General features: G+C 41.8%; 4 protein-coding genes across 12 annotated transcripts; 2 read left to right on the top strand and 2 right to left on the bottom strand.

Moving 5' to 3' along the window:
• Positions 1-27762: 27762 nt before the first annotated feature.
• Positions 27763-32383, bottom strand: cbx5 (chromobox homolog 5 (HP1 alpha homolog, Drosophila)). The gene is made up of 5 exons (XM_080445269.1): positions 32221-32383; positions 31321-31558; positions 30631-30874; positions 28751-28851; positions 27763-28660 (listed from the first exon to the last, which is right to left on the bottom strand). Exons 2-5 carry the CDS (start codon positions 31470-31472, stop codon positions 28519-28521), a joined length of 639 nt encoding a protein of 212 aa, XP_080301395.1. The 5' UTR covers positions 31473-31558; positions 32221-32383; the 3' UTR covers positions 27763-28518.
• A 1390-nt stretch (positions 32384-33773) lies between these two features.
• On the top strand, positions 33774-39949 carry hnrnpa1b (heterogeneous nuclear ribonucleoprotein A1b). 8 transcript variants are annotated; one of them, XR_013934210.1, is made up of 13 exons: positions 33774-33880; positions 34462-34578; positions 35115-35261; positions 35355-35565; positions 35655-35741; positions 35841-35957; positions 36477-36545; positions 36696-36743; positions 36860-37027; positions 37142-37330; positions 37864-37940; positions 39656-39754; positions 39850-39949. XR_013934210.1 is itself a non-coding variant. In XM_080445236.1 (12 exons), the coding sequence occupies exons 1-11, from the start codon at positions 33866-33868 to the stop codon at positions 37935-37937; spliced, it is 1233 nt and encodes a 410-aa protein (XP_080301362.1). In that variant the 5' UTR covers positions 33774-33865; the 3' UTR covers positions 37938-37945; positions 38153-38487. The 8 variants fall into 8 exon arrangements, 7 of the variants coding, with proteins under 7 accessions (XP_080301362.1, XP_080301363.1, XP_080301361.1 ...); XM_080445236.1 differs by lacking the exons at positions 39656-39754; positions 39850-39949 and adding an exon at positions 38153-38487 and having other exon boundaries at positions 35655-35732; positions 37864-37945; XM_080445237.1 differs by lacking the exons at positions 39656-39754; positions 39850-39949 and adding an exon at positions 38153-38487 and having other exon boundaries at positions 36860-37012; positions 37864-37945.
• Positions 39778-45041, bottom strand: nfe2 (nuclear factor, erythroid 2). 2 transcript variants are annotated; one of them, XM_080445232.1, is made up of 4 exons: positions 44851-45041; positions 43254-43332; positions 42683-42820; positions 39778-41728 (listed from the first exon to the last, which is right to left on the bottom strand). In XM_080445232.1, the coding sequence occupies exons 2-4, from the start codon at positions 43299-43301 to the stop codon at positions 40475-40477; spliced, it is 1440 nt and encodes a 479-aa protein (XP_080301358.1). In that variant the 5' UTR covers positions 43302-43332; positions 44851-45041; the 3' UTR covers positions 39778-40474. The 2 variants fall into 2 exon arrangements, with proteins under 2 accessions (XP_080301358.1, XP_080301359.1); XM_080445233.1 differs by lacking the exon at positions 44851-45041 and having other exon boundaries at positions 43254-43519.
• A 7170-nt stretch (positions 45042-52211) lies between these two features.
• Positions 52212-65118, top strand: copz1 (COPI coat complex subunit zeta 1). The gene is made up of 9 exons (XM_080444539.1): positions 52212-52300; positions 53645-53713; positions 54411-54492; positions 54620-54711; positions 58510-58565; positions 59032-59109; positions 59228-59279; positions 62291-62329; positions 64238-65118. The coding sequence occupies exons 1-9, from the start codon at positions 52283-52285 to the stop codon at positions 64283-64285; spliced, it is 534 nt and encodes a 177-aa protein (XP_080300665.1). The 5' UTR covers positions 52212-52282; the 3' UTR covers positions 64286-65118.
• Positions 65119-71420: the final 6302 nt, after the last annotated feature.

Below are 71420 nucleotides of genomic sequence, written 5' to 3'. Positions count from 1 at the left end.
GAATATATGAAAAAAAAGAACGCTACTTTTCACATCGGTAGGTGAGTAACGAGACATCAAAGATAACACTTAATTTGTCCGGAATTCTCCTTTAAGGAAGAGCCTCGTGATTTGTAGGGCTTTTGAAATAGAGTTCTTAATCCACATTTGAAGATTAAAGAGAGACCCGTGTATTTTCAGAGCGGAGTCCTCCTAACCACCGCGCTGCAACCCCTCGCAGCGGTCCCACCCTGAGAGCTCCATTGCTATTGCAGATGCTTTATGACGGGCAATTTAGCTTCAGCTGCTGCTATCTGAGCCATCTCAGGAATGGACGCGCTTAGAATCAAGTGCAATAAAGGAGAGGGGGGGTGGGTGGGGGGGTCAGGAGGAGGGGGGGTTGGAGAAAGAAAGAGAGAGAGAGCACAACCTCGTCTGGACAGCCATTAACAAAAGGTTAGAGGGGAAGGGGGGATCCTCTGTGTACACACACACACACACACACACACACACACACACACACACACACACACACACACACAGTTTTCCCAGGCTCTAGGCTAGACAAGGCAGTGGCCTTCCTGTTTGTTTTCACAGGAGTTTCTAAACAATCCCCAGGTGTGATCTGTGAGTGTGTGCGTGCACACACATATATGTGAAGATGCGTGTGCGACGTGCGTGCATCTGCTAAATGCCTATGTTTATCATTTTGGGGGGCTTTTCTTTTTTTTTTGACACTACAGCGAAGAGAGACGGGAAACAGGGAGAGAGAGAGAGTCGGGAAGTGACATGCAGCAAATCCGCCGTCGGGCTCGGGAATCGAACCCGGGACACGCTGTAACTTAGGGCCTTAACCACTTGGCCGTCAGTGCCCCCGCCTATTTTGCAAACTGTAAATTCATACGCAGACACTCATGTGCACTCTCACATATGTATCTATTCATGACTTTCTACATGTGCATTTGTGTGTGTGGGTGTGTACATTCCTGTGTGTTGGCGTGTTGCGTGTGCACGTGTGTGCTTGTCCGTGCACGTGCACGTGTGTGTGTGTGTGTGTGTGTGTGTGTGTGTGTGTGTGTGTGTGTGTGTGTGTGTGTGTGTGTGTGTGTGTGTGTGTGTGTGTGTGTGTGTGTGTGTGTGTGTGTGTGTAACATTTGTCCCACTATCCTAGCCCTGGCTTTGTTGAGTCTGCTGAGCCCCAGGAAATCTCCTGAGACGGGGAGACAAGATTTACACCCTTCCCCATGAGAGGGCTTTACAGCCTGAGCCTGGGTCACAGCGGAGGAAGAGGACTGGAGGGGCCAAGAGCACCCAGAGAAGAGCAGGGTGATGAGACACAGAATGAGAGAGAGACAGACAGACAGACAGACAGACAGACAGACAGACAGAGAGAGAGAGAGAGAGAGAGAGAGAGAGAGAGAGAGAGAGAGACGGACAGATAGAGGGAGAGGGAGAAAGACGAAGAGGAATGAAATATAGCAGAGATTTAGGGGGTGGAGGGGTTTCGGGGCGTTTGTGATATCGGTGGAATGCAACATGGCCGCCATTTCCACACACATACCGTCGTCCCCTCGCACCTTCTTTCTCTCTCTCTCTCTTCCTCTCTCACGTGCACACATGCCTTTCCCCCCCCCCTTGAGCTCCCGACACACACACACACACACACACACACACACACACACACACACACACACACACACACACACACACACACACACACACACACACACACACACACACACACAATTATACATATATAGATGCATAACCTCAAGCAGATTTAGAAACACATTCACACCCATAGACAAGCATATAATCACTTTCTCTTACACACACACACACACACACACACACACACACACACACACACACACACACACACACACACACACACACACACACACACACACACACACACACACACACTCTTAACTATACACACACACTAACTATACACATACACGGTACACAATGAGAAGGTCGTAAATATGCCAGTGAGTGCTGCCGGGACAGAGACACCTCAGACAGGCCCTACGCTGTGTTTAGAGAGAGAGCAGATGTACCTGGCTGCCTCCAGCCCCCTCAAGCAAGCGCGTCACACTGTCCTCATGCCTCTCCCCTCTCTCTCCTTGTCTCTCCCCTCTCTCCCCTACCCATGAACACCCCCCCCCCCCGCCCGTTCATCTCCCACACATCCTTTTCTTCTTTTCTTCTGCACCCCACCCCGTTCTGCTGTATCCTCTCTCTCCCATCTCTTCCCAAAGTCCTCCTCGTCTCCTCTCCTCTCCTTCTCTTTCAAGCTTACCTCACTTTTCATTCTTTGCGCGCTTTTCGTTGTTTTTTTTACACCGTGGCCCTCTTCTTCTGTGTCACAGTGTAAGACCCGACACTCTTCCCACTTAAAGGCACAAAACGCTACCAGCCGAGCCCCCATGTCATTGTTGCACCGAGACAAGGCCGTGCCAGAGGGAGTACCGGACTGACAATAGAGCAGACACAGAGAATAGGGCTCGCACTATAAGGTAGCAGCACCTTGTAGGGGGAACAATAGTAACAAATACTGGCGACTATGTAACCTGTTTGCTGCAGTTCCTCTCGCTAAGGGCCCAGTATCCATCATGCAGTGACATGCCTAACTACCTGCTGAGTGTCATGTCTGATCTGATGTCCTCAAATGGCCCACATTCATACTATAGGGGTCCAACAGTTAATCAAACACATCGATTTATTTGATTATAAAATTAAAATAAAATAGAGTACTCTATTTTAATAAAAATAATCAATTTTCAGAATGAAACCAAAATTGCCGATCTACAAGCTCACAACGCGATGGTTATTTTTGTGCGACACCATTGTACAACAAAGTGTAAAATAAGTGGTTAATCAGATTAATCGATTTAGTCGATTTATAAAACAATTATAATAATTATTTCGCGTCGATTAGGGTTGATATATAAAACATTTTAAAAGACAAAAATATCCCCAAAAAACACACTTCTCATTATTTGATTCATCGAAAAAGTTATATTTTTTTATCCCACGATTTTTGTAAGGGACAGGTCGATTTTTAAAGAAGGGTACCCCTGGAGAAAATGTATGTGCCCTGATCTAAAATGCCATGACCCTCCCTTTGACTTAAAAAAAAAATCAATGACCCTCCCCAAGTGATTAAAAAAAAAAGATTAACCCTCCCCGCCTATAGGAGTGTCACGATATATTGTCCCACGATATAGCATATCGTGGTATTACAATGTGACGATAGGTATTGTCAAGATGTCATACTGTATCGTAATATTTTTTTAATTATTTGTATTTTCTTTATTTTTTTTGCCGGTGAAAGTTATAGGAGTTCTTACTGTATGGTGCTTGCACAAATGTATTTATTTGTGTGTACAAAGCACTTTGTAATAGTTTTTTTAAAGTGCTTTATAATTGTTATTTTAAAACTAAAGATGATGGCCAATGTTGATGATACATGAGAAAAAAACATTAATAATGTATCATATCGATATCATATGCCCAACATCATGTATGTATCGTGAAATTAGTGTTATCTTGACACCCCTAACCCTCCCCATCAAATACAACAACATGACATTTAAAACTGATAATGTACAATGTTTTGCTTTCCACATTGATTAGAACATTACTGTAGTCAGTCTTGCTAAATGCACAGTGTAGTGTCTGTAGTGGTAGCAGAATGGACAGTGTTCTAAACTTACATGTGGGAAACCCATTGAATCCCATAATTATTAACTACAGTGACTACACTGTTACCTACATGGGTTTTCAACTAGTGGTCCGTGGTGGTATTACATGTGGTCCCTAACCATGCATTTAGTAATGTAGGAAAGTGAAGATTTGTATTATATTTTATCTTATCGATGGTGGATACTGTTAATGTGCACCACAACAGAAAGGAAATTCAACTCAAGGATGACAGTTTTACACACGCACACAGCGCAAAGTATTTAAGGGAGGTTTTAGTACATCAAGGTAAATACAGGCTTTTATTTGATGTATGATGACGCATCAATGTTGTCAGTTACTTGGAAGTCGGATGTCAAGAACTTCCACAGAAATGGGAGTTAGAATTTCAAGGGAAACTGATTACCTGGTTGAGTCATCATTAGTAGGAAATGTGCCCATATCAATCGCATGTGCGCTTGTACTTGTGCAATTCGAAAATGGCCCCTGTCTAGGTCTTAACCCACCCCCTCCCTGATTTTTTTCTCTTGTACATAGTTTTCACTCTTCATACCAGTAACCTGTAAGCTGATTGTATGACGTTCTGTATAGTAGTGTATCTGTCTGTCTCTTAAATGTCAGGTGTTACTGGATTTGAATCCTTTTGTATCATTTGAAATAGAGAGGGGTCGTTGACCACTGTTCTGCTGTACTAAAAAGGTATATAAAAACGGACTGTTTTATCAATTCAAAATTGCATGACCCTCCCTTGGATTCAAAGTAAAATTAGCTGACCCTCCCTTGTACTAAAATTATAAAGGCATGACCCTCCCCTATTTTCCTCCAGGGACCCCCTTCTGTAAATTTCGACTGGTCCCTAACCCATTTTTTTCACCCAGTGCCAATTGCCTATATAATCCTGGGCGCTACACTCCCTCTGCCAGCCTTCGAAAAAGTATTTGATAGAATAATGGCTAATAGTTGCATCTACCTGTCTCTGTGTGGATGGATGTAGGCTGGCAAGGAGTTGGGGGGCATCTCGGAAGCATCAGAGCAAAACCTTTGAGAGGGGAGTTGGTTTCATATTTGCTCACAATGATGTGATGGCAAAGGCAAGTGTAGGTTTTGAGTGCGTCCTTAAAAAGTATGTTTGTCAGTATGAGTAACCGTGTATAGTCATTGTCTCGAACTGTGTTGGTGGCCTGTAGACACACACACACACACACACACACACACACACACACACAGGTAAACTCCCTGACCGAATGACACGTATACATCTCCGCAAAGCCGTGTGTGTACCTCAAATAACAGCCAGGCACACACATGTAAACACACACAATCCAAACAGACGTGGCCTGCGTGCCCTGATTTACAGCGGAGTAAACGCTTTAAGCTGCACATCTCACTCCAACACCTAAACACCTGACAGACCTCTCATAAATAAGACTGGCCAGAGCCTCCCATGTAATTTACACCTGTGCTATCTCCTAAGCTAACATGTAACGGGCCCTCCACTCTATATTTCACCACGACTCAGTTGGTGGAAGATGGACGAGTGCAAAAGTTGGACCGAATAGGGGGGGCCGGGCAAACTTCAAAAGCCCCAGAGAGTGGTTTGGATTTTGGGATGTGGCGTTCATCGAGCCCCTCCTGTGCCTCGAGTAGTGTAAGCAGCCAGGGACTGAACCTGTGTGTGTGCGTGTGTGTGTGTGTGTGTGTGTGTGTGTGTGTGTGTGTGTGTGTGTGCGCGTGTGCGTGCGCGTGTCTTGTATACATGCACGTGTGAATGGACTATGGCCTGGGGCTGGGGCTGGGGCCTAGCCTAGCCACAACAGCCCAGCCCAGCTCAGATCAAGGCACCCCAGCCCAGAGCCCCACTTCTTACCTCTGCCATAAATCGCTCCTGCCTTTGTCTCTTCTCTCTTTCACTGGCTGAAACTTATCCTCTTCCATTAAGAGTGATGGATCAGCAGCTCTCAGGGTGTAAGAGACTCTGAGGTTACAGGTCCCCTCCAAAGATTGTACTTCACACCACAGATGTGAAAGAAATATACATAGGTACTCTCTCTCTATCCCTCTCTCTCACACACACACACACACACACACACACACACACACACACACACACACACACACACACACACACACACACACACACACACACACACACAAACACTCATGTACATTAAAGAACTCAATACGCAACATTAGTCAGGTAATAACTTTTAGGACAAGGACAGATACAAAAAAAAACTAGAGTTGTTTGGTGTTGAACCACTTTGATAGCAAGCAGATAGCAACTGTTTTTTTTTAAACAGTAATGGTTGGCGACAGGTGATGGAAGAATGGTACTATATGTCTATATCCTCATACTATTTTCTACAGTAATGGTTTTTAACTGTCAGGTATACTGTAGCTCTCTCGGATTCAACAGCATCTGTGCTCCCTCTGGTGGTGGCCTCCTGTCATAGTCCTGGAGTGCAACAATAATTGCATGTTTTAACCACTTAAACCCTCCCGACTTGAACTGGACCTGAGTTGGCTCTGTACTTGGACCGTTGTTTCCCCCCCGTCTACTACTCTACACCAAATCTCTTAGCCAAATATAGCTGATCTGCTCAGAGGCAGAGGAAAATAAATATCTGTGTCCAGAAATATGTACCTCAACTCCCGTTTTCAGCCTGCTGTCGTCGACGACTGTATCTTTCTAACAGCAGTTGGAATATTTTGAATCTTTCTAACAGCATTTGGAATATTTTGAATCTTTTGAGTCCCAAATTGCACATTTATTTTCAATATTCTAGTGTCCCAATCCTGGGCATGTCATAATAGTCGGAACATTTGGCTAAATGAGCAGATCTACAAGCTCACAACGCATTGCAACACATTGTGAGCTTGTAGATCTTCTATTTTGGGCTAATGTTGCCCCCAGAATTTGGATATGCTGAGGTTCAACTGGTTATACCACATGAAACCTACTACAGACTATAGCTTCCCTATTCTGGACATTCAGCGAAAGTACTATTTCCGCCAAGAGATTTGGTAGACTAGTATACTATAGACCAAAAAAGGAGTGGACAAAGTATAGACCCCTGAGGGACCCCGGTCAACGAAGTATAAAGAGGGTTTCAATTATGTTTTAATTGAATTAACAACAACATGCTTTTCCATTTTGATGGTATATAAATATCACAGAGACATAATAGGTCACTGGGGAGACTGCTAATCCTATTACGTTGTCATGATGACTGCACAGCAAAGCGTATCCCTATATCTTATAGCTCATATAACAGAGAGGGTGTCACCATTAAGGCTGCATATCAAATGCAAAATAGAGATTTTGTTTTGGACAAAGAGAGTTGGCTGTGTGTGTGTACGATGAAGGTAGGACTGTGTTCCCACACAGCATGAAGGAGATCATAGCGCTGGCAGGAGATGTTACACACTGCCTTTCTGCATGTCGCAACAGCTTCTATAGATCAGCAGCTGTGATAATGTGTAGGGAAGGTGTGTGTGTGTGTGTGTGTGTGTGTGTGTGTGTGTGTGTGTGTGTGTGTGTGTGTGTGTGTGTGTGTGTGTGTGTGTGTGTGTGTGTGTGTGTGTGTGTGTGTGTGTGTGTGTGTGTGCGCACACAGGTGTAGATGGGCATGCACCCACATGCGTGCTGTTTGTGAGTGAAGGGCCGATGCGGAGATTAATCGTTTTTTTGCAGTAGCATAACATTGACTCAAGGATGCATCATATTCCAAGCATGATATTAGAGACATGTCATGCTAGGTGGGTGGTTTGGGTGGTTTGGGGCTAATTAACTGCTCCTGGAAAACCATGGGAGCCATGGAACCATGAAAGAAATGTGTCACTAGTGTCTACCTATAAGCAAATAAATATGTTTTTGCTTTTTGAATCTCGAGGGGGCAAAAAAATAAAATACAAATTAGATCCACTGAATTATTTCAACATATACACGTGGAACTCCCATTTCTGTTTCAACAGGCTGTGGCAGGCTGGCTGAATGATGTTGCCCTCCGGTGGTGAGAGCAGGACATGGCATCAGTGGCTCCACAGGGCCTGAAGTACATCAGCCAAGCTGAAAGATTCACTGTATAGTACCTCATTTGTGCTGAATGAATCTCAAGTTTTGATTTAGATAGAGTGTGCATGGATGTGTGTAGCCTACGTGTTTGTGTGTGTGTGTGTGTGTGTGTGTGTGTGTGTGTGTGTGTGTGTGTGTGTGTGTGTGTGTGTGTGTGTGTGTGTGTGTGTGTGTGAGAGAGAGAGAGAATAGTGTTATGTGTGCACATGCGCAGTGAATGGACAAGTATAGTGGCCTTTGTCTGGTGCTTGCATGCTGCTTGTCCAATGCGCTTGCGCGTTCCTCCACTGGACAGCAGAGACACATAAAGCCTGGTAAATTGCACCAGGGCAATAAAATGGCAATAAAATGACAACAACAGTGCATTAATCCATCACCAGGGAGCGCTGGAGGTACTGTAAAGAGCTCTGGCTGGAGTCGAGAATGATTTCTAGGGTTTATCAGCTCAGCGGCTTGCAGCGCCCGTTCACCGTACCAGGGGGCAGTGAGGAGCCGAAAAGGGTTGAGAGAGCATTTCACTCCCACTGAACCAACTACCCTGCTATCCAAGACAGCGAAGAAGTGTTCAAGGATCACTGGACATGAGACTTTTTTTCTTCCCATTATCAAATAGTCCACTTTCTTTCACTTAGCACAGAGGCATATAAAGTGAGAGTGTGGAGCCTTGAGCAAGCTGCGTTGATGGAAACCCCTGGTGCTCTGCGTCTCTCTCCACAGCATAGCCTATATTTGAAGTAGTATTTTCCATGACTTGTAGCACAGAAGGAGGGCAGAGCCTCAGCGTTCCAGCAGCAGTACAGCCCCTCCTCAAGCAGCCTCGCCTCCCCCTTTGGCCTCCTGTCGCTCCTGGGGAGAAAGAGGGCCTTATACCAGGAGCACCTGGATTTATGTGGGGGAACCAGAAGCAGCAGGTGTTGGAAACTGCTCAGCCCAGTGGGTTGGCTGTGGCCAGGGGGTTCTGGCTAAGGTAGTAAGTGGGCCCAGTGGGTCACGCTGTCATTTCCTGTTTCTCTGCCCCCCCCCCAACCCCCCCCCCACACCCCCCAACAACCCTGCCTGCTTCCATCGCCTTCAATAGGAAACAGATGAACAGTTTGAGAGTTTAAGGTGGCCCTGCGTTGCCCTTCCCATCGTCAAGGCAACACATCTGACATACATTTTCACATAGTTTGGACTGAAATATGCCTTTAAAAGTTGTCGTTTTGAAGTAACACACACTCGGTAACAAAAACTATCAAAGGCTTATTTTTCTTGGCTAATAAAGGCATATACTGCTTTTCATTGCTCAATGGTTTGCCAGTGGAGTGTACTACTGGCTCCGCTGGGTTTTCCAGTTGTATATCCAGCTCTCGGTAACCGAGCTGTCTGTGATATTGCCGTCGAATCACTGTGTAGGGGCCTTAATGCTACCATGAGAGCCTATTTCAGGGGACGCACGAGCGATGAGATATGGCAGAGGCTCCACGCTGTGGCAGAAACATTTTTAAATGATGTCCTTTCCCCGAATGTTGTCCGCAGGCTTGCTTTGCCATCAGCTTCTTCCACAGAAACAACATTCTAAACCAAACCAGGTGGGCAGATGCCATAGGGGGAGAGGTCAAAAGTGGAAACACATGATGCAGTCTTTCTTCTCCTCTTCCTGCTCCTCTTCCTCTCATAACCGGCTCTGCCTGTTTAAAAAAAAAATGCTCTGTGCTAAAATGGATCATTAAACCTCCCAACATTGCTTATGTAACGTGTATTTCAGTTCATAGCAAACAGATTTCGAACTAGGGCACCACAACTGCGGTGGAAATTACAAAAGGGAAATGAGCGAGTGTGTGTTTTCTTTTTTTTCTTTTTTCTCGAGGAGGGGAGGGGCGGGGGGGGGGGGGGGGGGCAGACAGGAAGATGGAGGTGGGGGGGCTACTAGACAGAGGAGGAGGGGAGGGGATAGAAGGAGGAGGTGTCTATGTAGTGGAGAGACATCTGTTTGGTCTGCTCTGCTTCCCAGATTCTCTCACGTTTTCTGGATTCCTGCCACACTGGGCTCTAGCCTGGGTTTATAACTGGCCCAACAGATGAGATGAGGGACTCGATGTTTAGACATGAGCCGTTTGGATGAATTGGCTCATATGTGTGAGAGATCTCGCAAACGCGGCCCTGCATCACCTCAGCGCGCTTAGAAGTGCGACACCTACGACTCGTCATATTTCACTAACACGCTACCATGAATCAGCACCCTGGCCATCTTCCTCCATTTCACTAAGTTTTATTACAAATTTGTTTACTGCTAATCAATGTAATGGACCAGACCGTGAGCGGCTCGAATGTGTGTTTAATGTATATATCCTGTGGACTTCGGGAGTTGACAGGCCCCTTATAAGGATAGTGGTGATAATACTGAGCTGTAAAACTTATTCATGAACCCTTCAAGAGGTCTGCTACCCCAGTGTGGTACAACATTTTATTCCTTATTTTATGTGCCGGATTTGTTATGCATTGTGGCTTTATAAAGTATTTATCAAGGTTTTTATAAGACACTAAAAATTGTGATTCAGTGTTAGGGGGCCACCTTCCATGGTAGACCTTTTCGTGTGTTGTTGAAAAACCCCGCTCTTCTAAGTCGAGACCCTTGTGGGCAGGCCTACATGCATTTAAAAGTTGTGCCAGGACTATTCCTTGTGGATCTATTAATATGCACTTCTACATCTCCTGTTGAAATAAATACCACCGTAGAAAATCCTGGGGATTTGACGGACTCTCTGAACTCTAATCCCTCATGGAAATGGCACAGACCTGAAACTTACATTAATTTGACATCCTACAATTGAAATGTAGGATGTGCAGACTGAGACAGATGCGCCACCCTTTTCTTCTTCTATGCCAGAATGGGGCTCTGTCACAGCTGGGCTTTTTCTCACTTGGTTATAAGCCTCGCAAACCTGAACCTCAAGCGTATAATAGCTCACATTCATGGACGGTGTAACATTAGATAGTTTATGGCGCTGTATTATATCGAGAGTGACTGTGGCCAGTGGCTGAGGGGAAAGAGAATGTTGTGGTCAACGTTGGGCCCGCAGACCGATGGGGCTCAGACTAGAGCTGTTTGAAAGGCAGCCTCTGTACGTGTCTGCCTTGAATGTTAATGGATTAACGCTAGCCACACATATGGCTACACTGGGAAACTCAAGATGACTTTTAATGTAAAAGGGCGCCAATAAGTCGCCGTCATAAATTCAGGGACACATGCTCTCCGTAGCAGCCCAGGCACATTTCCTTCGGGAGGCCGGGGCTGAAGGACTTTGTGATGGAGAACAGGGGAGCAGGTGGGCTCTGTGTGGGCTCACCTTGCCTCTCCAAGCCCACCAAGATATGATCGGGGTAGTTTATATACTGCATCGCACAAAGGCGTTTGCCGAAAACTGATCTTCAAGCTGTTAGCTTGAAGATCAGTTTTCGTTTTGGCAACTAAGCGACACGTCATAATACGGAGTATAAATTAGCTTTATGCTGGCAGCTGTGGCCTCCCTCAACAGAAGCAGTGGTGTAAAGTAACTAAGTACATTTACTCCAAGTACTTTTTTAATTTTTTTATTTCACGGTACTTTTACTTAACTGGAGTATTTCCAATTTTCTGAACTTTTACTTCTACTCCACTACATCTCAGAGACAAATATTATACTTTTACTCCATTACAATTATTTGAAAACTTTAGTTACTAGTTCATTTGTAGATTTTGATTATTATTACAAAACATACAACATTACCCACTTCAGCCCTATTTACATTTCGGCCATTTGAAAATAGCCGATCTACAAGCTCACAATGCGTCGCATTGTGAGCTTGTAGATCTGCTATTTTCAAAAGATTTTTATACATTTGAAAACTTGTGAAATGGGGACCCTCTACTACTAGTACTTTCTACTTTTGGTAATTTTTTTACCAAAACTTTTGCACTTTTACTCAAGTACATTTTGAATTCTGGACTTTTACTTGTATAACAGAGTTCTTCTACGTTGCAGTATTGATCCTTTTACTTAAGCAAAAAATAAAAATAGTACTTTTTCCACCACTGAACAGAAGTCAGGGTTTTGCAGTGAGCAGCAGGTATATATATACAAGCGGTCAAGCCAAAGCCACTAGTAGTCTCACTGCATAACCACAGCAGCCTCACTCACTCCACACTATGCTTGTGCTGCTGCTCTATGTGGTGATTCAAACGCAGACCCTGCTGAGCTTGCATTTTCCACCACAACAGAACCCCATTCTGTTACATCATTTTCTCCTCCAAATTGCTTTGAGCTGGTAACTTGGGCTTGTCTAATGTGAATTTCCACATGGCAAGGGGATCCGTAGTTGTAATGCAGACACTGTGCAGCGACAGCCCCCATTCACTATGTGTAATTTAGCAGCAGGGGACAAAGAGAGCTAATCTCGCAAGAGAGCATAGTCCCCCAATTTAAAATCAATCAAGACTCATTTGGTATTTTAGAGCCTCCACTTGGGCTGTGCTGTAAATAAGAAGCAGGTTGGAGAGGCACATATTGTTCTGTCTGGCTGTGTGCAGAGTAGTTATTAAACTAATTGATGGATTCATAGCATTTTACTTCAAAGTTTCACATTCATTTTCATATTAACATCGACCTTTGGCTAATCTTTTTGTTACGGCACTGAAAGTAATTAGGCTCAATTATGTCACTGGATAATTTCCAACAATTTATGGAAGATCTGACACACAAGCAATCATTTGTGGTCCAGTGTGGTTTTCAATGCCGCAAAGAAAAAGGCAAGTGAAACAAGCAAGGATAGAAAAGTTATAGTGTTGGAATTTGTAATCCAATTATCTTATTGTCATGATTAAAACACTGTGCATGTGGGTTGCATATGATTTTCTGTCTCCAATCACGGAAGACTTACTTAATGCTTTCAATCTTTTTTCACTCTCTCTCTCTTTTCTGCAAATTAATTTATGGTCTAATTACAGGACAAGCCTCCAGTTATGAAGGAACACAAATCACTGGTCCTTACCAGATGGCAGAAAAACGGCACAGGATAATTGAAAATCTAGAAGTGGATCAATATTTAGAAGCCCAAGGTTACACGAAGTATGACACTACTATTAACATGGAAATATGATGCATTACACCCACAGGCAAATTGGCTTCCATTATTTGATGGTGGATGGATGTGGAATGGAATGGAATGCCTCTAGTGTGGGCTACTCAACAACATATCCATGCTGGTAGGGATTATCTCAGGATAGCTAGCTATAGTAGGCTAGTAGGATAGCTATGGTATAGATAGCTATGCTAGCTTTACCATCCTCATGCATATGGGCACAGCCATCTATAACCACACAAATGCAATTATATGGTATTCATGTACACGCTCGCAGATGTTTTGGTCACATCACACACAGACACAAAGACACACACACACACACGCACACGCACACACACACACACACACAAATGCTGTGTGGAGCACGAAGTCTGGACACGTACTCCTCGGGTTTACCCCGAGTGGCGTGAGCCCCCTGACCATGGCATATAGTCTACCTCTGGCCCACCCCACCTTCCTCTAGCATTTACCTCTGGCCTGTTAAAAATTATATCAGCTCATGGAGGGCAAGCATTAGCATTTGCATTTTATTGGAAGCATGGAGATTTAGAGCAGAGGATATATCAGCTCTGAGCAGACAGAATTAGTTAACAATGCATTACCTGCCTTTTATGGCAGCTATAACTCTTTCCCCCTGGTGGGGGGGAGAGGAGATGAAGAGAGGAGTGCGGGGTGGGGTGGGGTGTGGGCAGGGGGCAGAGAGGCGGTGGAGGGGTCGGTGACGAGAGGTGTGGCGCGCGGTGGAGGGGGATGAACACTTAGAATGAAGAAGCTTTGTCTCCGATGCTTTACTGCACATTAAGTGTGATAGCCACCCAAATTAGAGCATCACACCGCAATCACCTTCACACGGATCAGCGCACCGCGCTAAGGCATGATGCGCTATAGTCATCACTGCAGACCTTTTTGTATCTGTGGCTGCAGCGACGAGCTGCAGACGTATACAGCTGTCGAGCAGCTGTGTCTCTCTACCTGATCTCAGCGTGTGAGGAAGACTACATCAAATGGCATCAGTCGGTGTGACGCTCATGACTTATGACACTTTGCAGCGATAGGTTTTCAGTGTTCCCCGGGGACACTTCCTGAGCTCTAGCAAAGCTCAAGTTTTTTCCTCTCAAATAAAACGAAATGATGCATTTATGGATCGTGTGTGTGTGTGTGTGTGTGTGTGTGTGTGCGTGTGTGTGTGCGTGTGTGCGTGAGTGTGTGCGTGTGTGTGCGCACGCGCATGTGTGTGTGTTCATGCGCAATTGTTTGTTTGTTTGTGTTGTTGAACAAGCTGTGCTACATTGATGAGGCCCAGTGCAGCAAAAACTCTTCCCATGACTCTCAGCCACAGCTGCACAGTAGCTCCCTTGGCACTCGTTTGGGGTAATGTGCTGCAAGACAACCAACCTCTGCAATTGGCAATACCCTCTGGATCTCATTTGCACTAAAAGTTACTGGTGTTGCAGAGACTGTGCTTGAAGAGAGGTGTTGTAGCTGCCTGGCTGGCTGGCACACACAACTACCCTTATAGAAGTGCACACATCTATATATACTGTATATAACTGTAGTTTAACCAATTAAGGCTTGAGGTTCCGATTCGACAAATGTCTTCTAAATCCTAACAGTTTAAAATAAAAACGTTGCTATGTCAGTGGTACTCAAACTTTTTCATGTCATGGACCCGCAAAATTATATGTATTTGGCCGCGGACCCCCATCTCAAAACATTTTGTTCCAGGGACCCACAGAAGTAAAGATTTGAATTAAAAATGTTTGACACAATACAGTCCTGTTGAGATTCATAATTTATATAAGGATACATACATTACATAATGTTACAGGTAAACAGCAGAATGGTAAAGGCCAAGAAGAACAATTGAGGAACGAAAATATCCACTCGATATCACATAATTACAAAGCACAGTCGAAATGTTACAAAAGCTCAAGACAGTCGTCTAATAGCAGCTCGATGGGCAAGACTGTCATGGCTAATGAAGCACAGACAGCTCGTTATCGAGTCTGTGATGTACACACGTTCAGTCAGTTGCAGGCAGCACTTGTCCTATATCGGTGTTGATTTCGTCGACTAAAACTATGACGAAAAATGTTCGTCGACTACCTTTTTTTCACTGGCGAAAACGAAATAAAAACGAAGTAAAAACTAAGCTATGATGACTAAAAACTAAGACTAAGATATATTGACAATTTCGTTAACAAATAAAAACTAGACTAAAATGTTAGGGAGGGTACGGAGCCCCTTAGGGGACATTACTAGGTAGATTGTTTTAAGGGTAGGTACATTATTTTAAGAGCTAGGTAGATTGTTTTAAGGGTAGGTACATTATTTTAAGAGCTGGTGGTTTATGTTTTCTGGTATGGAAAAAAAAACATAGGCTATAACATTTTTTTTGAGGGATGATTATTTTTTTTTGAGGGATGAGTTTTTTTTTTTGAGGGATGATTTTTTTTTTTTTGAGGGATGAGTTTTTTTTTTTGAGGGATGATTTTTTTTTTTTGAGGGATGAGTTTTTTTTTTTGAGGGATGAGTTTTTTTTTTTGAGGGATGAGTTATTTTTTTTGAGGGATGAGTTTTTTTTTTTGAGGGATGAGTTTTTTTTTTTTGAGGGATGAGTTTTTTTTTTTGAGGGATGAGTTTTTTTTTTTGAGGGATGAGTTTTTTTTTTTGAGGGATGAGTTATTTTTTTTGAGGGATGAGTTTTTTTTTTTTGAGGGATGAGTTTTTTTTTTTTGAGGGATGAGTTTTTTTTTTTGAGGGATGAGTTTTTTTTTTAAAAGAGGGATGAGTTTTTTTTTTAGGAGGGATGAGTTTTTTTTAAAAAAGAGGGATGAGTTTTTTTTTTTAGGTTAGTTTTTTTTTCATGCATGACATAAAAAAAACTTCAAGAAAAAAAAAAAAAAACTTAAAAAAAAAAAAAAAAAACTTGGACCAAAAAAAATTATTATGTTATCTTGAAAATAAAACCTCTCCTTTTCAAAGTCGCTATAAATAGCATTTTATTTTATTTTGAAGGACAGGCCGCATTTTATTTTATTTTGAAGGACAGGCCGTCCGTCAAAGGAGTTCCGGGTAAGTACGTCCCTTCCTCTTTGACCAAATTTGGCAATGGTCACCGGACTTTCCACTCTCCACCACGGAGGAAATAGCTGGTCAGCTAACGTTTACTTGTTTACAAGGAAATTATTGTAAGTGATAATATGCTCTCATTAATCTACCGCTATCTGGGATAATTAATGAATGAATGAATGCGTGTGTACAGCTTGCTTGCTTACTAACGTTAGCCATTATGCTAGCTAACGCTAACATTAGCACCGTTAGCTCCATGGGTAGCACCCAGCTAGCACTGGCACTCAACGCCAAACCCACTACGTTAATGTACGTTGCCGATCATATTTATGTTGTATATGGAGTGCAGCGTTTCAAAGTGATTTAATTCTAGGGAAAGAATGTCATCATATTGGCTAGCAGCTGACAGGCGCAAGCTAGCATAGCTGAGCTATTGTATACGTTCGTGTTCTATCACATACATAACGTTGACATCAAAAATAGCAGATCTACAAGTTCACAACATGTTGCGTCCGCGACGCGCTGTGAGCTTGTAGATCTGCTATTTTTGGGGCCGACAACGTTGTGCGATGTAGCATATACCTACTGTAGCTTATTGAGGTGTTGTTGCTATTCTGTACTGTACTTGTAGCTTAATGAGGTGCTGTTGCTATACTCTACTGTACATGTAGCTTAATGAGGTGTTGTTGCTATACTCTACTGTACATGTAGCTTAATGAGGTGTTGTTGCTATACTCTACTGTACATGTAGCTTAATGTGGTGTTGCTATACTGTACTGTACATGTAGCTTAATGAGGTTGTTGCTATGATACTTAACATTATTATTATAATGATGTACCGTGCATGTTCACATCATGTATACTTTACATTATTATTATTATTATTATTATTATTATGTACTGTGCATGTTCACATCATGTATAATTTACATTATTATTATAATGATGTACCGTGCATGGTCACATCATGTATACTTAACATTACTTGAGACCATTTTTCTTTTTTTACATGTTGGACAAAATAGCCAATTTTACATACATGTGTTTGGTGAGGTGGAATGCTGTGCGACGAATGGGAAAAGTTAGAGGACGACAGGATTAAAAAGTTGCACTCATCTTAGCTAGGTTGAAGGCCAAATCCTCACATACTGTACATTCAGCAGTATTAGGGATGTGTTGTGAACACATTGATTAAAATAAATTAATAAATGGAGTGTAATTGTTTTGTATTTGGCCACCACTGCAGACTGCAGATGGGACAAATTCAATCCAAGCCATAATCGAAGAGTTGCCGCATCTAGTGGACACTCAAGGCATGGTGAGCTTACAATCTCACAGAATAAGTTTAGTACAGACTAAATCGATTATTGTTTGTGCCTTACACATTTTTTTGTCTTTACCTGTCTGTAGATTTCTCATGATTTTCGCAGGTATTCACATAGAGCTCTCATATTCCGGGAGCAGTATGGGTTAGCGCCCCAGCCTTGGTCTCCAGCCTTGGTCTTCCGTGAGGAAGAAGCCCAACAAACAGTTGGATCATGCAGACACATTTTTTTGTAATATAGCCTAATATATAAGTTGGCATAAGATATTGATAGCTAATTGCAGTGACATTATTTTAATGCTGTTTAAGGGAAGGCATGTGTGTTCCACCTACATGTGCATGCACACTCATGTTCAGTAACTTTGGACTCAGACTCAGTTAATGTGGACTCTATTTGGACTTGAGCACTGCTGGGGAATTGACTCAACCTAGACTCCAGATATAGTGACTTGACTACAGCACTGGAGCTTTGGAGTTCAATTTAACCTGTTGTATCAACTTGTAATAATCTTGTTCTTTCCTCTCTTTTCTTTTCTTCTTCAGCCTGTGACAAACCTGGTGCAGTAGCTGACCGCAGCAACCACAGAGTATCCATATGTTTTTATGCTAGGGGAGGGGCATCAGTGTTCCCAAGCTTATGTGATAATAAATGGGGCGGCCTTGGCGCACCCATCTCTTTTGGGTGATGGGTGTTTTAATGGAGTTGGTACAATGTATGTTCAGGAGGAAGACTACGCCTTCAAGCTATGAGATTGTTACTAACCTTGCCCCTCACTCTACTCCCATGATCTATTTCCATTCCTAGCTCACTCTCTAGGTTACAAGCTTGATCGATCACCATGGTAACTGAGTCAACTCCGCCCTCGATTTATCTGCCATGGTAACCGATCACAGCTCCACCCTTGCCACTCACAAGCCAATCCGCGATTGGACCGTGATATCACTCAAAAAGGCATTAAGAGAGAAGAGCGTCGCTTTTTCCAGCACCGCAAACAAAGGACAACTTTTTCATCTTTACACCACAGCAGCAAGAGTTTCCTCTTCTCCAGCGGGACCTTCACAGGCGCGCCATGATGACGTCAGACAGCCGGCACGGGGTCCATCTACCAGCAGACACGACGGCGACACACGTTCATCAGGTGAGCCTGTGTTGTTTCCTATTAATGCAAACCATCCACCAGCATTGTCCATAATTACACAAGATATTCGCCAATCGAATTCATCTCCACCTACAGGTCGCACTCTGCTGAGCCGCCTCAGACCCCCAACTCAAGCAGAGGAGACCAGGCTTGTTCCCACTACCCCCATGCATCTCCCTCCACCCCCTGTGCCTGCTCCCCTCCCCTCCTTCCCTACCTTTAATCCTCTTTCCCCCATCCCTTCCCCCTCTTACCAAAACCCTCTGCAAAGGTTTTCACCCCCGTCAATGCAGGCTTCACTGTCATCCCACCCCCCTGCACAATCATCCAACTTCCCCCACACTTCTGTCTCTTTTTCTGTTTCCGTCCCCGAGGCCGCTAGCCAGCCCAACACCCAGATGGCTATCGCACGGGGCCGGCTAGCACCTTCACCCCCCACTCAGGTGCCCCCCCAAACAGCCATCGGCATCCTGAGCAACTTAACTCTCTCTTCTTTCCCTCCCTCCCCCGCCCTTGTGTTTCCAACCCCCCCCTTTTCTCTCTCCTCCGCAGTCGCAGCCCAGGTGCCACTGAACGCGCTGGCCCTCAACCCACAACCCATATCCAACCACCTCCGTCAACAAATCATCCAGGGTATGGACATCGACCTCTCTGCAATTCTAAAACCATCCACCCACACCTTCCAACCCCGGACAGTCGACTGCGGAGGCATCTCGATCACCCTCCGAGACCTTTCATCCACTGCCCCACCCCACAACACCCTCACTGCCACCAAATTCACCCTAGCCTTCTCCATTTTCAGAAATGTCATCTGCTCCCTATTCCCCCACAGAAGGCAAGAGATAGACGACTACCTTTCCCTAATCATGGACATGGCAGTGCGGTTTGGTGGCACCTTATTTTATGAATACCATCGGCAGTTCGCAGCGAGGGCGGCTGCCCGTATCCAACAGTGGAACCTCGCTACCTACTGGGGAGCGCTGGACATAGAACTTTACAGCCGGCTGTTCACAGGCAGCGCCGCCATAGCATGCAACATCTGCGGCTGCCCCTCCCACCCCACCACCGACTGCGTGCTCACCGCACACCAGCCTGCACCCGTAGCCCAACCTAAAAGAGAGCCAGCAGCCCCAGTTCATTATTACAATCGCCCCACCACATTCTCCATCCCTCCATCAGTCCCCGCCCTCATGGGAATAGGAACACAACAGTACCAGCCAGGCCGGGACAAGCGATCCAAACCCGGCCGCCCCATCGCCCAACCAGCCTCCTCTCAAGCCACGGACAAGCGTGGCAGGAAGATTATGTTTGTAGGCTCCCGCATGCTATGCAATAATTTCAACGATGCAGGATGCGACTCATCATTTTGCAAGCTCCTGCACGTATGCACCTACTGCGGAGGAGCCCATGCCCGCCACATGCCCCCACAACCCAACCAAACCTTCCAAAAGTTGACTGTCGCACCATCTGGCCACCCCCATTAACATCCCTGCCCTGGCCAAGGAGCTCGCATTCCACCCAGACCCCACATTCGTCCATTTTTTCATTGACGGTCTCAATCATGGTTTTTCACCCGGCCTCATCACACTTCCCGATCATTCCCACTCTTGCAATAACCTCCAGTCCGCACTAACAGAACCTGAAATCGTCATCACCCTGCTTGAGAAAGAAGTCAAGCAAGGGTTCATGATCGGTCCGTTCGATTCCCCCCCATTCCCCATCTACCGCATCAGCCCAATAGGAGTGGCCACTAGGAAGTATTCAGGGAAGAAAAGATTAATTATCGATCTATCTTCCCCACACGGTTCATCCATCCCCAGTATTAATAGCCTCATCCCCAGTGCAGATTTCACACTTCATTATTCAACCGTTGATCATGCCATTGCCCTGATCCGGCTGCCTGGCTATCAAAAGCCGACATCACGTCTGTCCACCCAGACTCATGGCACCTTTTCGGCGTCTGCTGGCAGTCAAAATTTTATTTTGCAGTAAGATTAACATTTGGCTGTAAAAGTAGCCCAAAACTTTTCGACAATCTCTCAGAGCTCCTTTGCTGGATATTAAGCAACAATTACCGCATCCCGCACCTAGTCCATCTCCTGGATGACTTCCTCACAGTCGACCCCCCATCAGCCCCCCCCGCACGCAGTATCACGTGCCTCAAGACCGCTTTTGTGGCACTCGGAGTTCCCCTGGCCGATGAAAAAACAGTAGGTCCATTTTAAAAAATTGAATTCTTAGGAATCAATTAGGACTCCATCTCATTTCAAGCCTCACTCCCTACAGAGAAACTAGACCGTATTACACTACTCATTTCCAATTTTCTACAAATCACATCCTGCACCAAGCAGCAACTACTTCAGTTACTAGGTCACCTCAATTTCGCCACTAGAATCATCCCACAAGGCCGTTCATTTATTTCCCACCTCCTCCACCTCGCTGCATCCGTGCTATCCCTCCACCATCATATCATGTTAGACCTAGAATGCCGCTCAGAGCTTAGGCTCTGGCACCTCCTGTTATCCAACTGGAATGGCATTTCTTTTTTCTACAACGATTTCCACTCCTCACCAGAGGATTTGCAATTATACACCGATGCAGCGCCCTCTGTAGGTTTCGGGGGTTACTAAGAGGGAGATGGTTTGCAGATAATTGGCCCTTAGATTTTGTTTCCCCCCCGTTCGACACCGCCCACTCTTCAGCTTTGTTCGAATTATATCCAATCATTGTCGCGGCCTCTCTTTGGGGCCATGAATGGACCAGCCGCTCTGTTCTCATACACTCCGATAACCAGTCCACAGTCCACATCATCAATAAAAGTCGGTCAGCATCACTACCCATCATGGCTCTTCTCAGGCGTCTAACATGGCTCTCAGTCACCAATAACTTCATAATCCGAGCAGCCCATGTCCCAGGTTACCACAACACGGTAGCTGATTCACTCTCACGTTTCTCCTTCCAAAGATTCAGAGCCTTGGCACCATCCGCAGACCTCCACCCGACTCCAGTTCCTCCATTTTCCGAGATGACCTTCCCATAAACCATTCTCTCCATAACCTGGTATCCATCTCCCAAAATCACATCCTGCAAGGTATAGCTCCCTCCACACTCTCCTCCTACTGGACAGCTTGGAACAATTTCCAATCCTTTCACTCTACAGCCTGCCATTTCCGTCTCTGGACCTCGTTACACTCACCTCCTACATCAGCTACAGCCATTCTTCTCGGGCCATGCATCCACCAACCATCCGCGTCTATCTATCAGGTATACATTTTATTACTAAGCTCCTAACAGGAGTACCTCACCCCTTTGCCCAGCACTCACACGTCACCCTGCTCCTTTAGAGCCTGAGAAGGAACGAGCCACGTAATCCTCCAGGCCGCCAACCTATTACCTCTGATGTTCTCGCAGGATGCATCAACATACTCCGCTCTGGCTATGTAAACCCATCTGTAGACTCCACACTGGAAGCAATGTTTCTCTTAGCTTTCTTTGGGTTTCTAAGATGTTCAGAATTCACTACCTCTAATTCTACATTCATTCCTCACTACCATCCCTGTTTATCTGATCTGACCATTCCAGATTCCTCCACACTAGTATTCTTGCTAAAACATAGCAAAACAGACCAATTCGGCAGAACAACGCCAATTTACATGTTTAAACTCAACTCCTACCTCAGCCCTTACGAACCCTTGGTCCATCACCTCCATACCAGGCACTCCTCCCACGCCTCTCCTTCCGACCCGTTATTTACCACTGATACCGGTTCAGTCGCGACCCGTCACTGGTTCCTCTACCACCTCCGGCAAGTTCTGACCAAGGCCGGATATCCCGCAGGTAACTTCTCCGGCCATTCGTTCCGAATCGGTGCTGCTTCTTCTGCATCTAGAAGAGGCATCACCGACCACACCGTCCAACTCCTAGGGCGTTGGACTTCCCAAGCATACCACACTTACATTAGAACCAATGTCCAAGACCTCAGGAACGCCCACACATCCATGGTCCAGTAAATGTTCTAATTAATGTCTGACTAATTATGCTTTCTCTTTTGGGGTCTTGAGTGATGGTGCGTCCACAGATTACTGCCAAGACGGACGCCTATCTCCTCAGACCCTAAGCCAAATACTCAGGTCTCCATCCCCCTGGAGCCCCATGGTTATGCCTCCCCCCTCTCTGGGCTTCACGCGCCCTTCCACCCCTCATCAGGGCTACGCCCTTCCTCCCCCACCAGGGCTTTGCCCTTCCCTCCCCCAGGGCCGCGCCCCCACTGGGCCCCGTCCTTCATCCCTCCCCAGGGCTACGACGCCCTCCGTCCCACACTCCCATTTGCGCCCCTTATCCAGGCTTCACATGCCCCTTCATCCCCACCTCCCCTTCCTCTGTTCTCACTCCCTCAAGCTCACCTCACCCTAGCCATCCTCTCACCATCCTCACACCTTACATCCTTCACTTACCCTCCTCACTAGATAAATCGTACCCCTTGTCTTCACTTCCTCATCCTCACCCCCTTCCTCATCACCTCCCTGTCTACACATCATCTCCTCCTCCATCTCCACTCCTACATCCCCACCCCTAAAGCCTCCCTTCCTCCCCCCCCTTCCTTCCCTTCCCTTCCTTCCCTCCATCTCCTAATCCATGCATAACCAATTCCTTTCCTGACAGGTCCATCTCCTTCTTTTCTAAATAAAGAATGTTAAACAATGTTTGGTTTGAAGGCGTGGTCTGTACTCGTGAAAAGCATTTTATGTCTTCGATCTCAATTTCCCTGAAACCATGTTCCCAGGTTTGGGAGTTCATTCAGACTTTCATCTTTGACATCCCAGGAAGCGAATCCATGGCAGTTAAATTAATGAGATCTCAACTTGCTGTTATGTAGGATGACATTTTGTTAAGGTGCATGGAAGGAGCTAGTAGGCTTCCAAGATTTCAAAAATGGGTTACCCCCCACACCCCTGTTCAATGGTTCAAGTCATCCTGATGATAGTAAAGTACACTAGCTTCCAAGAGTTACCCCCCTCCAATGGTTTGAGTCTTTGTCATGTAAGCTAAGTATACTTCAAGTGCAAACGAAAAAAGTTTTTTAATTGGTCAATATTTTTTTGCCAAAGGCTTTCTGTTAGCAACATGAATGTGGGAATGTATGTCAGCATAGCATGAGATAAATGCAACATTTAGCATGTAATGACTTATGTAATGAACTAAGATATAGATGTTTTGTGGGGTAATACTATTCAACAGAGTTCAACGTGACATAAGCAATTGATAATGTAGGAAACAGCAGTCATGAACATGGCAAATGTCAAAGCACAAATGTCTATTTGTAATTCTTGTATGCACTTTTAATTTAAGCTGTCATTTATATCAGTGTGTATGTGTATAAATATATGTGTGTGTATATACACACACACACACACACACACACACACACACACACACACACGGGACACGGTGCGCTTTCGTGGAAAACATCGGATTGCTGCATGGATGCCCTGCCAAGGTTACAACCTGACCTGACCATGTCTACAGCCAGCCATCTAAGAGGGCTTGAACAACACACCCAAAATGATGACACAGTGATGATGTGATGACACAGTTATTGCTGATGTATACATTTCTGCAAAGAGTGGCAAATAAAGACCCTGATTTTGTAGGCTATACGTGTTATTTCATGTACTTAACATGATTCTGTAGGCTACATGGTTGTTGTGATGATGAGGAGTTAAAGTGACCTATCTATTTGATGTATTTCAATAACTTCAATGACAACAGCTGTACCTGAGCATTTCAATGAATTAGAAAGATGACCCAAGACGACTCACCTCTGTGCATTCACATGCCATTTGAGGTACTTAATAGCTGCAATAGCAGAACATGACCCAAGATGATGAGACGATGATTAGCATGTTAATTAATTAGAAAGATGACCCAAGACGATGATTGTTAGAGTGAATCACCTCTCTTTCACTTGTAGAAGTTGGAAGTAAGTATAGAAGTAACTTATTTTTGATCAAAGTAGTTTTTCAATTCTGTAATCTCATTCACATAATATGGGCTCCAGCAGTAGTTAAATATGGTTATACTGTATACATGCATGCATGTATGTTTTTATTCTTTTTTAATTTGTAGAAGTGATTCTATAAATAGGCGAATAAGCCTATCTAGTTTTAGTTCTCCAATAGCTGCAATAGCAGAAGCATGAGGCATGTTAATGAATTAGAAAGATGGGGGCATTATATAGGGTATTTCGTCCCGGATAGAGAATTAGTCAAAGTTCATAAGTTGTTCCCTGGGGTCATAGTAGCCAAGAACAGTTGAGATATTCTCTCCTAAATTAAGTGCATACATATCTTAGCCAGGTCCTAGACTAAGCTGAGCACCGGCCGCCACGGAGAGCCCCGTGGACCCCCGGCCGCCACGGGGACCCCCGTGGACCCCTGGCCGGTCCACGGGGACCTCGGTGGAACCCCGGCCGCCACCCCCGCCACGGGGACCCCTGTGGACCCCCGGCCGTTGAAAAAAAAAACTTTGAAGATGAAACAATACTTGGGAATTTTTTTTTTAAATTAACTAAAAAATGAAAAAGAAAAATTTGTATTGAAAAAAAAAATCTCCTTTTGAAAGACACAAAAACACTCACTTTGAAAAAAAAAATCTTTGAAAAAAAAAATTTATTTGAAAAAAAAAAACTCATCCCTCAAAAAAAAAACTCATCCCTCAAAAAAAAAAACTCATCCCTCAAAAAAAATAACTCATCCCTCAAAAAAAATAACTCATCCCTCAAAAAAAATAACATCCCTCAAAAAAAAAAACTCATCCCTCAAAAAAATAAACTCATCCCTCAAAAAAAAAAAAATCATCCCTCAAAAAAATTAACTCATCCCTCAAAAAAAAAAACTCATCCCTCAAAAAAAATAACTCATCCCTCAAAAAAAAAAACTCATCCCTCAAAAAAAATAACATCCCTCAAAAAAAAAAACTCATCCCTCAAAAAAATAAACTCATCCCTCAAAAAAAAAACTCATCCCTCAAAAAAAAAAACTCATCCCTCAAAAAAAAAAACTCATCCCTCAAAAAAAAAAAACTCATCCCTCAAAAAAAAAAACTCATCCCTCAAAAAAAAAAACTCATCCCTCAAAAAAAAAAACTCATCCCTCAAAAAAAAAAAATCATCCCTCAAAAAAAAAAAATCATCCCTCAAAAAAAATGTTATAGCCTATGTTTTTTTTTTCCATACCAGAAAACATAAACCACCAGCTCTTAAAATAATGTACCTACCCTTAAAACAATCTACCTAGCTCTTAAAATAATGTACCTACCCTTAAAACAATCTACCTAGTAATGTCCCCTAAGGGGCTCCGTAGGAGGGACTATAGTGGAGAAGAGATCCAGTAGAACTAAAAGACAAGTCATTTTATGTTTGGTTGCGCTCGGGTGTTGCGCTCTGAAAATAGCAGATCTACAATGATAATCTTATATGATATTTAGTCGACTAAAACTAGACACAAACTAAAACATTTCAGATGACTAAAATATGACTAAAAACTAAATGGAATCTTATTCGATTCGTCAAAATCAACACTGTCCTATATCTGTACTTTCGCCAGTCCCGGTTTATTTATTTTTTAGCTTGACCAAGCTCTGTGTATACCTGTGCATGCCATGCCCCAGCCTCTTGCCTCTTGTGTTTACCACACACACAGCACAAACAGCTAGCTCCCCTGGGTGCCACTGCGGCTCTCCCAACAAACCCTACTGGCCCAGGTTTGTCAGCAGACACAGCTCCAGGCTCCATAAAATAGCCTACCGCTCACTCCCTCTGCTGGGCTTAATGGTCCCAGGGGCTGGAAATTTACTAGTGACCTTTTGCATTCCATTTGGAGTATAACAGTCTTTTTTTGCAAGGAAAATTCCACCGCCCTAGACGTAACTATGCAGCACTGTGTATGTGACGAAGAGAGAAATTGGTGGAAAAGAGAGGATAAAAGTGGTGGGGTTTGTTTCAGATCAGATTTTTACCTACACTGACTGCAGCATAACATTGTTTCTTAAATAACACGAGTTAAGTATTGGTGTACCCAGTCGTCTCAGGACACACAATTACGATTCTCTCAACACAACCAAATATCATGGCTGTCAGGTAGAAACCTTGCATCTCCATATCTAAACGTATGATTTTTTTGTGTGTAAATTAATGCCCTACTTCGTCATACCACAATGCCACACAAAGGTAGCCAAAATAGCCACAGCGGGTCTCGTTGTGAGCTGGGAGATTGGCAATTTTTGCTATTTCGGAAGTTTTAAAAGTGAAAGGGGTTAAGTGTGTGTGTGTGTGTGTGTGTGTGTGTGTGTGTGTTATAAATATTGAACCATCGAAAAGCATTAAAAAGGGCTTGTGATAAAATAACTACATTGTATCCACTGGAACACAGGTTATTGTTTTGCTATTTCTTGAAAAGTAAATTTTGAACATACAAGATTTCCACCCGACAGTGATGAATATCCAGCAGATTTGACAGGGAAATGATCAACATTATGTGCAGTTTCAGATAATCTGTGTACCCTCTGTACATATTACCCTCTATACATATTTTCCATCAAACACTTTTCCCCACATAGATCACGAGCTGCAGTGCATTAGTCCTGTAACTTGCTTTTGTATAAAAACATTGTAATTTATTTATGTTTACTCATTCGTGTCCAACAGCACCATCTGCTGAGTGCCTGTAACTAGTGCTCGGTTCAAAAACAAAATGAGGACAACTTAACTGGGTTAAAATTAGTTTTCCCCTACATACGGAAACCAGAAATATATAATATTAAAAAAAAGGTAGTGGTGGTACTTATCCCATTTATATACTGTATTTAAGTCGATTATGAAGCGTGATGAGAACAAGTGGCTTGTTTCAGACATGCTATTGAATGTCTCAGACCTTTAAAAAAAAAAAAGCTTACTTCAGTCATGTTAACATTGAAATACTTTATTAAAAGTTGACACTATACACGTTGGAGCAAATTCTTCAAATCCACACAGGGAATGCAGAAGCCACATTTGTTGCAAGTCATAACTGACAAAAATGAAATCTAAGGTTTAAGACGGAACCAACCCCGACTCCAAGCTTCGAGTCGAGACCCGCTTTTTTAAAAGTGATAATTTGAGGGAACAAGGAAGTGAAGTCTTTCAACTTTTTTTTTTATTCTAGCAAAAGACCCAACCTGTGTTGGTCCACAATACTGAATTTGTAACATCTTAATGCAGAATGAATCTCATATTACAGAGTACAAGTCTAGACTGTGCAAAGTTGGGTCCACAATGTCCAAATTGTTCATCCAAACATATGGGTAATAATGGAGATGGTCAAGAGTTGATTTCAGCTGTCTTTAATTTGTCGACATATCAAGGACAATATCTTATGGCTGTGTATGTCATCACTTGAAACACCATAAAAACAAGGAAAACATTGACAAAACTGCAGGAACCGTTAAAATGCATTATGGTTAAAATCAATGTTTTACTCATGTTAGCCACAGGGTGGCAGTCTGATACCTGGCCATGAAGAATGCTGGTTTTAGTTTCCCCTGGAAATATGCAATGAAGATGGTTGTGACTGGTCCAATTGTTTAATTATAGGAAACAAAACAGTAGTTGTCTTTTGACAACTACACCATGATTTAAAAAACAAAATGCTGCCATTGCCTATGGTAACTCAGTGAAGACTACATTCCAAGTTTCAAACATGACCCCCTGTGCTTGTGTGTACGAAAGAAAAACCTTAATGACACAATCATATCCCATAAACACTAAAACTTCACGATAAAGACGTTTAAACAAGTAAAGTTGAATACAAAGCAAAAAAGCACAAACCCTCCCCACCCCAGTATCTCTCCCATGTCCATCGCATTCCCATCATATTGGATCATTCTGGGCACCTTAAGGTCTTGTAACTGTTCTATGTCGCTTGAATATACAATGAGAGAGGCATTATGACAGGGGCAGTGTCCATTTGTGTGCGGTACTGCGGTTGGACATGGTCAATAAAAAGGATGAGCGGTTTGGGTGTGAAAATGTCTGTTGGTCCTGGAGTGAAGTGGACCAGTTTTTTCCTCCTGAGGTGACAAACTCACACACTCACAGCATCCTTCTCCTTCTTGTCACTGTCTTCGTGCCAGGTGAGACGCTCCTCATAGAAGGCTATGACGATCTGTGGGCACTTCAGATTGGCCTCTTTGGCAAGCACAAGGTCAGCCTCGTCAGAGTCCTTCCTGCAAAAGACATACAGAAGTGTCAGCTTAGAGTCGGCAAATGAAAGTAAGTCAAAACACAAAATGCTAATATGGGAAACAAAAACCTACCACTTCATAAGGAACATTAGGTCTCCACACGAATCAGTGGCGCCAATGATCTTCTCTGGTTCGAGTCCTCTCTCAAAGCCTCGTGCAACCAGGACTTCTTCCTGAAAAACAAAAAAAAGGGAAGAATCTTCATTAGCAAGTAAATTTAAGTGGCACACATTTTATGTCCAGTAGACATTTTTTAAATGAATAAAGCATACAAGCAGCTCAAAATATCCCCATTTGGAGTTAGTTATCCCCAAATTGTCAGCGACAACGACTACTGCTTTCCATTGTATTGTCATGGAATAAACGTATGAAAGGTTATATCTTATATGCATCAGAGTTCTTTGTTGATTTCAGGATCAAAAGTAGTGTTGTTCTGATTCCAATACCAGTATACGGCATTTACTGTCATCAATTATTTTGTAATTTGAATGCTTCAGTTGATATTGCGCACTACCGTTTTATCCTCTACTGTACTATTTACATTATTATTTTACTAACTTGTATCCGCTCTTTAATTATTAATGGAATTTATTTATTCGTAGATCAGTGGTTCTCAAACGTTTTAATTTCAAGGGCACCCCTTAAGTGCACAAAATGGAACCAAATAGACATTTGGTTCCATTTAATTTGTACACTCTCTGAGTCACAGACCTGTAGGGTTCCATTTGGAACCCACTTTGAGAGCCACTGTCCTAGATTCTTTTTAAATTACACACTTGTATCGGATTGGTACCGGTATGACATATCGACCAATACTTAAGACCTGGAACGCATCTGTGTTAGTTTCTGACTTGAGCTAAAAAGCATTATTTTACACTTTAGCTATTCAAAAATACACTTTGGCTATTTATGAAAAATAGCTAACATGTGTGGAAATCTTTGAATATATATTCTTTTAAAGAGAACATTTTTAACTCAAATCTTTGCTTCTGGGGGGTCCCTGGAACAAAATATTTTGAGATGGGGGTCCGCGGGCAAATACATATCATTTTGAGAGTCCTTGACATGAAAAAGTTTGAGAACCACTGATATAGAAACATACGTTTTTTTTTCAGAATACTGTTGGGATTTAGAAGACATTTGTAGAATCGGCTTCAGGTCTTAACACATTGAATGCCAATCGCGTAGATCTACGCGAACCTATTTAAAGCCGCAGCGTGCCAGTCGCGTAGATCTACGCGAACCGCCGATTCCCATTGATTTTGCCCCAGGTGCACTTTCCGAATTTTTTTGATCCATTTCCGTTTCCGGTTTCCGGTCGGAAACAGAATTATTCGGGTTCCGGTTTTTTCGATCGTATCCGCTTCCTGTCTGGGATCCTGTTTAAAACTCGATTTTCTCGGTTGTTGTTTTTCTCCTCGCTGATCACTGTTTACCGTTGATCGGCTGTATCTTCAAGATGGCGGCACGGATTTGGAAACTATTTTCGCTGGCCGTTTCTCACGGATCCGCCGTGTGTTTAGAACCAAATGAACGCGCACTTTTAACTTATTTAGCGAGGTCTGTGTCGACATGAAAAAAACAAAAAAACAATAAAACGCTGGCACTGGTGAGTACATTATGAGATTAAACTCTGGCATGGAATGTGTTGTTAATGGGTTACGTTATGGGTGTCGCAAATGGTACGGGAAAAAAATCTCTAATCCAAAGTTTCAGCACCGACTGCAAGTCAGGTACCACAAATATACAGTTGTAAAGTACAGTTTATTTACTTCAGATTTAATAAAAATATTTTTTGACCTCTTACCATTTTGGAACTGAAAGAGGAAATCGATCAAATCCTAACAATCCCCATCCCTCCTACCCAACAGGGAATCACACTAACATGTGTCCATGTGTCATAAAATAATATAATATAATTGACCCTTTTTTCCCCAACATCTATTCCTTACCTCCTTCTTCTTTTTGGCCTTATTCACCACCTCCTCCTCCTCGTCGTCCGAGTTTTTCCTCTTGGTACTACTGCTTTCTTTGGTGCGTCCCGAGGATGCTGTGCTCGACTTGGACGCTCCTCCACTGGGGGGAGAGCTGGAGGCAGCGGCGGCAGGGCCACTGCCCTTCTTGTAAGTCTTCATGAACTCAGAGATAAGTTCGGGACAGTCGAGGTTCTTCTCTGGTTCCCAGGTGTTATGTTTCCTGTGTGGGGATTGGGAGTAGGGGAAAAAAAGTCAGTAACCACACAGATCACAAAACAAAAAGTTAATCATTTAACGCTATGCTTAGAAAACCAGACCCCCCCCCGGGCTCACTTGGCCGCCTCAATACCAGCAATGGCCGATCTACAAGCTCACAATGTGTATATCTGCCATTTTCGCTGGAAATGCACTCATAATAGGGACACAAGTGTTCCATGTGTTTGAAAAGGTGCACAGGTAGATGATCTAACACAGTGGTTCTCAAAGTGGGGTACAGGCAGTCTCCGGGTTCCTTGAGGGGGTTCTAAATTGACCCTTACAAGTGTGTAGCTCTGACAGTATACAAATGGGTATACTGTCAGAGTTAGGGGGTAGGGGCCCTTGGAAGTGTTTAACATTGTGAGAAACACTGATCTAAGAGTAATATGAATGAATAGGTCAACTTACTCGGAGTAGCCTTTCCATTTCAAGAAGAACTCGACTCTGCCCTTCACCACCCTCCTGTCCAGCACCTTCTCCACCACATACTCCTCTTCCTCGGAAGATGAGTCTGATTTTGAGTCTTTTGACTGATCTTGATTAGAAGACTTCTTTCCCATGGTTGCAATGTCGGCTCGGCTGCTGCTCAACTCTCTGTATTAATTAAGAAGACAAATGGCACTTCCGTGTACAGGAAGCAGGCAAACTGTACACAGAGAGAGAGAGGCGGGGGGAGAGAGAGAAAGATGGCATTAATTTCACATCCAAAACCAAGACTATGTTGGCAAGAAAACATCAAAACAAATCTACAACTACTAATTGTGTTTATTAGTGCCTTAGCCTGACCTGCTAGACGTGGCTGACTAGCCAACTCTCTAGCTAGCAGCTAGCAAAGTGTTTTTTACTCTTAAAAAACGCATTTTACTTGAATCGTCACAAACAAACCATAACGCAGAAAATGTGCAAAACCAACCACCCTTACAAAGAATTGAGGCCGAAAGTGGCTTAATGTTATTAAATCAGACACGTGGGGAAAAAAACAACCCTGCGGAAGACAATTAGCATTAGCTTAACCGGCTAGGCTAGGCTAACACAACCGAGCTAACAAAGCAGATTAAATGTTAGTATACCTCGTCGTATGCGTCTTTAGACAAGTGGCGCTCAATGCACCTCGATCGGGTTTATTCCGAACAACGCCTCGTCGACATTGTTTTCGGTTAAAAATGCGTAGTTTGTCGAAGCCCAGACGCTCGTGCGCGACGAAGAAAAATAGCATTTAATAAACAAACGACACACAATGGCGCTGCCAGTTGGCAAATCGCACGTTGCGAGGTTAACGAACCTTGTGCAAAAATACACGTTTCTTACCTCTTTCGCGGTAGAAGGTTGTTTCGCGGTGTCGATGCCAAAGTACAGCGCCCGCTTTCTGGTTTTTATTTGATTGTTTGTTTCAGTTTTTTAGGCCCTGAAACGGAGGTGCAACTAAACAAGATGTTGTGCGCCTGCTTGACTTGTGCGTAAGAAAAGCGCGCGGTAAGTACGCACAAAGAATGACACGCCCCTCTCCTCAGTCCTCAGCCCATGACCCAGATGTCTTTGTCCCATAGCTCGGAGGGACACACAATTTTTTTTTGTTTTTTAGTTAGTAAATGTAGCTGTGGTGGGTGGTCTATAAATGAACACAAACTATACATATGTTTTAGACTTTTATTTTTCCATTTAACCTTTATTTAAGCAGGTTTGTCTACTCTCTTTTACAACGGGAGCCTTGGTCAAGAAAGCAAACAGGCTACATACAGTAGACCTACATGTTGTCTGGAAGGATGAATTGAATACACAGACGGGACCACAATGGAAATAAGCCCTCTGGGCCTTTTGTGTTATCCTTTTAGCAGTTAGCACCATTTGTGTGATTGTACCTCTGTACCTTCTTTTCAAACTGTTAATAAAGTATTCAATCAATCAAAGTCTTTTGGCTATGAGTCTATGACCCTTTAGTTAGTTTATAGATAAATAGTAGATAGATTACATAGAGAAAAACACCTCTTCCAAGAGCACAAAGAAAACCCCATGGAAAAAAACAAGCCTGCATTTGGTGTTTTCAACTCTCTTATCAAACAAGTTTTCTATAATCTTTGAGTCTTTGTGTTTATACTGACTAAAGTTCTATCCAACGACAGCCCTAGGGGTAATTGTGTATGTACATTTAACTAACAACCCATATAAGGTGTGTAGACCCTTAGACAATATCATGCTCCTTTGGGAGAAATCAAAGCAATCCGATTTGGCAACAATAATTGTGTTGACTTGAGAGGGTCTGTGCAGTGGGCGTTCACCTGTGTGTGGTTGGCCGGATATGCCACACTAGCTATGGGATCGGTTCTGTATCCATAATGTATCTCCATTAAATCATCTGTGTGTTCCTGTTGTTACCTTATGGTTAGTGCATGGTAACACAATCTGTGTTGAATACATAATAATAACGACTCAATAGAGTGAGAAAACATCTTGGAATTCATGTCTCCCCAGAGTTTAATGCATAACATAGTGTTATTGTCCACTGGGTAGTGGGTATCATGCATAGAGTTCTGCTCCGTCGTACGACGGTGTCGTGCAAAGAAAATAGCCGATCTCCAAGCTCACAAGGCGTCGCGTCCGCGACGCGTTGTGAGCTTGGAGATCGGCTATTTTATTGACGACCTGGCTCTCTCTCTATCACGGTCTCCCCTGGTAGCCATTTTGATGATGGCGTATTAAAGTCTCCGCCCTACTAGTCGACATTGACGACGTGCCATTGGTTATTCGGCTGTGACTGACGCCGGTCCCGTCCAACCGGCTGCGAGCGAGCGGTGACGAACGACCGCAAGCGGGAAGGGGCGACCAATCGCAGAGCGAGCGAGGCGGTTCTTCTCCTACTTATTCCCTTTCCCTGGTCATCGGTGTCGTCTGTCGCACATCAACTACCCAGCAGCGAACGTCCGACCAGCACAAACAGCAAAAAAGGAAAGAAATTATGTCGAAAAATGAAGTAAGTGTTATTTTTTTTTGCATTTTCCCCCGATTATATGTCTTCTCTTATCGCGTTTTGGTTGAATTCACGTAACATGGTCGTCCTAGTGAGCACACGATGCGGCTAAACTACCGTGCTAACATGTCGCATTTTGCGAGAAATGCATGCGAGGCCGCCATCTTAAAATGAAAAAAGAACCAGGCCTCGTGGCCTTTGTTCATGCTGTAATCTGCTGGGAGGCGATTCATGGCTTTGTGTTTTTAGGTGAAATGCAATGGATCGCCAGTAAATACGTTTATTCCTCGCTATCCCGGTGAACATAGCTACGTTATTAGCATGCATTAGCATGTTCTAGCCCCGGTAACAAGCCGCAATCTGGTAATGGCGGCCGGGCTGCATCGATTTCTCCAATGATTTCTCCACCCTGTCTTCTTGGGTCTAGTATTTGCTTTACTTAATAACCCTTCTTTATTGCTACGTGTGCATGTGCAGTGTTCTCTAAATGGATTGAATTTCTTTCTCCGGGTGATCCTTTTTGTTCGTCTTATCGATCGTGCTGCAAACAGACGTTGTATTCATTCATTGTCTATTGTCTTTAGGCCCCGCGAGAGCCGGAGCAGCTCCGCAAGCTGTTCATCGGGGGCCTGAGCTTCGAGACGACCGACGAGAGCCTCCGAGCCCACTTCGAACAATGGGGGACCCTTACAGACTGCGTGGTATGTGACTCATTTTATAAATTTCTGCATTGTTTTGGCTCGACACACATTTAGTGCTAAGCGTTTACGCATGATTGTGGGGCCATGGTACCCCCAGTGTATGCAGAAGCTTCTACCATTTATGATGCATAGTGAAGGCCTCAGTGTTAGAACCTATTTTAACCACAAAGTCGCATGATGATAAACACATACACTTTTACAATTGATTCTTGGTCAGGGCATACAAAACAGTAAAAGTACATGGTAATTGCATAACTGAAATAGTCTAGGGAAAGCTTTGGTATTTCAAGGTATTCAATTTGGCTAAAATGTGTACATTTTGTAGAGTGAGACTGTAGAATTTGCACAGACTGTAACCATTTTAGTTAACCTACTATTAAGACCTGAGGCCCCTTCTACAAATGCTTTCTAAAACCCAGGCTTTCTGAAAAAATGCCCACTATGTATGGCTAAAATGGCACAGATGCTTTCCCTTTTTAAACGGGTTACAATTAATGCATAGGCTTGTCTTGACGATTTTAACTTCTCTGCCACAGGTAATGAGAGACCCACAAAACAAAAGATCCAGGGGCTTTGGGTTTGTCACCTATTCCTCAGTAAATGAAGTCGACGCTGCAATGGATGCACGCCCCCATAAGGTTGATGGAAGACTGGTAGAGCCCAAGAGGGCCGTGTCCAGAGAGGTAATTTAGCAAAAATGTCTATCAAGATCTTGACTGTAATTTGATGATCCCACTGGCGGTGTCTTATGTTGCGTGTGTTATGTTACATCGCAGGACTCGAGTCGACCAGGTGCCCATGTTACCGTGAAGAAGATCTTTGTTGGCGGTATTAAAGAAGACACAGAAGAGTCACACCTGCGAGACTACTTTGAATCCTTTGGCAAAATCGAGGTCATTGACATCATGACTGACCGTGCCAGTGGTAAAAAGAGGGGCTTTGCATTTGTGACCTTTGATGACCATGATTCAGTGGACAGGATTGTCAGTAAGTGGAGTTTTTGGACTAAACCTTCAGTAAATTGTTACGAGTATTTTCTGCCTTGATCCTAATTTCTCTCATTCTTCTGCACCTAGTCCAGAAATATCACACAGTCAACGGCCACAACTGTGAAGTAAGGAAGGCCCTCTCAAGACAGGAAATGCAGAACACTGGTACGGAAAGTAAGAGTTGTGAGCACACATTCCAAATCACTGCTTGCTAACCCGTGTGTCGTTTGTATATTGTCGGTTTAACACGGGATTGTGTTTTTTGTCTTCCAGGTCGTGGAGGTGGCGGCGGCGGTGGTGGCAGTTTCGGAGGGAGGGGAGGTTATGGAGGAAATGACTTTGGCGGTGGCCGTGATGGTGGATACGGCGGCTTTAGTGGTGGTGGCCGAGGTACGTACTTGTAGGATCTTTAACCCTTTAAGACTGGGAACGCATCTCTGTCATTGTAAGATTTATTTTTGAAAAATCTTGAACATTTTGTGCAAATCTTTGAATATATATTTTTAAAGCGAACATTTTTAACTCAAATCTTTGCTTCTGGGGGGTCTCTGGAACAACATATTTTGAGATACGGGTCCACGGTCACTTGGGGGGTCCTTGACAAGAAAAGTTTGAGAACCACTGATATTGTTTTCTCAAAACTGTTAGGTTTTAGAAGACATTTTTAGAATACCACAGAAGCAAGTTAAACAATATATATTCAAAGATTTGCACACTTTCACGATTAAAAAAAATAGCTGATCTCGAGTGCCGCGCTACGAGCTTGTATATCTGCTATTTTTGAGTAGCCCAAATAAATCTTAAAATGACACACAGATGCTTTCCCGGTCTAAATGGGTTAAGTCACTGCCAGAAACACCTGTATGCAATTGCATGACTTCAACTGATGCCATGTTTTCCTTGTTTCAGGGGGAAGAGGCGGTGGATATGGAGGTGGAGATGGCGGCTACAACAACGGCTATGGTGGCGGCGGAGATGGTACGTTTTTAGTAAACAGGCTTTGTGAATGAATAACTGTAGTAAATTCAGTTCATGTTTCATTTGTTTGGCTCTGCAGCACATTTGATTTGGAAATGCATGCATGTGACTGTTGTGATTGTGATGTGTTTCCTGTTCAAACCTGTGTAGAGCCAATCAAACGAAGCTATGGTGAAAAAGAACTGGAACAGGAAACGGGTATGCTACAATTCTGAAAAAACTGGGACTACTGGGGGAAAAGTTGTGCACAGAGCTGAGAGGCAGCAGTTCTACTTATGGTTGTCAAGGTGTACTTAATAGCATTTCTCTTGCAGGTGGCTACGGCGGCGGTGGCGGATATGGAGGTGGTGGTAACCGAGGATACGGCGGTGGAGGCGGCGGTTATGGCCAACAGGGTGGTGGAGGAGGTGGCTACGGAGGAAATGGGTATGACAGCTACAACAATGGCGGCGGAAACTTTGGCGGAGGTGAGACCACTCGGGGTGAGGCAATCTTAAAATTTCTTTCGCACATTTGCCCAGGCCGTAAGGCGTCGTACAAGAGCTCCAGAAATATTCCTCGTGAAATTAATTTTCTTTTTTCCTTCTCTATTGTAGGAAGTTTCGGAGGTGGCAGCGGTGGTGGTAGCGGTGGCGGTAGTGGTGGCGGCTACAACGACTTTGGCAACTACAACAACCAGGCATCCAACTACGGCCCCATGAAATCGAGCAACTTTGGCGGCGGTGGCGGCGGCAGCAGCGGTGGTGGCGGCGGCGGCGGCGGCAGGAACAGTGGCCCATATGGCGGTAAGGATGTCTGATAGTACTGTGTAGGTTATTTGTTCTCAAAGTGGGGTCCGGGGACCACCAGGGGTCCTTGAGGGAGTTCCAGGGGGTCCCCAGCTACATGATGTATAGTTAGGAACCAAATGTACACTTGTGGGTCTTTAACTCTGAGACCGAGAGTACAAATGGACCCAATTTGGTTCCATTTGTAAACTTAATTAACATTGATTTTACAATACAAATTGGGGGTCCTAGAGATAGAAATGCCATTAAATGGGAGACCGTAGCATAATGCATGTCAAACTGGGGGTCCTTGTAATAAATGGTTGAGAATCACTGCTAGAGCCGTAAAAATCTTCTCATATGGTGCCTGGCATATATTTTCAAATGGGGGTCCGCGGGCTAATTGTCAATTTGGGGGTCCATGACAAGAAAAGGTTTGAGAACCACTGGTGTAGGTGGCCTAGGAATAACGTCTGATTGTACTGTTAATGTGACTGACTGCTACTGGATGTATGATTGATGTATGTTTCTCTCTGCTCTTGTTACCTCAGGTGGCTATGGAGGTGGCTCAAGCGGTGGCAGCGGCGGATATGGTGGCGGCGGCGGCTCTGGGCGACGATTCTAAACGGTGAGGTAAGTGTCCAGACGCATGCCTGGATTGACAGGTTTCCTAGTAAATGAATCATGACCGTAATTGACTAATGTAGTTATCAGGGATTTATTGTAACTCGGCTCCAAACATGATTTCACTGTGCATTCTCAGGATTATTCACTGTGCATTCTCAGGATTATTCTAAGTCAGTGCATAGTTTAACAATGTTGTTCCATATTGTTCAACAGGACTGATTACTTAGGAGAGGAGAGCAAGCAAGGAGAGGAGAAGCGAGAGAAGTGACAGGGCAGCTGCAGGTTTACCTCCTAGATCTGCTCAGCCAAACAGTTGTGGCAGGTTTCAGCTGCTACAAGAAGAGATGTACATTAGAAAATCATGGAGGGTCTTCAGAGAACTTTTTGTCAACCAGGATTATTTTATATTTTTATGTTTCTGGAAAGCAAGCATTCCAATGAGGTTTTATGTAGATTTTCTTTACTTTACTAGTCTGGTTTTATTTTATTTGTGTATCTGCAACAAAAAAAGCAAGTTGAAATAAACCACCTTCAGTTTTTTTTAAAAACCATCGAGTGTTCTTTTAGGGGCTGGGAGAGGGTGGATGGGGATTTGTGTCAGAATATATTGGATGCCACGCACAGTGGTAATTATTTGCATATGAGTTGGTGTGAGAGAAGTTTGTGTGAGAGCCCCCCCATGTTCAAACTTGAGTGAATGGTGAATTCTTGGACAGTAATGAGTGAGGAGGAGTAAGGTGCATAGGGTCACACAATGCATTTGCTATACATGGTGTCCAAAAGGACTGAAAAGTAGAGCACAGATGCATTTATATGAAGGGCCCCATCACTTGCACCGACTCCAGAGTTGTTTGGAAAGATCATCCGGACGAGGCTAGCTTACATGCGAAGTCTTTTGAGGCTAGCCATGGAAGCCAGCTGAGGGTGAGAAGTAGCAAAGAAGCAGCATCGCCAGAGAAGCAGGGGGAGATTGAGAACAGAAGGTATGTAAGACTAGCAGGCTACAGCCAACAAAGGGCTTTAAAGCTGACTGTAGGACAGGTAAGACTGGACTTCTCAAATACTGTTAGTCTATTATCATTTTTTTGTTCTTGTTTTTTATGTTCTGTAGTTGGTAGTAAGCTGTGTAGCACACTAATGGCTTGGACCTTTTTGAGCAAACAAATTATTTAACTGAGCATTAACGGGCCTCCACGGTGCCTTGCTAAACATAATGTAAGGTGGCCCACAACGTCAGTCGTGTGTTAGAGGGGAAAGCAAATACATTAACTGATAATGGAGAACTCTGTTGCATTGTGGGGAAAAGAGTTGGCAATTCCATTTACCAACTGAATATTTTGCTGGCTGTACATTATATAGTTGGGACAAACTGCAGTTGAAACGACAGACCATCTGGTAATTGTGTTGGTGTGTATGATTGGTCAACATATGGTGGTTTGTAGAAAAGTAAAGGTTTAGAACAGTCAAAAATGTGAGTTCTAGCAGCGGTGCTTTGAATCAGAGTTTCAGCCTTCAAACGATTCTGTCGCAGCTGTACTGATTTTTGACACTTCCTGTGTCTGGAAAGTGAACAGGTTTCTCTTAATGGATTTGCTTTTGAATAAGACCTTGTAGGGCCACCGTAATGCATGCTGCAAACGGTAATGACAGTCGACATTGACACATTTTCACGGTTCACTGTATGCCATGCTTAATTGTATTTCTTCTCCTTTACAGGGGAAAAAAATCACACTGGTCTGGGGACCTTCCATGTTCCACATTGGTCTCCATGAGAGTTGAAGTCGGTGACTTTGACTCGCAGCATTCTTAAATAAGGTTGGCTACAAGTACAATCAGAACCTTGTGCATTGTTTAATTTTAGAGAGAAAAAACATTGCATTCAATGCATTGACATACATCTTCTTTCATAGGATGTCTGGACAATAACGCTGGAGGTGTTTTTACTACGGAAGACTGCTGTGCAGTATTTTTTTTAATGAATCTTTTTTAATAAAGCATTTTTACACAACTCTTTCTGGTTTGGTTTGGCTTAATATATCCGTCTGTAAACATGCATTGTTGAAACTTACATGGAACCATACAGGTTAAATTTCATTTGGTTTTTCTTTGTGTGCAAAATAAAATGGAACAGGAAGACAATTTGTCTAGTACATTACATGTAGAAGGTGATTTATGTTGAGTGACAGTCTGGTTGAGTGGTTCTCAACCTTTTCAGGCCATGACCCCCTCCAAAATAATCATATTTGAACTGAGGACCCACAGATAAATAGTTAAAATAGCAGATCTACAAGCTCGCAATGTGAGCTTGTAGCTCGGCTATTTTCATATATATTTTTTTCCCCTTCTGATATCATTTGGCCAATGTTAAACCAGTTTTTATAGTATCATTACTTTTGATGCTGTAATGGTAAAAAAAAAAGGTATATTAAAAAGGTCTTAAGACCTTAAATTGTCACTTCTGTCATCTGGGGACCCCCCCCCCCCCCCCAAAAAAAATGAACCCATAGGGTGAGAACCACTGCGGTAAAACTAGCATTACTCTCTGCCCTGCATAGCTGTGCGTGGGACCAGGTAGATCTTGCCGTCAGGAGTCTGTTGTAGAGAGTATTGGTCTATTGAGTAAGGTTGCCCCTCCTCATCCCGCAAGTGGGCAAACACTTCTGCATAGAGCTCTGTGAGTCTGCATTTGACATAGGCCAGACTATGTTGGAACTCGAGCCTTTCCTGTGCCAGGTGATCTCTCTGAGCCTGTAGCTGGCCCAGTTCTCCCTCCAGGTGAATTATGTTGTCCAGCTTCCTTTTCCTACAGTTCTGGGCTGCCACTTTATTCTTTCCCCTCCTCCTGATGTCCCTTACCAGAGCCATCTGAGAGTCATTCAAAGTGTATTGGGTCAGGAGCTCGTTAAAGTCATCCACTGGCAAGTTGATGATCTTGACTATGGGGAAGGGAATCTTCAAAGACAGAGCACGCCGCTCATCTCTGTTCAGTGGCGTTGGAGCAGAGCTGTTCCCCTGTGTCTTGCTGTACAGGCTGTGGTGAGAGCTCCCTCTGCTGGACACTCCAGAACCATTAAAACACAGCAGGTCACTCAAGGCACCGGTTAGACCGTGTTGCTGTCTCAGTGATGCCGGTGACGGCGTGCCTTGGGTATGAGATGCATTGGGTTGAGCTGGGAAGTAGGATGAATGTGCTCCTGAGTATGTGTAAGAGTGAGATTGGTTCTGATAGTCCATGGCGTATTGGAGTTGTGCCCGACTAGCTGGCTCAGTCATGTCCACCTCCCCGTCACTGATAGTTAAGCCTACATCTGTGTTCTGGAATGTTGGCACGCCAGTCATGGGATTATCAGGGGAGGCAAGCGGCGGACTAGAGCCCAGAGACAGGCCAGAATCTGACTCCAGATCATCTGCTGAGGAAGGATGTAGGTTTTGTCCATGTCTATTAAAACCCTGAGAGAGGCAGATGTTTGGTTTCCTGTGCCCTTCACTGGTACCTGACATGTTCGCCATGAGTGAGGCTTGCGGCGCATGAGAAGTGGGCACAATTCTAGGGTTGAGCTGAGAACCGTAGTGCCCGTACATGGCCTCTGCATTGCTTATAATACGATGACAGGCAGGCACCACTTCAGAATAAGAGCTCTCACAAGCGGCAACAGGATTTAGCTCACAAGTCATGGGCAAGGCTTCAGAATGGGATTGGGACGGCCCGTATCCTCCCATAGGGATCACAGGCTCCATGGGATGGTACTGTGTCATCTCATAGGGGCCTTGACTGGGGACTTCAAATTCCTGTAAAGAAAATTGACAAATCCTATTAACTGAATTGTAATGTTTAGACAAATCACTGGGCATTTCATAGAGCGTGCAAGGAAATAATTATGTAATATAATGTAACCTTAATTAGTGGGATAGGGTCTCATAATTCATAATGTTGTCTGGCTTGCCAAAACACACAGTTAAGCCCCACTTCAACATGCCACCCATAGCTTATGCAGGGCTCGCTTAGGTGTGATCAAATTTCACATGGAAACAGATGGCCATTGTGCTGTGCAGGGGGCTGCCAGCAACATACAGCACTTGCCCCCTCTCCCTGTCTCTTTATCCAGCCATCACTCAATTGATTCATTGTTGCCCACCTCACCTGAGTGTAAGTTTAAGAGACTCAGACATCTGATCAAAATGTCTTAACGTATCTACTTTTTGCTTTTACTAACCTAACATTATTTTATAGTATAATCTGTCTTGTTTTGTTTTTGCTTACAAAATATGGAATTAAGTTGAAAAATTGCTGTCTGCAAAAAAAACTATAATTGATCAAGTTCATTATCAGTTGTGGTTATTAATGTGAATTATAACCCACAGGCTTATTGAATTTAAAACTAGACATTAAATCATTTGCAAATGTTATCGATAAGTGTTGTGCACCACCATGATAACACTACACATAATGTGGGCTAATATTTAAGCTTTGGTTACTATTTTCATGTGAAATTAGATAAGATATAGATAAGAATTGTATTATTGCATTTTAAAGTTAAGTCATTTTATGTCAATATAACTTATAATATAACTTGTACAGAGGTTGCTTTATATGGGTCAATGAAACGATATACTTAGTTGTGCGCTGGTGTCTCACACTGAAATGAGCATATCTACAAGCTTGTATAGCTTGTTGATCTGCTACTTTCGGTGCGAGACACGATGCGCAACTAAGTATAAATCAGGCTAAAGTCTGGCATTTACCTGCAGCTCAGTGATGGCCATCAGCTCCTGCCACGCCAAATCCATATCTGTGTCCTGGGGGGATCCATAAGACCGGGCGCCAGGAAAATTAGTGGGCATGGACACTCCACCGCACAGCCTGCCTGGAGTGGCTAATACCTTGAAATAATGAGGGAAATGGTTTACCATACAGCGTATAAAGACTATATTTCATTCGAATTATAATCCATGGCTCCTCTATTTGCCACCTCTTAGACCAGTGGTTCTCAAACTTTTTCATGCCAAGGACCCCCAAAATGATATGTATTTGGCCGCGGACCCCCATCAAAATATTTTGTTCCAGGGACCCCCCAGAAGCAAAGATTTTAGTTACAAATGTTCGCTTTAAAAATATATATATTCAAAGGTTTGCACACATTTTCACGATTTTTCTAAAATAGCAGATCTACAAGCTCGTAGCACGGCACTCGGTGCCGCGCTATGAGCTTGTAGATCTGCTATTTTTGAATAGCCCAAAGTGTAAAATAATGCTTTTTAGCTCAAATCTAAAAATGACACAGTTCCAGGTCTTAATGGGTTAAGACAGACCTACCTCACAGGTTCTCCTCAACGGGAGAGCATAGTTGGCTGCTGAACACATTCAGAACTGGCTCTTGGTGCATAAGATCTCCCTTGAGAAGAAAAGAAAATGTCACGTTAATATTGACCGACTCTAAACTCATTTCTGACAGCACAGTTGAAAAACATATTAGCCTGTCATAAGGAACCACCTCATTAAAACATGCCACTAAACACACATGCAGTGCATATACAATATACAATACAGTATAACTTGTAGACCGATTGATGCTAAATGAATGACAGTATTTTTGGGTCAACTTTAGGTGTGAGCTTTAGGAATGCATGAAGGGTACAGTTCCGTTGGGTCGGCTCCTCCCATCAGCTGTGCTGTGGAGCTATGCCAGCTACTGATAAGACAATCTTCTGGAAAACAGAGGCTGGGGCCTGAGACAGCTTTGGAAATGTTTGGCGTGTGGCAGACATCAGACATGTTAATGTTCACGTTTATTTCTGTTGGTCTAGTCCTGATGATGGAAATGATCACCACCGTGTTAGAAAAGTAGGCTATCCCACACAACTTGCTCTTAGATGTTTGTTCATCCATTAAAACGGTAGAACATTTGTATGGGCAGGGATTAAAATGTCTATATATTATAAGAGAGACATTCAGTCAAAGACAGCTGTCTTTGACTGAATGGGAGTTTAAAGTTATGGTCTCTATCAGCATTATTGATGACAGATCATACGGAAGACGTACAACCCCACCTTGTCCAAAATGGTTCTAATGACTATAAAATATGAGTAATTTCAATGGAAGATACCTAGCAAAGATATCAGTCTCCTGTTTGACCATATAGTACATCTAATCATAGGCTCTTGGTTTTGAGCCGCAGGTATAATGTTTAATGGCCACATGTATTGAACATTTAAAAGACAGATATTCAGGTCATTGCTTCTAAAAAATATTTAAGATGTTCATTCCTCTTCCAATGCTGCCTACAGGAGCACAGAGATGTTTTAAGAAGCTTGTTATTTCAAATTTCGTAAGTAAGCCAGACACGGAACATGTATTCGCCATAATGATAATGTAGTGTATTGTCTACAGAATCCCATGCTTGTGGTTTTAACTCATGTCTTATGTTGACTTTGTGGTGAGTTTCCTAAGACTACAGTATTTCCTCTACTCTTTCTAAGAAGACAAAGTAGAGACAGTCACTTCTCCAGTCATGTTGATGCTCTGGCCCAGTCAGTACAGTAGAGAGAATGGTAAAAATTTAAAAACTACACATGTCCAATTAAGTCTGCAAAGTCTATAAATTGTATGTTGTCATGATGTTGCAATATATTTGTTGACACTGAACAGCCAACTTGAAGTGAGTCGGCTGTCATCTGAATTGTCCAATGAATGAAAACATTTAACAAACAGCATATGTCTTTGTTAAATAGTTTTTACATTTAAACTTGTTCATTAATTTAACTGAAGGTTTACATTTCCGGAATATATTTTTTAAATTTAAAGAAAATAAAAACATTGCCATTTCTGTCAAAGTTGTAAGTGCGCAACTTCTGATCTGCAACCAGAAATAAAACAGCAGGTATAGAAAGCTGTAGGATGTGAATGAACATACCTGAGCAACATTCTCTCCGTCTTCAACAGGTGGGGAGATGGAAAAAAAAGAAAAGAAAACTTCAGATGTGAAACATAATCCTAGCGGTAGATTGAAAGAAAGAAGCAGAGTAAAATGACTTTCTCTTCTCTTTGGTATATATTGTTTATCCAACTTGAAACAGACCTCAAGAAGGACTAAATGAGCACTCCTTCTAAACTGTCTTTCCCTCATTCACTCTGTCTCTCTCTGTTCAGCTACACACACAGTCACCGGCATAAAAGGGATGGCTCAGCTACGACAAACGCAATCTTCCTGTAAGGCACCCACACTGCGCTTTTTTGCACTCTCCTCCCTAATAGCACACTTGCACCCCAACCCTGAAATTTCCCTTTTCTCCACATGAAAAAACCACAAACCAACAGTCTGACATACATACACCAGAGCAATCATTCTATAAGTCTACATTGAAATACATGGACGTTTTCCAAAATGGGAAAAGATGTACCAATAGTGTGTCTAATTATGTAATGTGTAAAGAAATCATTTAGATTTAAAAAGGTCAAAGTGTGAGTTAAAAGCTATAGTCGATGGACGTCTTTGTCCTACACCAACCGTACAAGAACAGTGTCCTCACAAATCCTCCCAAAATGGTATGGTATGAGGCGTGTGATGTGTGGAGCACCTGTAGTTAAAGCTGGCATTGCAGTGAGGGCCCCGTTCAAGCGGGGGTGGGTTGGAGACTGGATTGGGACTTGGTTTAGTAGGGATGGAATGTACACCTCCGACAGGTAAGAAAGACCACATTGTTCCTATATCTGGCAGAGCAACCACCAAGGGAGAGAGAGGAGCAGGGGGAGAATGGAGGGGAGCATGTCTTACATAGCAAGTGACCATTAAAATCCCTACACACACAAAAATCCCCTCACTGCCCTGTTCTGGAGCTTTATGAACAGTGAGAATACACAAAGGCAACACGTTATGTAGGACAAGTCTATTGTATAACAGCACTCATTTGGTTAATTATGGTAGAGATGGAGAGATGCATTATTCATTCAGTGTCATTGGTTATATTGGCATTATATTTTAATATAGTGATGAAACTATAGTATAACAGTGATGATTTTTGGACTAGTCCTATTCAAGTCCCTTTCCTAAAAGACCCCTTGCTGTACGCAATTTTTAAAGCAAGTATATTCCTTTGCAAAGGCATCATCATGATTTCAGCCATCTCAGAAATCATTATGATCTTGATTCCTCTGACCTTCACAACCGTACTACTTTTTTTGATAGTCATAATTCTCTTGATTATTCTAGTTATAACAAAACAGAACAAAGCAATGCTAGAGTATTATCAGATTTATTGTTTTCCAAAGCATAAAACACACACACACACACACACACACACACACACACACACACACACACACACACACACACACACACACACACACACACACACACACACACACACACACACACACACACACACACACACACACACACACACACACACACACACAGCCAGCCTTTATATCATTAAATTAAATTAAATACAGGTTATTTTGACCATAGCTTGTTAAACAGTAATGGTGCAAATAAAAAAAAACTGGTTTCACAAACAGGTATTTAGGAAGAATGCACAATTACAACATACTGTAAAAAGATATGAAAAATGTGTCATGCAGGTAATAACTTTGGTTAGATGCTGTATATATGCAACAGAAAAAATGAGGTCATGGAAAGTGCTGTCTGGTCCGTGACACCACTAAAGCTCGGATTATGATGTTTCGTGTCATTGTTCTAAGATGGGAAAAAGTAGGTGGCTGACAGAGTCAAGAAAGGTGGATGTCTACCAGGAATCAAGAGAAGGGACTTCCCAACCAGAGTTCCTAGCACCCAGCCCCCTACTCAACCACCGCCAAAGACTGCCTATAAGAGCAGCCTGTTATTACTGCGACCACAGTGGTTTAGATTCTGGACACAGTTCCCAGGTCAACGCCCACGTTCTCAGTGTGTTTGTTTGCTTCAATTAGTTTTTGACATCTCTTTGCCTCTCAGCTTGGCTTAATTTCCGAGGGTCTTGTTAATTGTGGTACGAATTACAGTTATGTCCTTTTACTACTGCAATGGTTCCATGCTGCTCAAGCTCTATACTGCACATGAACACCAGTGGTGGAAAAAATACTCAAATGTTTTACTTAAGTAAAAGTACCAATACTGCAATATAGAAATACTCTGTTACAATTAAAAGTCGAGAATTCAAAATGTACTTGAGTAAGTATTGGCATCAAAATGTACTTAAAGTACCAAAAGTAAAAGTACTAAAATATTTGAAAATAGCAGATCTACAAGCTCACAACGCGTCGCATCGCGATGCGACGCGTTGTGAGCTTGTAGATCGGCTATTTTCAAATAGCCTAAGTATAAAATAGGGCTAAAGTGTTTAATGTATGTTTCATGATATCATAATTTATATCTGAAAAGTAACTAGCAACTAAAGTTTTCAAATAATTGTAGTAGAGTAAAAGTACAATATTTTCCACCGAGGTGTAATGGAGTGGAAATACTCAAGTAAAGTACAAATACCTCCAAATTTTACTTAAGTACAGTACTTGAGCCATCTTGAAGAGGACCTGTGTGTCTGTCTGTGTGTCTGGGGTTTAAAAAATCGCAAATCGCTGGACCGATCAACCAAATTTCTTGTGCACATTGCCTGTAGGCCACAGAAGTACCTCCACTACATTCTACTTCACCTTATGTTTTAGGCTTTGTAATGGATTTTTAAAATTTTAATCAATGGAAATAAACCTTGACAGTTGTATCAGCTTGTGTTTAGTGGATAGTTGTTAAGGATTAATTATGTTTGGCTATGTTTTTTTTGTGCCACCCCAACCCCACCCCACCCCCCCATGTCTCTTGTCGCCATGACATTTGCTCATTAAAGATGGAGGAATGTGGTATTTGAGGTCTTGTTTTAACAACCAGAAAGCATGCTGTATAATACACTAATGGAAAAACGACCTTACCGCTAAACAAAATGAGTGTATTCCTTTGGTTGTGGTATCAAGAGGGGGAATATTTTTGGAGTCAGCTGCTGGGAAAAGAGGAACAAGATACAGAGAGGGCGGATGACTGAGGGAGTATTTTTGTGTACTTTTACCCAGGGCCACATTGATTGTATTGTCCAGATGCAGATTGATACGTGTCAACGTAAAGACAAGTGAAGGGGTTGATATAAAAGAGTTTCTTCTGTTGTCCCATGATGCTTGTCACACGCTTGAAACAAATGAGGAACCTCAACCCACGGCATCATTGTTCCGAATTTCTCAATAATTATCTTATGATTTCCAGATAACATTTCACAATGACTTGCTCTTTTTTCTTCTTCTTTTTTGTATAATTGAAGGTGTTTTTTTTGTGTTTTATTTGAATAGAAAAACCTGTCCTTGTTATAGCAGCATTGGTGTCAGGAATCTTATTTAAGAATCTCTGTGTGTGTGTGTGTGTGTGTGTGTGTGTGTGTGTGTGTGTGTGTGTGTGTGTGTGTGTGTGTGTGTGTGTGTGTGTGTGTGTGTGTGTGTGTGTGTGTGTGTGTGTGTGTGTGTGTGTGTGTGTGTGTGTGTGTGTGTGTGTACCTGCACAGCCCATGCATATGTACTGTACCTATGTGCATTTGTCTGGTTGCATGTGTACTGTACTTCCACAGAATGCTGGCGCTGGTGGCTTCTGCAGAACCAGAGAGAGAGACAGACAGAGAAGGCAAAGGAGGATGTCGGGTGGCGGAAGCTCTGCCTAATGCTGATAACAGCAGCACTAGGTTCCTATGAAGGGAGCTACCAACTGTTGTGTTTTTTTCTTTTTCATTCTAAGTTTTTTATTCAGCATACAGGGTAGTGTGCTCTTAGACAGGGAGAGAAATATACAGTACATATGCTTCTTTTTCTTTTACAAACGTACAGACAAATATAAACATGTACAGGACTTCACAATCAACATAACGACGAAGAGTACAAGATCATTGAATGGTTTAAGTAAAGGACATTAAAAGCACTACAAAACATTCCGCTACCCTTTCCCCTCCCAGATTTGGGTCCCTGTCACTGCATCATATTAGGCATATAGAATATATATCGAAAATAATTGACTATACAAATCTACGAATGTCTGTTGTGTTTTTTGGCATACACTGAGGACTGTGAGAACAACTCATGCTATCACATTGTCCCTTCATCTTCTTCAGCCTCACACAATGGCACAAATGTATACAATTTAAAATGCTTAAAATACAATTTACCGTCACTGTTTGTGCTCTGTTATTGTGTTGATGATGTCTGGAGTTTTCTGTACAATGTTTTGTTTGTTCAAGATAAATAAAGATCAAATCAAATCAAGCTGATAGAAGTCAACTAAATCGACCAAACATTACTAATATACTCTCACACTGGCTTGGTTCATTTTCTATTCCATGTTATTTTGTTTCGGTTATAATCACAAGATGACATTCATCCACTGTGTGTATGTATAAGGTATAAATACATGCAGTGAATGGAACATATGTAAAGGTACCGCAAATATGAGGGTCTTATTTACAAAGTTTGTGATGACCCAACTGAGACAAATGTGCTAGTGTCATGCTCTAGTGCAGTAGTTCTCAACCTTTTCAGGCCGTGACCCCCAAAATAATCATATATTTGAACTGGGGACCCCCCACCCTGACAATCACTTGGGATGTAAGAGTTGAGGCTCGGTTTGACTCGGTTCCACTGATAAAAATTGTGAAAATAGCAGATCTACAACGCAAGGCGTTGTGAGATCGTCTGTTGTCAAATGTTCGGTGTCTTTCTTATATTATTTGACAATTTGGCCAATGTTTGACCAGTTCTTATGGTATAGTTTGTTGATTACTTTTGATGCAGTAATGGTCTTTTTTCATTTCATTTCTTGCGGTCGAGACCGGGGACCCTCCCCCCCTGTGGGTCCAGACCCACAGGTTGAGAACCATTGCACTAGACTAGTGCATGAGTTATACCCTAGTGACTACAGGGATAAGCGATGACCAGAATACAGCTTTTGATATGAATATAATATGAATATAATATGAATATTACAAAAATAAGCCCACAAATATGGCCCTGTAAACATGAAGTTGGATCATGTTTGTATGAAATGTAAGATTAACCTTCTCTGTACTGTCAAAGGGTGTATGTTTCCTCCCAGGCGTCCAAGGGTAATTTTGAAATCTTTGTGGTTGAATTGTGTAAACATGGTGCGCCGTTGCAAAATTTCATGGTTGCCCACAATACTGTTGCAAATGTACCGTAAGTTACAGTTGTAGAGTTGTTGAATGTTATCAATGTACAGTAGGCTACTGGCCAATTTGTAGTGCAAATAGTGAGAGAAAAAAAAAGGTGTGATGGTGCCTATAATGTGTGAATGCATAATTATGTATCTACTTGTAAAAAAGACATTGGGTCCTATAAACCATCCTGCAGCAATAAGGCGGACTCAGTGATGTCATCCATGGAGTGATACAAGGGGAATACCCACCAGGCAGGGTTTCCAAATGCTTCCCAGAAGTGGGAACTGGGATAATTAGGTTGGTTAAATGTAGGAGGATCCTTAAAAAAAGTTGTTCATGAGTATACAGACAAGGCTAAAATGGCATATAAATAAAACATCCGAGGGCACTGAGGTCACCCACTATACAAGAAGGCAACAGCCTACACACAGCAATTACATAATGTGTTGTGCTGTTGCAGACAGTTTTTTTGTTTTTGTTTTTTTAGTAAGCAAAATATATGAAATGATCACCAGCTTTATCTTTATCTTAAGATGGTAAAATTATTTTGCAGGTGACTTTAAAGGGATATTTCACCTTCGAACATATTTGGGGTAATTTTAACGTCTAACCAGGCTTTTGTGACAGTTTTTAAGTTGTTGATTCAGAATTTAGATATTTGATATTCATTTTATCAGACAGGGCCCCTTCCTATACCTACCAACCCATTGTAACTTCAAACTCCAATTTAACCATGATAGATTAATCGAAAACACCGTCCTTGGTTCTGGTGAGGTGACTGATATTATCCTTTTAATGCGTAGGGGGCCATGTTTTTTAAATTTAAAATTAGGCTACTTTTTTCATTTATTTTTATACAAAAAATTAATACAATAATAATAAATTTAAAAATCTACTTTCGTACAGGGCTGCCAACATTGGATGGTCAGAATCCAGGAGATTTTTTTCCCCCAAGCGGGGGGTCTGGGGGTCTTCCCCCTGAAACTTTTTAACAGAGTAGATGTCATTTCCTGTGTTTTGGTGAATTTTGTGAGTTTGATACTTTTATCAGGCTTGCTTTACTAGCATTGGACATTAAAACATTAAAACACCAAAAGTAGGTCTACAGAAATAGATTTGATGACTGAAGCAATGTAAGGCCCATCTTTAATAATATCCATTCATTACTTAAAAGTTCATATCTCTGTATGATGGCATGCACTGACCACACCCCCCAAGTGGGGGTCTGGGGGTCCTCCCCCAGAAACGTTTTAACATAGTAGATGTAATTTCCTGTGTTCTGGTGAATTTTGGGAGTTTTATACCAAATCCAGGAGAAATCCAGGAGACCCCTGCAGGATCTAGGGGTGTTGTGCGTTTTGTTGTGCATAATGTTCAATTACATTCTCACTTTTTTTTCATTCTTCCGTGGTTGGATGCTCTTGTGTACATTTTATTTTTTAAGAAAATAAGAAAATAAATAAAAAAGGTTTACACCCCACATGAACTCTGTGAACCCTGTGGCCTGAGCCATACTTCGTCGTGCGATGGTGTCGCGTAGCTAATAATCAACGATCTACAAGCACACAACGCGGCGCAGTGTGACGCCTTGTGAGCTTGTAGATCGGCTATTTGCCGTTCATGACTCACAGACCGACATTAGCCAATAGGAAAGGTCTTCTTTCATTGCGCCACTAGTAGCAGTGTTGCCATGTCTGCTTATTATAAGCAACTTTGGGCTTGTTTCTAAAGTGTACTTGCTTATTTTGGGCTTGTTTCTAAAGTGCTTTATTGGCTTGTTTCTAAAGTGTAGTTGCTTATTTTGGGGTTGCTGTGTAATGTTTTTTAAACCAGTGGTTCTCAAACATTTTCATGTCAAGGACCCCCAAATTAATATATCTGTAGACCAAACCTTCTGAAAATATTTTGTGCCCCCATACAAGATTTTGTGGATTTGAAATTATTCATAATTTTTTAAGAATTTTCTTTGAAAATATTTTCAAATAGCCGAGGAGGTTTAAAGGGCTCATGTAGCCTATTCGCTTCTTTTGGGCTTGTTTTCATAGACCTGGTTGCTTGTTTCTCTCGCTAAACCTGGCAACACTAACCACTTAGTACACAGTACACTTCTACTAGCTAGTAGCTAGCCTGCTAACCACACAGAACCAGAAGATGGATTCTCCGATATTGGTAATGTTTAAAGTCGTCACATTATATAATGTGGCCATACATAATAAACCCCACATTGATTAAGCTTTACATTTCATATAAAAAACAATTATAACTGTTGTGCAAAAACCGAGCGAGAATCCGCAGTAACTACTGTAAGGTTTAAGCTAGCCTAGCGTGCTAACGTTGTGTGTGTGTTTATGGATGATGTGGAGGTTTAACGTCCGTCACCTGTCTGACTGCAGGGCAGTGGTGGAAAAAGTACTTAAATGTTTTACTTAAAAAGTAAAAGTATCAATACTGCAATGTAGAAATACTCTGTTACGAGTAAAAGTCCCGGAATAAAACATTTACTTGAGTAAAAGTACCAAAAGTATTGGTATCAAAATGTACTTAAAGTACCAAAAGTAAAAAATACTAATTTTGCAGAATGTCCCCATTTCACAAGTTATCAAATGTCTAAGATTTATAAAACACTATTTTGAAAATAGCCAAAGTTTAAATAGGCCTGAAGTTGTTAACGTATGTTTTGTAATAATAATCAAAATCTACTATAGTAACCATAGTAGCTAATGTTTTCCAATAATTTTAGTGGAGTAAAAGTACTATATTTGCTTTTGAGGTGTAGTGGAGTAGAAGGTAAAGTACTGAACATGACGTGTCGCTATAAACCAAAAACGACACATTTTCGTGTTGACATTCTCTAGTTATTTTTGTCATGTGATTAAAGCTTCCACCGCAACTTATTTTAATGAATGAAACGCTCTTTTAACCAAACCGTGTTGTAGAGTATGTTTTATTATTGTTATTAATACAAGATATATTACCCATCTGCAGCGATGTGGAGAGGTGGCCCAGTAGATAAGGGACGACAAGTAGTACTGCCTGAAGCTAATAAGCCCAATATCTCCCCTGGTCAAGTTGCCTTTTTCTTGACCAGGCACTTCTGGATTGCATGAGCTGTAGACCAGGGGTCTTCAACGTTTTTCAGGTCAAGGACCCCTTAGCTGAGAGAGAGAGGAAGCAGGGACCCCCACTGCACATTGTGTAACATTGTGTTGCAGATTAAACCTTTTCATAGATTTAATAGATTTCATAGATAGATTTGGCGACCCCCCCCCCTGTAGTAACTCTGAGGAACCCCAAGGGGTCTCGGACCCCCTGTTGAAGACCCCTGCTGTAGACATTTTGGTTTCTAGTATGGGAGATGAGGTTCAAACTCCGGGTAGGACATATCAAAAATGTATGGATTGCAGCTTTAAGCAGTGTAAAATAGTAATGCCACTCTTGCAGTTTTAAACGACTGGATTTGATTGTACAGAAATTTGATTCTAATTTTGATCTCTGTGTCTTTTTCTCACGCAGGAACCGTCATTGTACACTGTCAAAGCAGTCCTCATTCTAGACAACGATGGAGACCGGCTTTACGCCAAGGTATAATTTTTTTGTTGAGAAGGGAAATGATATAACTTACATAAGCTATGCCTTTTGACAATACACTTTAGATAAATGTCTTGTTGGATGGATTTTAACTCCCATCTGTGCTTCTGGGGGTCCCTGGAACAACATATTTTGAGATGGGGGGTCCGTGGCCAAATACATATCATTTTGGGGGTCTTTGACATGAAAAAGTTTGAGAATCACTGATTATAGTAACATATATATTTTGTTTTAAACTGTTAGGATTTAGAAGACATATGTAGAATCCCCCAGAAGCAAAGATTTGAGTTAAAAATGTTTGCTTTAAAATATATATATATATTCAAAGATTTGCACAAAGCAATTCACGATAATAAAAAAAATAGCAGATCTACAAGCTCATGAGCTTGTATATCTGCTATTTTTGAATAGACAAAGAAATCTAGTGACACAGATGCGTTCCAGGTCTTAATGGATTAAGAAAGCATCTCTGGTATTTTTTCGATTTTAGCATTGGCTATTCAAAAATAGCAGATATACAAGCTCACATCGCGTCACTTCGTGCCGCGCTGCAAGCTTGTACATCTACTATTTTAGATTTTTAGATTTAGAAGGCATTTGTGGAATCGACCTCCGGTCTTAGAGCATGAACAAACTGCACCTAATTGATACATATTATGCTTAAATTTCCTCTTTCTTAATTGCTTCACAGTATTATGATGACACATACCCTACAGCGAAGGAACAGAAGGCCTTTGAGAAGAACATTTTCACCAAAACACACCGGACAGATAGTAAGAGAGAACATCATGACCAACCACAACAGATGCTCTGACTCATTTCCTAGGCTAAATACAGATCAAAACTTGCCGTGTGTGTTCATGTCATTGTGTGTTTATGTTCGTACGTTCTTCCTCATAGGTGAGATAGCACTACTGGAGGGCCTCACAGTCGTCTACAAGAGCAACATAGACCTCTTCTTCTATGTGATTGGCAGTTCACATGAAAACGAGGTAGGCCTTAAGTTAAACCGTGTTCCTTTGATCTCCCCCGCTCTCAAGGAGAGGAAAAGAACTACTGCCGAAAGTGTCTTAACCGGTAGTACATGAAGTGCAGGGCTACGTGTCGTAGTCCAGGAAACCCGGAACATCCTCCTGCAGCCCTGTACTTCCAGTTTAGTATCGCGTGGCCAGACGATCAGAGATCCCCGCTTACTGATCATCTGGGGAAATCTAGGCCCGTCACAATTATTACATAATCGTCTAATCGCAATTATTTTATATAAACGCAATTATTTTTGCATAATCGCCACAATCAATTCCATGTAAAAAAATGCCATATATAAAAATAAAAAATAAAAATAAAGTGGAAATAGCAGATCTATAAGCTCAAAACGCGTCGCGATGCGACGCGTTTTGAGCTTATAGATCGGCTATTTCAACTATTAATGTTTATTTTTAAGTATAAAGTAATTAAATATGTGTTATTTGTCATATCTGCAAATAAAGTCATGTCATATCTGCCCTGTGCAACTTTTGTTTACGAAAGCTAAAGCCAAACAGAAATGTAATTTAATTTTATTCATAGTGTTCCATTAATTTGAACAGTGGAGAGAAAAAACGGCAACTAGCCTACAGCCACTGCTTTACTTACACTTACACCTTCCATGATGAAGGATCACCCTAAATTATTGGCATTGGTTCTGCATTGCCGTTTTCAAGATTTGTTCTGGGGCTTTTATGCCTTTATTACAGACAGGACAGTAGGCTGACAGGAAATGGGCAGAAAAGGCCGTCGGGATCGGGACTCGAACCCACAACACAGCGCTGTCAGGCTACATTGTATAGCCTAGGTGTCTGGACCGCCACGCCAGCGATCCAGGCCTGGAGTTTGTTTTTAAACATCCCAAATTGTTTGCGCCCAGTACGTTTGGATTTAGATGTCACCAGATGTATCAGTAGGCGGTGATCTACAATCGTCTGGCTGTCAAAATAAATGCGTTTGTTAGCCGACCTTCCTTTGCCTTTGCTAGTTAATGGTAATGTTGTGTTGCCAAAGCGTCTGGTAACATTGTCTTCACCTCAGCTTGACCACTCAGCCGGCTCCTTGCCTTGAACAGTGGACAGTGATCAGTGGAGAGGAAAAACGCCAACTAGCCTACACCCACTGCTTTCCTTACACTTAGGGCACGCACACACTGTGTAGGATATTTGGTCCAATTATGCTGTCGGGGACCTTTTTTTGGGGCTCACCGACAAAACCCCCGATCTGACGCAGATCGGGCTGTGATCGGCGAGGTTTTGGTCGCTGTGTGTGAAAGGCAGATCTTGTATCAGAAGGGGGAAGGAGTGACACGCAGCAAAGGCCGTCGGGGATCGGGACTCGAACCCACAACGCGCTGTCAGGCTACATTGTATAGCCTAGGTACCTGGAACGCCACGCCAGCGATCCAGGAGCCTGGAGTTTGTTTTTAAATGTCCAAATTGTTTGCGCCCAGTTGTAGCTCCTATGTTTGGATTTAGATGTCACCAGATGTATCAGTAGGCGGAGATCTACAATCGTCTGGCTGTCAAAAAAAATCTATTTGTTAACCGACCTTCCTTTGCCTTTGCTAGTTAACCCATTAAGACCGGGAACGCATCTGTGTGTCATTTTTTAGATTTCTTTGGATATTTAAAAAATAGCAGATCTACAAGCTCATAGCGCGGCACAGAGTGCCGCTCTATGAGCTTGTAGATCTTTTTTTTGCAAATCTTTGAATATATATATTGTTTAAAGCGAACATTTGTAACTCAAATCTTTGCTTCTGGGGGATTCTACAACTGTCTGTTAAATCCTATGTTGCTATAATATCAGTGGTTCTCAAAAATGATATGTATTTGGCCGTGGACCCCCATCTCAAAATATTTTTGTTCCAGGGACCCCCAGAAGTTGTAACAGAGTTGAAAATGTTCGCTTTAAAAAAATATACATTCAAAGATTTGCACACATTTTCAATTTTTTTTTTTCACAAAATAGTAGATCTACAAGCTCATAGCGCGGCACTCGGTGCCGCGCTATGAGCTTGTATATCTGCTAGCCCAAAGAAATCTGAAAATGACACTCAGATGCGTTCCCGGTCTCAATGGGTTAATGGTAATGTTGTGTTGCCAAAGCGTCTGGTAACATTGTCTTCACCTCAGCTTGACCACTCGGCTGGCTCCTCCCATGGGTTCCCAGAACTCACGGTGTTCAACCTCCTGAAGCAGGGCCCAAATTAGGCTCTGAGAGAACCTTATCTGAAACCTTATCTGAAACAGAGTATGGAAAACCAGGGCTGTCAACGATTACAAATTTAAGTTGACGATTAATTGTCACTCAAATAATTGCCATTAACAATTTCATTGTGTGTTTTTGTCATTGAACATTGGAACATAATGAATACACACAAGCCTTTTTTGCTTTGTAATAAAAAAAATTGCACAGGGTAGACATGACAAATAACTTGAATAGAAGTTAAAGAACTTAAAGAAATGACTGATATTTAATCATTTTGCACTTTCTTTTCTTTCTGCGGAAATAGCTGATCTACAAGCTTACAACGCGTCATGAAGCGTTGTAAGCTTGTAGATCAGCTATTTCTGCTGTTTATATTTGAAAATGCATGAAAATCTTTAAACATGGAAACAATTATAACGATTATGCTAAATAATTGCAATTATCTCAAATAATTGCGATGTAATACGATGATGTGATGCTTAGTTCTTGTAATCGAAAAGTGCCATTACAAGTACAATGAGTTGCCTCTACTTTGAGTTAATTGTGTATAATCACAATTACTTTTATTGCCAGGTGTGTTTGTTTAGCCTGGTAAACCCTCCCTCCGGAAATCTCAATTCCATTTGATTCCTGGAGTGAGTCTGGCATGAACCGCCTCTCTGCAATATTGGCTGTGTATGCCAAACGGCCGCGCCTATCAGCGTCGTCGCTCATTGTTCTGTGATTGACAGCTTACGTTGGCCAATCAGGTGGCGAGTTCGAGTGAGCCCAAAACACGAACGGCAGCCATCTTTTTCTTGTGCGGCCAATTCTCCGCTATTTTTTTACTTCAAAAAGCTCTCTAACTTCTATTTTGAGGCACGGAATTTACTTATAAGATATCGTTTGGATAGAATTTAGTTGTTTAACTTCATATATGTGGTCAATTAATCATGACAAAGCCTATTTAAAAAATTTTTTTTAGAGAACCGGTAGGGGCGGGCAGTGACACCATTGTACCCGAAAAAGGCAACCCATTTTGGGTATGGCTGTCTCAAAAGTCCCGTCGCGTCACATTAAGACTGGTGAACTGCTGATTGGCTGAAGGGGAAAAATTATCATTGGCTGAAGGGGTTGTCAGTCAACGGTATTACTCCCGCCCAACTCCAGCACAGCCAATATTGCAGACAGGCGGATCAGGCCAGACTCACTCCTGAAATGAAATGGAATTGAGATTTCCGGAGGGAGGGTTTACCAGGCTAGTGTTTGTTAGCACATGACACATTTGTGTTGATGTGCTGGTGCATTGCACAGTATTGAGAAACATTTACTAATTATTTAATATAAAGATGTATGCGTAGCGATAGAAGCTATAACAGGACAATGTATACAGTAGTATAGACTATAGAGGTGGAAACGGGGAACATGGGTCGATAAATAACATTTTGTTAGTGGCATCATCGTCATTGTGTGCAATAGTATAGTACTTGGTTGATATGATTATTTGAACACTGAAGCCTCCTAAGTCACAAATACATTCTAATGGTTTTATTCCCCTCTTTATTTTCACCTAGCTTATGCTGATGGCCGTTCTGAACTGTCTATTTGATTCGCTCAGCCAGATGTTGAGGTGAGTTCGTTGTACAGTACAATTCTTCCCCTTCGAATCAGTAAACTTATCGTTGGAAGTCCAGTTAGCCCATTGAGGCCTGAGGTTCCGATTCTGCAAAATGTCTTCTAAATTCTAACAGTTTTTTGAAAGAACTTATGTTGGTATGTCAGTGGTTTTCAAACTTTTTAATGTCAAGGACCCCCAAAATGTATATGTATTTGGCCGCGGACCACCATCTCAGAATATTTTGTTCCAGGGACCCCCACAAGCAAAGATTTGAGTTAAAAATGTTTGCTTTAAAACAATATATATTAAAAGATTTGCACACATTTTCAAAACTTTTCAAAAATAGCAGATCTACAAGCTCGTAGCGCGGCACTCGAATAGCCAAAGTGTAAAATAATGCTTTTTAGCTCAAATCTAAAAATGACACAGACATCAGGTCTTAATGGGTTAATTGTTATAATTTCTGCTCACTTGGCAGGAAGAATGTTGAGAGGAGAGCTTTGTTGGAGAACATGGAGGGCCTCTTCCTTGCCGTGGATGAAATTGTAGACGGGGGGTGAGTGAGAATTTATCAGATTTATCTTAAAGTCAGTGGTTATAAATGCCTATGTGTTCCTGCATCTTAACTCCTTAAAATACTACTAATGTACTAATGTATCTGCTGCCCCCTGCAGGGTGATCTTAGAGAGTGATCCGCAGCAAGTCGTCCACCGTGTGGCTCTCAGGGTAAGTTTAACCACTTAAGCCCTATATATATACTTTGTTGTATAACAAATGGCAAAAACAGGCAATCTACAAACTCACAAGGCGTCGCATCGTGATGCGTTGTGAGCTTGTAGATTGGCCATTTTTAGTATCGTGGACAATCTTTAAAATTTGGTTTAGATTTTTTTTTAATGTTTTGGACAATTTTTTAAAATGTTTGCCTATAATGACATGTCCAAAATAGGGATGCCACGTTGAAAGGAGCAGTGTTTCCCCTATATGTATTCAGCATAGTGCATTCAAATATGACCGCTGATGCTATATGTTTATGTAAATTATTATATATTCTCTAAGCAATGGAAGAACAGTCTTATGTATTTATAAGCTGAAGTTATATTATTTTGCGCTGTCATTACTGATGCTTCATTCATGTCCAGTTACACACATGTAAGGGGAGGAGAGAGGACCCAACTCTATCTAGCCAGACCCATAGCAAGAGTTACGAGACACTCTTTTTGATCTTGCGGCAACACCTTCGCCTTACTTTTCTTGTTCTTGTTGTTGTCTCTGAGCACACGGAAACAAATTCCAAATCAACTTTAAGTTGGTTTTGGGCCATAAATGTTTGAATATTATGTGAATGGAAGTCTATGGGCTCCGTCTATTTGCAGAACAGCGTATTGCTTCATATTCAGCATATCGCTTCATATTCAATTAACTTTGCGCTTACCTGATCATCTCGGCATATTAAATTAAGTTACCTCAGGTACCAGCCTACCAGGTAGATGTCAACATTGAAGCAAACCAATGTTGATTAGGATTATCATTTGCCTAAGTCAAAAAATTGGTCCTGCAACTTTACTTAACCCATTAAGACCTGGGATGCATCTGTGTCATTTTTTTATTTGAGCTAAAAAGCATTATTTTACACTTTGGTTATTCAAAAATAGCAGATATACAAGCTCATAGCGCGGCACCGAGTGCCGCGCTACGAGCTTGTAGATCTGCTATTTTTGAAAAATCGAGAAAATGTGTGCAAATTAATATATTTATATTCTTTTAAAGCGAAGATTTTTAACTCAAATCTTTGCTTCTGGGGGGTCCCTGGAACAACATATTTTGAGATAGGGGTCCGCGGCCAAATACATATCATTTTGGGGGTCCTTGACATGAGAAAGTTTGACCACCACCACTGATATAGAAACATCCGTTTTCCAGAATACTGTTAGGATTTAGAAGACATTTGTAGAATCGGCTTCAGGTCTTAATTGCATAAGACTGCATCAAATGTACATGTTATCATCGCGGCGTAATGCAGCGTGTGGATGCCTTGTAAATTAAGCTTAACGTTAACAACAAATGTAAGCATTTGATTTGAATGACGCAAGGAAACATCTTGTGAAATAAACATTTGGGAGATACATCTTTAGAACTTGAAGGCTTGGTATTGCCCTTCCACAGTGTGTTGTTGTCTGGAGTTGGTCCACCACGAGACCACCGTGACTCTATGACGCCTGTTCAAAAAAAGTATTTTGCGTCAGTGAGATAAATATTCACCGCCGCTGCTACAACTTCATCCTAAGGGAAAACACTGAAGTGGTTAACCCATTAAAGGGGAAGACCACTCATTTTCAACATTGAACAATGTCTTTTTCTTATTTCCACACAACAGCTCTAAGGTGTATGAAAGACATAGTTCAATGTTGAAAATTAGTGGTATTCCCCTTTAAGACCGGGAAACGCATCTGTGTCATTTTAAGATTTATTTGGCTATTTTTTGAAACATTTTGAAAATGTGCGCAAATCTTTGAATATTTATATATTTTTTTAAAGCAAACATTTTTAACTCAAACTTTGCTGGGGGGTCCCTGGGAGAACATATTTTGCGATGGGGGTCCGTGGCCAAATGCATATAATTTTGGGTGGTCCTTGACATGAACAAAGTTTGAGAACCACTGATATAGAAACTTTTTTTTTCAAACGACTGTTCGGATTTAGAAGACATTTGTAGAATCCCCAGAAGCAAAGATTTGAGTTAAACATTAAAAAAAACCATTATGTATTCAAAGATTTACAAACATTTTCACGATTTTTCAAAAATAGCAGATCTACAAGCTCGCTACGAGCTTGTAGATCTGCCATTTTTGAATCGCCAAATAAATTATAAAAAATGACACAGATGCGTTCCCGGTCTAAATGGGTTAATGCTTTGTGCGCTTACTCCACAAAGATAACTGATGTAATGTCATGAGAGCAGATATTTGTCCTAGACATAAATATACAATGTTTCTATCCTGGGCGCCCTGGTATCTCAGCCGGTAGAGAGTGTATAATACCATGTCAAGGTTAAATCCTTGTCGCAGGTGGCTCTGTTTCAAAATCCAACCCAAGGCCCTTTTGCTGCATGTCATCACCTCTCTCTCTCCTGCCGTCCCCGTCTCTCTCTAGTGCAGTGGTTCTCAAACATGTCTGGCTCAGGGCACCCCTGTAAACAACTTTTTCATCCACGGCACCCCTGAATTACATAGTTACTTTACAGCACCTTACATGTATGTCATATATATTATGGTTTCGTAAATATATAAATCTTTCCCCCTAAGATACAGTAGCCTAAGTCACGAGGAAAACTTGAGAGAATGTCCGTTTCCATTATAGGACAGATTGAAAATAACTTTCTACTTGACGTTTAACCCCAGCGTCCCCATTCTGAGGGGAAACATTCGCCAAAAGATAGCCGATCTACAAGCTCACAACGCGTTGTGAGCTTGTAGATCTGCTATTTTTGGCGAAGAGATTTGTTCTGTAGACTGAAAAAGAACGCACCGAGTACAGTGCAACTTGGGTCCGTTTTGCAAAGTCAAATATGATCAAAGTATTCTGCGGCACCCCCGGACCTGCGTCACAGCACCCTAGGGTGCCACGGCACCCACTTTGAGAAACCCTGCTCTAGTGTCACTATCAAAATAAAGTGTAAAATGTAAAGAAAACAAAGAACAGCTATCTAAAAATACATAATTGTGTCTCTCCTGCAGGGGGATGATGTGCCTTTGACGGAGCAGACAGTCACCCAGGTAAGAAATGTTTTTCCTGCTGAGCTTTTTTTCCATGCAGTTGAACATAAATGTGCGTTACTCTATTAACTGGTAATACTCATAACTGTCAAAATTGTGTATTGGAATCAGGATTCTTTTTCATTGCCATTTGTGTTTGCACTTACCAAGGAATTGTGACTTGGCAAGGGTGGTGCGTTCTACTTAAAGTGATTGTTAACAAATGATTCACAACAATTGTAAACAAAAAATGTAAACAAAAAGCTTAAAGAAAAATTATGTACAAGGTGCAGTAGAGACTGTAGAGGCTGGTATAGCAACATGGGTAGATAAATACATCTGAGGTACATAATATACATACAACACTATATTATATTAGTAGAGGGTTGTTGTATTCACATTCCACAGGAACCCTTTTATACTTAAATGGATGAATTAACGATGGCATTTTCTGTATTGAGTACACATGAAGTGTACTCACACATAGGCTGTCAGCGTATACATAAACATAATGGCATATACTGCACGTGGACCACTTAAACATTACTAGGTGGTTTGAAATGGGATTCAAATCAGACGGTGTCACTCGCCGAACATTCAAGCTTAAAACAACATCGCTTTTCAGCGAGCGACAACGTTGTACAATAGAGCAATGGTTCTCAACCTGTGGGTGGGGGTCCCCAGATGACAGTGAAGTGATAATTTAAGGACTTTTAAGACCTTTTAATACCTGAAAGAAACCATTACTGCATCAAAAGCAATCAACAAACTATACTATAAAACTGGTCAAACATTGGCCATATTGTCAAATTAAATAAGAAGGAGGCAAACATCATGAATATAGCAGCTCTACAAATAATTGTGAGCTTGTAGATCTGCTATTTTCACAATATTTAAATGTGGAACCGAGTCAAACGAGTCAAACTAAATGTAATGCCTCAACTCCCACAATTCCAGGTGCTTGTCAGGGTGGGGGGTCCCCGGTTCAAATATGATTATTTTGGGGGAGGGGTCGCAGCCTGAGACGGTTGAGAACCACAGGAATAAAGTATAAGTTAAGCATGACTCAGGCTTATGTATACACATAAGAATGAATACACACCTGATCTGATCGCTTGCAAATTAGAGCGTAGCAGTCAGGCCTAAAGATGGTGTTTGAGAAACAAGTCAGATTTGCCTGCTGTCTGACCAAAGCCGTATTGCCGTTCAAATGGTGCTGAAGTGGTCCCGATCCCATACATACATTCCACATAGCAGCATACAATGCATTCCCTGGCTTCTTCTATATGTACAGTATGTTGTCCTTAGGGCCCAGTGAGAGGTCAGGGCCCAGCGAGGGGTCAGTGACCCTGCAGTGCTCCCTCCACTCTGTTGTCAGCTGCCAGTAGATCATCATGCATTACCTTATTTTGTATGCAAATATACATGATTGCTAATTATTTGGTGGTAAGGTGGTAGGTAGCCAGCGGTGGTTCCTGTCTTTTAGCGCTGTGTTAAGTGTGTGTGTGTGCGCGTGCGTGCGTGCGTGCGTGTATGCTGCTCCTCCTGATTAATGTTCTCATTTAAGAGGCCTGTGACAGGCTAGTGGTATCCCTCCTCGAGCCATGATTAATAGCGGTCTCCCTTCCCCATGCTTTATGGTTATGGTTTGCCTCATTCAACGAATTAAGATGATTAATTAAATTGTGCATATTTTCCCTTCATGCGCATCACTCATTCCCTCATTTTTCTTCATTTAAAAAAAAAACATCTGACATTTATCAATACCGATACCGTTGAGTGATATCAGATGGACCCGTTTGGTTTTCAAGGTGGTGATTGAGACAGTGAAAGTTTTACTGCATTGCCTTTTTTAAGTGTAATACTATTTGATTATTACTTCTTTGTTTTGGAGTGATCTGCTTGCTGAAAACCGGTTCTCCTCTACAGGTGCTACAGTCTGCCAAAGAACAGATCAAGTGGTCACTTCTTCGGTAGGACCATCACAGGTTCCCCTCCTACCTGCCAGCTTATTGCCATGGCACTGCTCCATATTTTTCCTCTTGAATTTCACTCCTCCCCCTTCAGTCTAGGCTGTGGAGAGAGCATAGAGCCAAATTCTAAGTCTTAGCTTGACTCGGGAGTGTAGAAAGTGACCTTTTTATTGGTCAATTTCTACACCCAGTTAAACTAACTCTTAGAATCTTACTGTTTACTGTGACTCATACAGTTATGTTCCGAGGAATTCTTGTCCTCAAGAAAATATCTCATGTTTTCCTTATCTCCCCCCCCCCCCCCCCCCCCCTTTCTGCAGAGGCTTGTGTTGTATGACGTTATTGTCATGAGAGGTATTAAGATGCTATATCATGTTGTACATTCCAAGTGCTGTCTTGTCTGTCTTTTTGTTTTCTCCTTACAAGACCCTCAAGGGTCTTTTGATGATGTGTTTGAATCTGCATAAATCCCCTTACCTTCGCCTGTGACATTCCGTTTGATCAAAAACATGCTTCTCGATAAAATAAAAGTAAATCGGTAAAATGATCGACATTAAGAAAAGAATCAATAGTTGCAGCTCTGTCTTTCTTTAGCCCCGGGATGATTGACACGTACAGTAATTATGTCTGCATCCTATCACATCTTCCTGACTACTGTACAAATATCGAGGCACTGATTATGTTCATGTTTTGGATTATATGAATGTTGTGTTGAAACATGTACTGTATAATAGCAAGAACTGTCGGTGTACCACTGGTTGTAGAGGCATGTTTGTCTCATCCAAGGATCATCCATCATGAGATACTTTTGAATAAAAAAAACATTTCTTCATGTTGGTGCTTGAATGGTTATAATTATTCCTATAATAATTATTTCTTGCAATAATTCCCAGCCTCTATTTGCCCTGGGAGATGAGTGGTGGAAAAATATCAGAGAGTCTGATGTCAATCTGACGACAGGTAGCCGACCAATCAAAATAGGGGTTAATTTAACTAATCGATCAATACAACTTTGCACATCTACAAGCTCACAATGCGTCACGTTGGCACACATTGTGAGCTTGTAGATCAGCTATTTTGGCATGACACAGTTGTACGACAAAGTATAAAATAGGTCTTAAGTGGTCAAGCAGACTAATTGATTTTGTTGATTGGTTAATATCTGTATACTGTGAGTGTGTGCGTATATATATATATATATATAGATAACTGTTTCAATCTTTAATATATATACAGTGTACATACTGTATATATATATATATATATATTAAAGATCGAAACTTATCAATAGAATAATTGCTCAGAAAATAATCCATTATTGCAGCATTAATGATGGCCCTTAAAGCCGATACGACAGGATGCTTACTAATCAATGCAAGCAAAAGCACCATAGTGTACTGAATTACTGTGTGAGCAACCTTGCTGTGGTGGGAACTCGGCAAGTGTAACATAATCGTCGCCACTTTGTAAAATAAATATTAAATGTGTCTATTTGGTCATGTGATAAACAATCACCTGAGCATTCTTTGTTGCCCTTGGTTGACCTCATTTGGATAACCTTGGTGCAAAGAAGAATGTCTTGATGTGATGTGATTGTCTGCAAATGACATGGCAGCCCTTTTTGTAGGCACATTGTCAGAGCAAGCGTGTTATTTCCTCATTCCAGAGCTACCAAAGCCAGTATCTGTGCTCTTTGTTCTTCATGACAGTGACAACCAGGGGCCTCCCTGCTGGAGCAACAGCTCCATCTCCTGGTTGATGCAGCAAAGCACAAGACAAATGTAGGTACAATGAGTGACGGCACAAGAGATGCTGTGCTTTACTGTCTGTGCACTGGTGATACACAATGTTGGGGAAGGGGATCATCGTTGATTCATTTACACCAGTGGTTCTCATATTAGGGCAGGGTTCTTCAACGTTTTTAAGGCGAAGGACCCCTTAGCTGAGAGAGATGAAGCAGGGACCCCCACTACATATTGGGATTCATGTTAAATGTGTGTTTTCAGACATTTAACGACTTAAACCCTCAATACTTTGTAAACTTGACCTTTGGCTCTGTACTTGGTCTGCTCTTTTTTCCCTGTACAGCAAACCTCTTAGCCGAAAATAGGTGATCTACAAGCTCACGTAGATCTGCTATTTTCGGCTAATGTACCCCCCAGAACAGGGATGCGAGGGTTCAAGTGGTTAATGTAAAATAAAAAAAAATAAGGTCCCTATCACACACAGATTTGGCGGCCCCCCTGCAGTAACTCTGAGGACTCCCTAGGGGTCCCGGATCCCCTGTTGAACACCCCTGAATTAGGGTCCAGGGGTCCTTGAGGGGGTTCCCCAGCAAAATGTGTTAAAAAGCATCGTAATCGGTTACATTTAATGAATTTTACTTTTCACTTTTTAATTACCGGTATATTTTAAATTTAAGCTATTTGAAAATAGCCGATTTCCGGGCTCACAATGCGTTGCGAGCTTGTACATAGAAAAATCTTTAAAAAATATATTTTGAAACTCTTTTAAGGGGTTGCGTAGTACAAAATATTTTCATATAGGGGTTTGCGGGCAAATAATCAATGTAGAGGTTCTTAACATGAGAAGCACTGATTTACACTGTTCAGAGACTAGTCTGGGGTATCATGAATTTTGTGCTGTCATGTACGCCTCAAACCCACATTGTATTCTCTGCATTTTCATGCAAATGAGTGGTACTCTCCAGAGAGAGCATTGTATAGGTGAGAATAGGCATTACATCACTGTTTCCCAAACAGTGTGTCGTGGGGTGGACCAATCTTTATGGGTCGGGAGTAAATATCTCCTTTTTTCCGTTTCCTACATTTAAAAAAAATATGTATTTCAAAAGATTAAAAAAATTAAAACAATTAATAATTTCTATAAATTAATGAAAAAAAAAAGTTTAATAGTATCCCTGTCTAATGAGCCAAATATGCCTTCATACATTCTAATTGCCCTCTATTACTAAAATAAAAAATCAATACTTAATACTTCCTACGGTTAATATGAGCATCAAAAAAATATTTTAAATATTTTTTTATTAGCACACGGACAAATGACATCATCAACTTGTGACGGGCATTGTCCCTCTTGAGTAAAATATGAACTATTTATAAAATAAATAAAACATTTAAGGTGTTTTTGATTTAAAAGTTTAGTTATAGAGGGCACTTATGTATAATGTATTTTCAAATATTTTAGTACTTTTACTGTTTGTACTTTAAGTATATTTTGATGCCAATACTGTTGTACCTTTACTCAAGTAAATTTTTAAAATTCTGGTCTTTTACTTAACTGAGTATTTTTATATTGCAGTATTGGTACTTTTACTTAAGTAAAACATTTGAGTACTTTTTCCACCACTGCATTACATCATCCAGGTACCTGATTCACATCACAGGAGAAGACATCTATCTGCATTCTTCAACTAAGGTACTTCCATATGTTGTCATCATGCTGACCTCTTGGAGGGATTTGATGCAAGCTGAGGTTTTGCGTGTCGTTGCGTAACGCCAGATTCCACCAGACCTAATGTAAACCACATTGTGTGGCATCCAAGCAGTGTTGCCAGACTTAGCGAGAGAAATAAGCAACCAGCCCAAAACAAGCGACTGGTATAGTCGCTTCTTTTGGGCCGGTTGCTTATTTGGCCTAATAGCCACTATACTATTAGGCCACGAGCACTTTTTTAACTACATTTTTTTATCCCACGATTTTGTATCCCTATTTTTCACCCAGTGCCAATGCCTAAGCTTGTAATCCTGGGCACTACTCTCCCTCTGCCAGCCTGAGGAGAGCCCCAAACTGAGCTCATGCTTCCTTCAACGCATGAGGAGTTAGCAGGCCGCTTCTTATCGCCTGACAGGAGGGAGTTTCCCCGGTTGGGACGTAGCACGTGGAAGGAACACGTTATTCCAACCAGTTCCTTTCCCCTCCATCAGGATTACTGCATGTTTTTCGTGAGGGTACCTACCTTAGGGGACACAACATGCGAACTCCACACAGAGAGGCCCTTTCGCCACGAGCACTTTAAACCTATACATCGGCTATTTGAAAATAGGCGATCTATGGCTATGCGTTGTGAGCTTGTAGATCGGCTATTTTCAAAAATATATATATTAACAACACAAATCTGGTAGGCTACAGCATCCCTGGCACAAGAATATTTTTAGATGAGGGGGTCCGTGGACATAAACATTAATTTGCGGGGTTTCCTTGACATGAAAATGTTTTGAGAACCACTGCTTTAAACAACGTTAGGAAACCAGCCCAAATAAGCAACTACACTTTAGAAACCAGCCTCCCCAAAAAAAATGTTACCCGCAACTACCAATATTTACAAGCAACTTTACAGAAAAACAAGCCCAAAGTCGCTTATAATAAGTAGACATGGCAACTCTGCATCCAGGCCTCTGAGTCTGAGCTCCTGACTCCTCTGGAGACTTGTTTCATTGGCCTACTCAATCATACAACAGCACATCCCCAACTTACCTCTGAATGCAGCGGCATGTCTATTAGGTCGCTGTTGTGGTGGGAGAAGTAGTCTACTCTGATTATTTACAAATCTAAAAGTAAAAGTAGCAATACCACAATGCAGTGGTGTAAAGTAACTAAGTACATGTACTCAAGTATTGTACTTAAGTACAATTTGAGTTTTTTCTTTTTTTTTTTTACTTCACTGGAGTATTTCCCATTTTCAATTCCTTTACTTCTACTCCACTACATCTCAGAGACAAATATTGTACTTTTTACTCCAATTATTTTTTAACTTTAGTTACTTGTTACTTTAAAGATTTTTTATATTATTACAAAACCACTTCAACCCTGTGTATATATATATACTTTGGCTATTTGAAAATAGCAGATCTACAAGCTCACAACGCGTCGCTGGTCGACACTTTGTGAGCTTGTAGACCTGCTATTTTCAAAAGATTTGTGCCTGACGAACTTGTGAAATGGTATTTTCTGCATGATGAGTACTTTTACTTTTGGTACTTTGACGCCAACACTTGTGTAGCTACTTTTACTAAATTTGAATACCAGACTTTTACTTGTAACTGAGTATATCGATACTTTTACTTAAAGGGCGACATCACCCATTTTCAACCTTCATATAATTGGTCCTCACTAATAGTCATGATAAAAAGGTTTAAAAAAAATCCTACTCAATCTGTGTCTCATAGGAGGGCTGTGGATAGCCTACCAGTGACATCATTAGACAGATTTCTTTTTTCAAACAAGATTACATTTTTTTATTAATTTTTATTTTTATCAACACGAGAACTATGGCTTCCATAATAGCATGCTAACTTTCCAGGAATAGAAAGCCTGTCGTTTCCATTAGCTTGGATTCCCCGTCGATGATGTCACTGGTAGGCGGGTTTCTGAACTGTCCACAGCCCTCCTCTGAGAAACAGACAGGGTAGACAAAAAATGATATCATATTAAAATGAGCATTAGTGAGGACCAGTTATATGAAGAGAGGTTAAAAATGGGTGAAGTCCTCCTTTAAGTAAAAAACGTGAGTACTTATTCCACCACTTCCACAATGTAGAAATAAATAATGGTAAAGATCCTGCATTCCATATTCTACTTGAGTAAAAGAACAAAAGTATTGTCGTCAAAATATATTTCCAATACCAAACGTAAAAGTGCTCATGCAGAATGGCCGATTTCACGATAATATTGGATTGTAATTGGTGATGAATTAATGTTATCCTTACTTTAATCTTGCAGTTGGTAAGGTGGGCTGATTTGAATTACTTTGTGCTGCTGGGTAGCTTATCCTATAATGATACATTTATCAGTTAATATATGGTTTGGAATGATCTCAATCTGCAAAGTAACAGAAGTTGTCAGATAATTGTAGTGGACTAAAAAGTACAATATTTGCCTCTGAACTGTTAGTGGAGTGGAGTAGAAGTGTACTGAAAAATAGAAATACTCAAATAAAGTAAAAGTACCTCAAAATTGTACTCAAGTACAGTACTGGTACTTGAGTAAATGTACTTAGTTACTTTCCGCTACTGTCAGGTTGTGGTTAGTGTTGATTTCGTCGACTAAAACTATGACGAAAAATATTGGTTGATTTTTTTTTTCACTGACGAAAACTAAACAAAAGCTAAACAAAAACTAAGCTACAATGACTAAAACTAAGACTAAATTGATTTAAATTTCGTCAACAAATAAAAACTAGACTAAAATGTTAGTGAGGGACTAGTGGAGAAGAGATCCAGTAGAACTAAAAGACAAGTCATTTTATGTTTGTTTGCGCTCGGGGTGTTGCGCTCTGAAAATAGCAGATCTAAAAGCTCACAACGCGTTGCGAGCTTGTAGATCGGCTATTTTCAGCATGCAACCAAGTGTAAAATCTGCCATCAAGGCACCACCAAAATACATTTTATTCGACTAAATCAACTGTAGATTTAGTCGACTATAATCTTATGATATTTAGTCGACTAAAACTAGACAAAAACTAAAACATTTCAGGTGACTAAAATATGACTAAAACTAAATGGAATTTTATTCAAAGGACTATGGACTAAAACTAAATCAAAATTTGCTGTCAAAATCAACACTGGTCGTGGTGCAGTGAGTGTTTTCTCTTTGTCCATTTTTGCTCCCATTTGTCTCTCTGTTGTATATGTGTAATAAAATTTGGCTCAGATATCAAAGGGAGAGGCAGATAAAGAGTGCTGTGCAGGGTGAGACGTTTATGTCCGGGGGCAGACTCAGAGTGGAGTGGATCACACACACACATTCCTACTAGTGATGTCAGAACAAAGAAGTTACATTAAAACCTGAACTGCATTAAAAGTAATGTAATGTAATTTATTACTAGATAGGTCTGGGTTTCCTCTCAGTTTCTCTCCGTTATAACCACTTAAACCCCGTGTACTTTAGTTGACTGGAGTACCGCAGGGGCCTATAGTTGGGCCCCCTCCTTTTCCCATCTACACTTAATAACTTGATGAAAATAGCAAATCCACTAGCTGGTAGATCTGCAATTTTTTTGATGCTTTCAATGTTCGCCCCGAGAAGGCAGGTTGCAGATACTTCTAAATCACAACAGTTTTCTGAAAAAAGTATTTTTCTCTATCAGTGGTTCTCAAACCTTTTCATGTCAAGGACCC

Source organism: Gymnoscopelus braueri, assembly GCF_963280865.1.
Source record: "Gymnoscopelus braueri genome assembly, chromosome: 12".
Taxonomy (NCBI): Eukaryota; Metazoa; Chordata; class Actinopteri; order Myctophiformes; family Myctophidae; genus Gymnoscopelus; species Gymnoscopelus braueri.
The sequence above is the reverse complement of the archived record's forward strand: the minus strand, read 5'-3'. Positions and strand labels throughout refer to the sequence as shown.

Excerpts from the sequence above, each read along its gene's own strand:
- cbx5 (XM_080445269.1), bottom strand. The coding sequence starts at position 31,472 with ATGGGAAAGAAGTCTTCTAATCAAGATCAGTCAAAAGACTCAAAATCA. Across the intron at positions 30,875-31,320 it reads AAATGGAAAGGCTACTCCGA|GAAACATAACACCTGGGAAC; the intron begins GTAAGTTGACCT and ends ATCCCCACACAG. Across the intron at positions 28,852-30,630 it reads AGGCCAAAAAGAAGAAGGAG|GAAGAAGTCCTGGTTGCACG; the intron begins GTAAGGAATAGA and ends TTTGTTTTTCAG.
- hnrnpa1b (XM_080445235.1), top strand. Across the intron at positions 36,744-36,859 it reads AGAACTGGAACAGGAAACGG|GTGGCTACGGCGGCGGTGGC; the intron begins GTATGCTACAAT and ends TTTCTCTTGCAG. Across the intron at positions 37,331-37,863 it reads GAACAGTGGCCCATATGGCG|GTGGCTATGGAGGTGGCTCA; the intron begins GTAAGGATGTCT and ends TTGTTACCTCAG.
- nfe2 (XM_080445232.1), bottom strand. The coding sequence starts at position 43,301 with ATGTGTTCAGCAGCCAACTATGCTCTCCCGTTGAGGAGAACCTGTGAG. Across the intron at positions 42,821-43,253 it reads CGTTGAGGAGAACCTGTGAG|GTATTAGCCACTCCAGGCAG; the intron begins GTAGGTCTGTCT and ends CATTATTTCAAG. Across the intron at positions 41,729-42,682 it reads TGGCCATCACTGAGCTGCAG|GAATTTGAAGTCCCCAGTCA; the intron begins GTAAATGCCAGA and ends TTTTCTTTACAG.
- copz1 (XM_080444539.1), top strand. Across the intron at positions 59,280-62,290 it reads TCCACCGTGTGGCTCTCAGG|GGGGATGATGTGCCTTTGAC; the intron begins GTAAGTTTAACC and ends TCTCTCCTGCAG. Across the intron at positions 62,330-64,237 it reads CGGAGCAGACAGTCACCCAG|GTGCTACAGTCTGCCAAAGA; the intron begins GTAAGAAATGTT and ends TCTCCTCTACAG.